General features: G+C 38.2%; 1 protein-coding gene and 1 non-coding gene across 2 annotated transcripts; both read left to right on the plus strand.

The window, feature by feature from the left end:
• The first annotated feature begins 33939 nt into the window (after window positions 1–33939).
• On the plus strand, window positions 33940–37756 carry LOC110892626. Its single transcript, XR_004874580.1, has 2 exons — window positions 33940–34019; window positions 37162–37756. It is a non-coding gene; the product is annotated as an uncharacterized LOC110892626 (transcript).
• Window positions 37757–62311: 24555 nt separating this feature from the next.
• On the plus strand, window positions 62312–63709 carry LOC118485018. The gene has a single exon (XM_035981227.1). It carries the CDS (start codon window positions 62312–62314, stop codon window positions 63707–63709), a length of 1398 nt encoding a protein of 465 aa, XP_035837120.1.
• Window positions 63710–72089: the final 8380 nt, after the last annotated feature.

Raw genomic sequence — 72089 nt, forward strand, 5'->3', positions numbered from 1 at the left:
CAAAATCGATTAAGTGTTGAAGCATAGTATCTCATGATCCGAAGAGTAATGTTTACCAATCGAGTGGCGTATTTGATCGAACATCACCTCGTCAATAGCATACTTCATGAAATTTTAAAAGTGTGGAACCATGCGCTAGCCGATCGGCTGGCCCGGCCGATCGGCTGGTATGTTCAATCGGCTGGGCTGTTCGTTCGAACAGCCTAGCCGTTCGGCCAGCAGTTCTGACCTGGTCGGCCTTTCGTCTAACACTTGGCTGTTTGATGATTTTAAGGTATTCTGACAGCGAGTTAAACCATAGAACGTGGATCCTTACTTGCTTCACCAGTTCGGACAGGAATCACCCAAGTTCGGCCGGTGAACTGTTCGGAACGGTAGTTTGATGTTTAACCCGAAATCGGTGAACCTTGTAGATAGTATCCGAATCTTGAACCTTTTAACCGTTAGAATGATTAGTGAGTTGGTTCGAGCTCCGTTTCTATCAGTTTTAAGGTTTTAAGTGTAAAATGTTGAAGAAAAGATGGAAATCCTTCCATGAAGTGTTAAGATTCTTACAAATCTTAGTTTTTTTATGTGGAAATCGGTCAGATCTAAGCTATTCATGGTTGAATGAGGCCAAGGTATGATGTTCTTCAAGAACACCATGATGACATCACCCAAGAACACTTAGATCTTGGTGATTTCACGGTTATAAATCAAGTTTTGAAAGATAGAAAGGTGCAGAATCATGTAATGATAAAAAACGTACAAGAATTAGAGTGAAAACTTACCGGAGTTGAGAGAAATCTGAGAAAAGGTGAAGAACAAGGCTGGTTCGGTGAGAGCTTTCCAAAAGTAGAAAGAGTGACAATGACAGGGCTATTTATAGGCCCCAAAAGAGGAAAGTGGTAGCCGATCGGCCAGGACCTCCGATCGGCTGGGCTGCTCGATCAAACAGCATGTTCGATTGGCTAGCCTATTCGATCGGTGATTCCTGTTCGATCAGGACACCTTCTTGAGTGTTTCGCGATGATTTTCGATATTTCGATTTCGATAGACGATGATACGGATACGATAGAGTTCCTAGTCAAATTACTCTCAGTCCTAACTACTATATCTAACATACAATCATCTATAAGTCACGTTTCGATGGAGTTTGATTGCTTTTTGAGTTTCGATTGATTCGATTGAATACCACACCAAAACATAAAGTAAACATGCACAAGTAACACATAAGGCACACACACACGTACGTATTACCACACCAGTTTCGCATAGTTCGAGCCTCGAGTTCGGTTGATTGATTTGATTAACTTGATTATCGATTGATTAACTTTATCGCGTTGTTACTTCCTATTATTCACAGTCGTAAATCGGTCGCATTGATTAAACATTCGATCATTTTATTTAGACAACACTTACTCCACATAATACAAAAGCAAAAAGAAACATTAACAGTCAAAGAAGTCAAAGTTGACTTGGACTTTGACTTTGACATTCGAAAACACGGGGTGTTACAGCCTCCCCTTGTTTAGGGAATTTCGTCCCGAAATTAGGCTCGAAGCTGCACATCACCGTGAGTCATTTTACCAATTTGATGCTTCAGATCTATCTGAACAACTGTGGGTACTTGGCCTTCATGTCGCTCTCGAGTTCCCAAGTGAACTCCGCGCCTCGCTTACCTTCCCATCGGACTTTCACGATAGGGATGCGTGAGCGCCTGAGTTGCTTGGCTTGGCGATCCATGATTTCGATAGGCTTTTCCACGAAGTGTAAGGTTTTGTTGACCTGAAGATCGTCGAGGGGTACGATTAGATCATGATCAGCAAGGCATTTTCGGAGGTTAGACACATGGAAAGTCAGGTAGACGTTACTGAGTTCCTCCGGTAGTTCGAGTCTGTAGGCGAATTTTCCGATCCTTTCCAGAATCTTAAAAGGTCCAACATATCGAGGCGCTAGTTTCCCTTTCTTGCCGAATCTGACTACACCCTTCCAAGGGGATACCTTTAGGAGTACGTAGTCGCCAACATCAAATTCAAGGGGCTTGCGTCTTCTATCGGCGTAACTTTTCTGTCTACTTCGAGCTTTTTCCAAGTTGTCTCGAATCTGGTGGATTTTATCAGTCGTTTCTTGTAGAATCTCGGGACCGGTTAGTTGCGAATGACCGATCTCGTGCCACACAATAGGCGATCGACATCTCCTACCATATAAGGCCTCGAATGGTGCCATTTGAATGCTGGCATGATAGCTGTTATTATACGAGAACTCGACCAGTGGCAGGTGTTTGTTCCAACTACCACCAAAATCTATGACACACTCTCGGAGCATGTCTTCAAGAGTACGGATCGTTCTTTCAGTCTGTCCGTCGGTTTGTGGATGGAATGCAGTACTCAGATTAAGCGACGTACCAAGAGCCGCTTGAAAAGTTTCCCACAATCGAGAAGTAAACCGAGCATCACGGTCAGAGATGATGTCGCAAGGCGTACCATGATTACAAATGATCTCGTCGGTGTAGATCCGGGCTAGTCGTTCCACCTTGTAGTCTTCTCGTATTGGCAAAAAGTGGGCTGATTTGGTTAGACGATCAACTATAACCCACATACTGTCGTGACCTGATGGCATGGGCGGGAGTTTTGTTATGAAATCCATAGCTATACTCTCCCACTTCCATATAGGTATCGGCGGTTGTTCGAGTAAGCCAGAAGGTCTTTGATGTTCAGCCTTGACTCTTGCGCAAGTTAAGCAACTTCCAATGTAAAGAGCGATATCATGTTTCATGCCCGGCCACCAGTACTTATAACGAAGATCCTGGTACATCTTATCAGCACCGGGATGAATGGAGTATCGAGATTTGTGGGCTTCATTCATGATAATCTTTCGCAAATCGGTCCGTTTAGGGATCCAAATTCGGTCCAGATAGTAGAATATCCCATCAGCTTTGCTTACTAACTGAGCTCCATCGTGATAGATCCTCTCTCCCTTCAACGTCGCTCATTAAAGCAAGCATGTTGAGCTTCGCGAATGAGGGCTTCGAGGTTATGCTGGGCTTGAACGTTTCGGATACTGAGCACGTAACTCTTTCTGCTGAGCGCGTCGGCAACAACATTCGCCTTGCCTGGGTGATAGCGAATCTCACAGTCGTAATCGTTGAGGAGTTCCACCCATCGGCGTTGACGCATATTAAGTTCCCTTTGATTGAAGATATGTTGTAAACTACTGTGATCAGTGTAGATTGTACACTTAGTGCCATACAGGTAGTGTCGCCAAATCTTTAATGCAAAGACAACCGCGCCTAGCTCGAGGTCATGGGTTGTATAGTTCTTCTCGTGGATCTTGAGCTGTCGAGATGCGTAAGCTATAACCTTGTCTCGTTGCATAAGGACACAACCAAGACCAAGGTTGGAAGCATCACAGTAGACAATGAAATCGTTGCTTCTGTCGGGCAGCGTAAGAATTGAAGCTTGCACAGCATATGCTTGAGGGTTTGAAAGGCAGATTCCTGTGCGGTTCCCCACACAAAAGGCTTATCCTTATGAGTAAGAGCGGTAATAGGCACAACGATTTTGGAGAATCCTTCAATAAATCGTCGATAATAGCCTGCAAGTCCGAGAAAAGAACGAACTTCGGACGGGTTCTTAGGCGTAATCCAACTTTTGACGGCTTCAATCTTCGCGGGATCGACGTGTATTCCCTGATTATTCACGATGTGACCCAGAAACTGAACCTCCTCTAACCAGAATTCAGACTTGGAGAACTTGGCGTAGAGTTGGTTCCCCTGAAGTAACTCGAGAACCAAACGTAGATGTTGCGCGTGTTCGGCTTTCGATTTGGAATAGATCAAGACATCGTCAATGAACACGATGACGAAACGGTCTAAGAAAGGCTTACACACGCGATTCATCAGATTCATAAAGACAGCTGGTGCGTTAGTTAAACCAAACGGCATAACAACGAACTCATAGTGGCCATATCGGGTTCGAAAAGCGGTTTTGGGGATGTCTTCCTCTTGAATTCGTAATTGATGATAGCCTGAACGTAGATCGATCTTCGAGAAACACTTGGCACCTTGCAGCTGATCAAATAGGACATCGATTCGGGGCAAAGGGTATCGGTTCTTAATGGTTAGCTTATTCAATTCCCTATAATCGATGCACATCCGGAATGACCCGTCCTTCTTTTTGACGAAAAGCACTGGCGCGCCCCAAGGAGAGGTGCTTGGGCGAATAAAGCCTTTTTCGAGCAATTCCTGGAGTTGATTCGAGAGTTCCCGCATTTCGGATGGAGCGAGTCGATACGGAGCTTTGGCAACGGGGTTAGCTCCAGGAATGAGGTCAATACGGAAGTCGATATCACGACTTGGCGGTAGTCCCGGGAGATCGTCAGGGAACACCTGAGGAAACTCACAGACCACTGGAACATCTTTGACTTCAACTTTCTTTTTCTTTTCCTTCTCCGCTACTACAATGTTGGCCAGGAAGGCTCGGTATTCCTTGCAGAGATACTTGCTGGCTTGAACACACGACATAAGCTTGAGACCTTTCGACGCTGTTTCACCGTATACACATAGAAGATCACCATTTGCAAGCGAGAATCGAATCATCTTTTCGAAGCACACAACTTCAGCATGGTTTTCGCGAAGAAAGTCCATGCCCACTATGACATCAAAACTTCCGAGTTGCATCGGAATAAGATCGATTGGAAAGATGTGATTGTTGAGCTCGAGAGTACAATCACGAAGAACAGAGTTAACTGCGACAGTTCTTCCTGTAGCGACTTCGACTTCGAATGACGAGGACAGATAAGAGCGCTTACGACTAAGGAGCTTCTCGAATTCAAACGACACAAAGCAGTTATCGGCTCCAGTATCAAACAAATATGATGCATAAATACCATTCACAAGGAACGTACCATTAACCACGTTGTTATCTGCCTGAGCTTGACGGGCATTGATGTTGAAGGTTCGAGCATGGGCTGCTTGCTGCTGTTGCTGAGGCTGCTGTTGTTGCTGCTGGGGCTGTTGGGGCTCTTGCTTAACCACCCTGTTCGGGCACCTGTTCGCAAAGTGGTTAGGATCACCACATGCAAAACAGACTCAAGCATTGACTGCAGGTGCTTGAGCTGCTTGTTGGCCTTCCGGGGCGGGGAGTAGAGCTTGGTTGACAGTGGCTTGAACTGGGGCTTGATGGGGACCATAGCGACAGTTCGCAGTGAAATGACCGTAAAGGTTGTAGTGAGCGCAAAAACGGCAGCCTAGACCCACTGGATGATGATACGAGCATGTCGGGCAGAGTGGGTGAGGGCCTGTGTATGCACGCTTCGCTGGCGGTGCATTGATCACTGGAGCTGAGCGGTGGTGCTGTTGCTGCTAAGCTGGTACAACTTGTAGAGGAGCAGCAGTTGTTGCGGCAACACAGCTCTTGTTGCTGGAGCTGTTGTTGTTGTTATTCTTCTTCCTTCTTGAAGACTTGGAGGATTGAGCAGATGAGTCGGCGGGTGCTGCGGTGGCTTGGTGCAGAGACTTGGTATGCTTATCCTAAAAACCAGACTTCACTCGCTTGTCATTGATCTCAGCGGCGAGTAGGTAAGTTTCTTCAATCGTTGCTGGCTTGGCAGCGTGAACAAAATCGGCTACACAATCGGGTAGAGCTCGAATGTACTTCTTGATGGTTTGATCTGGGGTCTTGACTTGATCGGGACAGATGATGCTAAGCTGTTTAAAGCGAGCAGTCAGGGCAGCATTGTCTCCATCCTTCTGCTTAATGTTCCAAAACTCATCCTCCAGCTTTTGGCGTTCGTGGGGAGGGAAGAATTCGTCCATCATAATGGCTTTCAGCTCTTTCCATGTCAGCTCGTAAGCTGCATCATTTCCGCGCTTGTTTCGTTCGGCCGTCCACCAGTCTAGAGCACGGGACTGGAAGACGCCAGTAGCATTGAGTGTGCGGAGATTCTCAGGACAGCCGCTTTGGCGCAGGGTGACTTCGATGGAATCAAACCATTGAAACATAGCGGTGGGGCCATCTTCTCCGGTAAATTCCTTTGGTCCGCATGCCTTGAACTGTTTGAAGCTGAAAACAGTCTTGGCAGCATCTTTGGGAACTTCAGTTCTCGACTCCTCAGATGATTTGCTGACGTTCTCATAAACATCGCTCACAGCTTTTGCTACTTGTTTGGCGATGATAGCAGCAAGACGTCTGTCTCTCTTTTCTTGGCGGATAAGTGGGGTTCGGTGTCCGGATGACGACATGGTCTGCAACAGATATTGTCGTAGGTCTCAGACACATCAAAATCGAATCTCACCTCACACGTTTACTACTTACTAAAGCTCAGGAACATGTCGAAACACGTATCACATAAACACATGGGCACATAACCACAGATACACGGAAACACAGAAGCACATAAGCACGTGGGCACATAGAGCACAGAGTCACATAAACACAAAAGCACATACCCACTTAATCACAGAAGCAGTTAAGCACGCAGTTCTCCTATAAGCACACATTGTATTCTGACTGCCTCAAGATCCTATTATTCAAAGCTCGCGTGTTGTTTGTACATATATTGGTCGCGTATAGTATATCGAGTAGTACCACATAATCGTATAGCTTATCGAGTACAGTGTGGTGTATATCATAGCATAGTATTGTCTAGAATTGCAACAACTGGAGATCGAATTGAGACAAAGTGGCAATGCGAGTCGTGAGTGTTGATCGAAATGACAGCACAATCGAATGATATCCAAGGTATAAACACATAAACAGATAAAGCACATATAAACACATAAAATCAATGAGTCAAAATACCAAAAAAATCAGAAATTGGATCGTCTGCGGCTACTAGACATCGACTACCCAAAGCGACTCGACTATTCACATTAGACTTGTCGTCACTTTCGAATTTAAGGGTCGTGTTTCTGCCTCGATTCTCGGGTATTCCACACGCGTCCCCTAGGTCATACTGGTGAGTTCAGGTCGTTGGAGTCCGTTGAAGCTTTGGTGAGATAAAAACATGTACGGAATAAATTGCCGAGGTTAGGGTTTCACCCCTGGCTTAGCAATTTCTTCCTTGTTTTTAGAAAATCTAAGGAGAATTTTAATCAAAATGGGGATTTCACTCCTGATTTGGTATAATTCTCCTCGTATGTTATTGAAAATATCAGGATAAGCATGAGTAAATGGATAAAATCATCATAAGTCAGGCAATTTAGTTGAGAGTTTGCGGTTTTCACACCTATTCCTGACCAAATTGCTTAACTTTTATTGAAAATTCGAGTGCAGTGATAGCGAAGAATTGCAGAATTAAAGCACATAAACTTGGTCTGTTGGTTCCTAGCTATAGTCTAGGTCTCTAAGACAGCGACCCGGACTAGGTCGTGTCTCACCTAATTCCCTATAGTTATGGCTCTGATACCAATCTGTCACACCCCAACCGATGGCGGAATCATCGGGGTGCAGCACTGAGCGAAACAGATTGTCCAGAAGTTTCCACAACAACTATTAATACAAATTCAGTTTAAAATGATACGTCCCATACTGTATCCCGAATAAATAACAAGTTATTACAGATAACATCCAAACAATTAATCCTGTTCCGACAACTCAGATTCAAATTAAACATAGATATTGTTCAATGCCCCTAAAGACCCAGACTGACAAGATCTACAGACAACTATGCACTAGCAGCTTGTTCTTGACAGTTAACTATTTGTTGGGGGCCTCTAGAGACTTATGCTAGCTTCACTTCCCTAGCAAGCAAATACCTTAAACACCTGTCACATACGTTAAAATAAAGTCAATACATAGAATGTAAAGGTGAGCATACAAGTTTGATAATAGCATATAGAGTTCGAATAGTTTACGCATAACCAGCACGTACACAGAGGGAAATGATGCATGTTAATTATCGACATGGACCTATCGATACCAACGACTGCGGATTGACTGTCCGAGACAGTTCGCAATACATGATTACCACCGTAATCCATGCAAGTAATTGTCCTTAACAACCCCCGTGTGAACGGGTGCTGAGTCCAAACTATAGTACTACGTTGCTAAGGCAGGTAGACAGCATTCCACGTGTAAACATAACAACAAGCATACATTTAGTCACGTAATACATGCAATCGGTTAGCGTTCAAATAGTTTGAATAGTGTGTTCGGTTGTGATTTTGATAAGTAACGTATGTAACACCCAAAAGTGCTAAAACAAAAAGGGTTCGAGTATATTCACAGTGGTTGGTTATGGATTGAAGGGAGCGCTGGGAGTAGGGTTAGCCTGAATAGTTCGATAGCACAACAACGAGTAACACGGAAATGCAAACAAGTGTAAATGGATCGAATAGCCTGGTCGATCGAACAGCAGGTTCGATCGAACGGGCTGTTCGACCGGCTTGAAAGTCCGTTTGAACAGTCCTGTTCGATCGGCCGGTAGGCTCGATCGGCTGGTCCATTTGAGTGGATTGTTTCTTCCTCTGATGTGTTTGTGTATGATGGTTTGAACTTTTGAAGTTTTCGTTGTAGTATTTGAGAACACTAAGGTGTTCTTACCTTTCAGGTCGATCGATCGAACAGTCTGTTTGATCGGCCGGCTTAACCGATCGGTTAGGAACTTCAGAAGTGATTCTCAGCAGAATGTCGCTCGATCGAACAGTCTGTTCGATCGGCTGGCATTCCATACTACGAACGAGTTGCAAAATCGATTAAGTGTTGAAGCATAGTATCTCATGATCCGAAGAGTAATGTTTACCAATCGAGTGGCGTATTTGATCGAACATCAGCTCGTCAATAGCATACTTCATGAAATTTGAAACGTGTGGAACCATGCGCTAGCCGATCGGCTGGCCCGGCCGATCGGCTGGTATGTTCAATCGGCTGGGCTGTTCGTTCGAACAGCCTAGCCGTTCGGCCAGCAGTTCTGACCTGGTCGGCCTTTCGTCTAACACTTGGCTGTTTGATGATTTTAAGGTATTCTGACAGCGAGTTAAACCATAGAACGTGGATCCTTACTTGCTTCACCGGTTCGGACAGGAATCACCCAAGTCCGGCTGGTGAACTGTTCGGAACGGTAGTTTGATGTTAAACCCGAAATCGGTGAACCTTGTAGATAGTATCCGAATCTTGAACCTTTTAACCGTTAGAATGATTAGTGAGTTGGTTCGAGCTCCGTTTCTATCAGTTTTAAGGTTTTGAGTGTAAAATGTTGAAGAAAAGTTGGAAATCCTTCCATGAAGTGTTAAGATTCTTACAAATCCTAGTTTTTTTATGTGGAAATCGGTCAGATCTAAGCTATTCATGGTTGAATGAGGCCAAGGTATGATGTTCTTCAAGAACACCATGATGACATCACCCAAGAACACTTAGATCTTGGTGATTTCACGGTTATAAATCAAGTTTTGAAAGATAGAAAGGTGCAGAATCATGTAATGATCAAAAACGTAAAAGAATTAGAGTGAAAACTTACCGGAGTTGAGAGAAATCTGAGAAAAGGTGAAGAACAAGGCTGGTTCGGTCAGAGCTTTCCAAAAGTTGAAAGAGTGACAATGACAGGGCTATTTATAGGCCCCAAAAGAGGAAAGTGGTAGCCGATCGGCCAGGACCTCCGATCGGCTGGGCTGCTCGATCGAACAGCATGTTCGATCGGCTAGCCTGTTCGATCGGTGATTCCTGTTCGATCAGGACACCTTCTTGAGTGTTTCGCGATGATTTTCGATATTTCGATTTCGATAGACGATGATACGGATACGATAGAGTTCCTAGTCAAATTACTTACAGTCCTAACTACTATATCTAACATACAATCATCTATAAGTCATGTTTCGATGTCAGTTTCGATTGAGTTTGATTGCTATTCGAGTTTCGATTGATTCGATTGAATACCACACCAAAACATAAAGTAAACATGCACAAGTAACACATAAGGCACACACACACACGTAAGTATTACCACACCAGTTTCGCATAGTTCGAGCCTCGAGTTCGGTTGATTGATTTGATTAACTTGATTATCGATTGATTAACTTTATCGCGTTGTTACTTCCTATTATTCACAGTCGTAAATCAGTCGCATTGATTAAACATTCGATCATTTTATTTAGATAACACTTACTCCACATAATACAAAAGCAAAAAAGAAACATTAACAGTCAAAGAAGTCAAAGTTGACTTGGACTTTGACTTTGACATTCGAAAACACGGGGTGTTACATTAAGCCCATTAATACAATTACAACTAATGTTCGCATATTTGATGCCATGAAAAAAAAAACCCGAATTTTCATTCCCCTCCATTGCCCACCTAATTCTCGACTTTTGTTTCGCATCCATGAACTTCAATTTGTCCGATTCCATGATAAAATTTCTACATTCAGCCCTCTCTTCAAGCTCTGGGTAAGAGATTCCTTACCTCGACCTCCACATCCAAAGCATCAAGTCGATCTAGTTTAGCCATCTACAAACCATCACGAGTTGCCTTATAATTGTAAATCATATCCTTGGCCCGAAATTTTACCCACTTTAACTTGGTAGCCAAAGCCAAATCTGTTGGCCCATCAAAGCGAAACCAAATACACAAGCTCTTTACATTCTCCAACAAACTCGGGATCTCCAACCAAGAATTAGTTGGAGTTGGACTGAAATCCAGTGGTGTAGTAGATAGGAAAATGGGCAGTGGTCCGATACAACATTTGAGTGGCCCACCACCGAGGCCAATGGCCAAGTATTCATGAAAACCTGAGACACAAATAAACGATCTAGTTTTCTCAGCTATACCTTATTAACCGAGTGATATGTAAATTGTCTTTCGGCCATAGCTAGTTCGCATTGGCCAAGTATTCATGAAAACCCGACACACAAAGAAACGATCTAGTTTGCTCAGCTTTACCTCATTAACCGAGTGATATGTAATTGTCTTCCGCCCATAGGGTATTCTAACTAGTTCGCATTGGCAATAAACTCGTTGAAATAATCCGCATTCAAGGATACAGATTATGAGTTTTTTCTTTCCGATGGATGCCTTACGTCATTGAAATGACCCATGAAAATCCATAAACCCGGTAATGCCTTTTTAATTGCCAATAATTCTGCCCATAAGGATTTTCTAGCAATCGGGTCGTTTTGAGCCTATACATTTACAAGGTTTAAAGTTTCCCCACTAGCAATAAGATTTCCAGTAACAATTAGAAAATGTTGATATTTCATCACCCCACTTTTATTAAATACAACTGGATTCCATATAAACAGTAAATCACCCAAGCACCCCACTGCCTCCACGAAATCAAATTCCAAAACTGACCTGCCCCAAAATTGCCTCACAATGAAATCAAAAATACCTTCTAGCTTTGTTTCTTGAAGAGCCAAAAATTGTGCTCCCTGTGACGTCTTCAGCCCACAAATCCAATCTAACTTTCTTGAGTCCTTCACTGCCCGAAGATTAACCGCGAAACAATTCAACGATTCACTACTTGGCCACGTTCACCAACAATCAGGACACTCACCTATCCCTGAAAATTATTCATCTTAAAACAGACTTTTCCCCCACTTGTACTACTCTATCTCTTTCCTGATCAGTCTCTTCAAGGGCTAAATTATGCAACCCACAATCCACTGTACTTGCAATAATATCCAGATCTTGTTGGTGGTATTTATTAATTTGCTCTTCCAACACACTCAGAGACTCCAGAATCAACCTATCTGATTTATCGATGTGATCGCTGACTCCTAACTCACTAGGACCTATTGCCAGATTATTTCGGTTAACAGAAACTTCAAAAGCCTAATCCAAATGCTTACTATAAGGAAAAGCCCAACCCCCTCTTCATATTCATTTACTGGACTTCTAGTTTGACGAGGCCTTTTCCTAGACTTTACACTTGGTCCATCGCCTACCACATGTATAAGCCCAACATTAAAACCCAAAGCCTCCCCACCTAGCTGATCGAATCCATGCATGTGAACCACTCCAACCCCTGCATTCACTTTCCTTGGGGTCCGCAACACGTGGGTTGCACTCTCTTCTTCCCCATGCAACGGTTTGTTTCTTTCATGCATCTCCTCCGCTCGAGACGCCCCTACGTTTTTTAGCAGAACTTCCACTGATTCCGACTTCTTTATCCCCACCGCCAGCTCCGGCAACGCCTCATCTTCTCCTTCCCCTAGTTCCCCTTCTTCCATTTCGGCATCGACGTTGAAGACCGACGTTTCAGAGGCTATTGGAGATTGTCGGGCCATCACATACAAATCTCGTAAGTTCAAGCAATTTATGTTGACTTTGGTTCCATCACCCACACCTGATACGTCTTTCTTTCTCAACAAATCTCTACCTGCTCGTTTATCTTCAACCCCGACCTTGCTAAAACCCCACATGTATTACCTACAACAACAACAACAACCATACCCAGTATAATCCCACCTATAGTGAAGCTAGTGATAGGGTCTGGGGAGGGTAGGATGTAGGCAAGCCTTACCTCTATCCTAGTGGATAGAGAGGCTGCTTCAAGTGAGACTCCTGGCTCCAAAAACCATAACCAAGACATAAGCTTCTTGAAACACATATATAAGCACATAACTACTAAAAAGGTGGAAAGAAAAATAATAAAAATAAACACATAAATAAATAGGTATTTGTTAGTAAAATTACGGCACTGAGAATAGGTAAAAACTTATAAAAAGCTATATCACACCTCATGTAACACCTGAGTTATGTAAACTCTCCCACGAGAACTCCGCACCTCTAACCACTCTTCCGAACATTTGTGTTATTTTGTTGTAGAGGTCATTTTCGCAAAGTTGTATTGGTACGCCTATAATTTTTATCCGGAGCAATTGTTCGAAACCAATCTAATCTCCTTCCCATAAATCTGCCAATGACAACAAACCCCCCCCCCCCCCCCCGCAGTTCATCTTTTATTCTAACAAAATCCAGTGTAATTATTTTCTCCTTAAACACCATCAAGAATTTCAACCCTCCAATGTAACTGACCGGACTTTCGGTGTATCCGTACTTGTCTAACATCCTACTTATTCTTTTGATTGCCTTTGCATCCACCGGCTTGCCTATCACAGCCGTTATCATGCAAAGATCTGGGTATAAAGCAACTTTTCCATCAAAATCGACCACCTTTTTACTTTGCTAAGCACACGTTCACCTTAGCTTCAAAAATCTTTACCGAGTTCATCTCTTGCAGCGTGGCTTCAATATTTGTGACCCCCTCATGTTGGACCAAACCGAAATGATTCCCCCTCGAATCCTTCTTTTTAGCCACGTAAGCATCCTTAATCACTCCGTGAGGTTGAAAGGCTTTCCACAATAACAATTTTGAAATCCCCCCCGAAAAGTTTGATACATAAAACGTCGTTTGTGGCTTTTGATTGCAGTGGTCATCATGTCTTTTCCGGTAATAAATGTCACACCCCGATTTCCACGTGTCTCACCGGTGGGCCCGGTGGGGGATTACCGTGACGATGTTGGCAACAATATAGTCAAACCACACAATTATATAATGCACAGCGGAAGCATAAGATAAATATATAAATTTCAACCTCTGATTGTAATATCAAAATGTATTACAGGGGTTGGATATCCACAGTGGATCGTAAATATAGATAAAGTATTGTTCCATTAGATACTGCAATCAAGCTTGCGAGGCTTATCCTGACGCTAGGGAGCTAATACCAGCCAATTACGTTTAGGTACCTGCACTTAATCTTTTTGGGGAAAATACGTCAGTTTACACTGGTAAATACATTCAACTGACACATTTGAAAATGTTTATTAAAATTGATTTGAATGCACAAGGCACAAACTCTTTTATAACTTGGGAAAATTCATATTGATCTTGTGAACGTTTTACATGTTCTTTTATGCGTTCAGTAGCCCGGGTCGTGCCGGGTTAAAGATTTATAGACACACCACGTTTGCGTAAAACCGTAGTACAGAAACCAACGGCTACGTCTTTTAGTTTTAATGTCGACACTTTATACCGGGTGTACGCCTACACCGGGATGTCGATGGTCGTGGCCATTTCGTAAAATGATGCCAAGGATATCCGGGACAACGGTCATTAAACCCCCCAAAGGCTTATAAGCAACAAAACTGTTTAAATGAGCCGATCATATTTAATCAATTAACCACCTAAGCGATGGAATTATATAATGCTCAATCAAGCGGTATTAATATACCGTAACCCAAGCCCATATAGGGGAAATAAGTCAAAAGTATTTACCTTTGCAAGTATTAATCCTTAATTTAGATCAAGTCACCGATAGCTTTTACTGGGGCTCCTAATCTGGAACGAAGGTTTTAATTAACCTCTTAGAATCCTAACGGTCCTTGTATTAGCCGTAGCTTAAACCGGTTGATTCCGATATATAGACATGGTTAATTCGCACGGAAAGGCGAAAACCGAGAATGGAGTATGATTTGGACCCAACAAGTTCAGAGACTTGTTTTATATGGGTTTATAGTTCATACTCTGGATTTTGGGGTTCAAATAATATATTTTGACCCGTATCGGCTAATGTATGAAAACTAGTTTCATAGGCCGAACCGTGCGCGCAATAGGCGAAACGGTTAACTATGAGAGTCGTACGCTTATTTCCTAAGTCAATATGCCTTAAAAGTATTTTGGTATCAGTAGGATACCTTCCGTAATGCCCGTAACGAGTTTAAGTTAATATTATGCCCCGAAGGGGCTTTTTGGTCATTTTAAAGACTTTAAAAAGGGCTTTTCGAGTTCTACAGGAAATCTGAGTTTCCCGAACAGCTTATAAAGCTTAAAATACTTTATTTATTATTTAAAACCAGTAGCAACTGGAATCAGGTCAAAAGACCTTGTAGAACTCCCGTTTTGGCCAAAAAGGGCATATTCGGTATTTACCGAACCGTAGCCATAACCGCAGGTTATGAGCAAGGTAAAAATTATTAAAAATCTTTAAAATTCCCAAAATATTATTTTACCACAGTGGGTAAAAGTGTTGGTGACGAAAACTTGGGTTAGATGGGCGTTATGCTAATTGCGCCGTTAATTACAAAACTTTCTTAAAAGTGCGCCTTTTAGCATAACTCTCATTCTAGACCTCGGATTGACGTGAAACTTTAGGGACATGCTTATATTTTAACAAGCAAGGTTTTGGTCCGTTCACGTGTCCGAAATACTTGTTTTAATTTTAAAAAGGCCGTTACGGTCAACTTTTAGGCGAATGACGGAAATGCGCTAAAGACTTGGATAACTCATGAACCGACCACAGAGGCGTATACCAACATGTGACCTGGTCCTAAGAGAGTCCTAAGGTATATTCATACCTCACTAAAACGGGTCAGAACTGAAGTCAAAGCAAAAGTCAAACTTTTGCGACATTCGGCTCCGAACCGGTTCTATATAGTAAATGATCGATTCAAACGAGCGCAAACAGGTTTATATACTTATTATCATGTTTTATGATTATCAAAACAGGTTCCATAACATATATATTACAGATTATGCATAAATCGCCAAAATAGCTTTCTGTTGACTTTTTAACCGCACGTTTGACTCGATAATTGACATAGTTAGAGTGGTGATCAGGGGGAACCATTTTAGAGGTTTAATACCCACATAAATACCAACTCATAACCATTTTTGATTCGTCATAAGACTGAACCATTTGCAAGATATTGCAATGACAACCGTTAGTTACGACGGTTGCGTTTATGAGCTAAAACTATGGAAATGCAAGACCAAATTGATTGTGAACGACTTACAGAAGTGTGTTCTTGTTTATGGAGCAGAAGAGAATGCTTGGGAGCACTTAGAATGATCAGTAGTTGTGTGTTTTGATGTTGTGAATGATATGAGCCAATGTAGCTTATTTATAGTGCTTAAGAGCCTTCAAGATCATTACACAACAAGCTACAATTGATCATGGATCATGGGCAGGTGTCCCTAAGTGGTATGGGTCGTGTAGGGGGCACCCATGCTCAATTAAATGGTTGTTTGATCGTTCAAAAGCTCCAAAAGCCAAGTAGTTACAACCATTCTGCATCTGGGCACTTTACGCGGCCCGCATGGGAGTTCCCATGCATTTTAATGCGGGTCGCCTAAAGGTTAAGAAATCAGGCGAATTAGTGAGGAGGCTCGCGGCCCGCCTCAACTTATGTCTAAACCTTACGCGGGTCGCGTGAGGTTATATTTTCTGAATTTTTTAAATCTTTTATAATGATTACAGAATCGGGCCATTAATAACGAAATCTTTCGTAATGATTCACCTGACCTTTCGGTTCTGAAGGGGTAACTTTGCGGTTTGGCCCTCGGTTATTTACCGATAGGGGCCTCGTGTTAATTACCCGCATTATTAAGTCCCCGGTTTATTTATTAATTATATTGGAAAGCCTTAACTTTCATTGTTGACGCTTTTAACCCTTCTTCTACGAATTCGATCGTAACTTTCTCGTTTCATATCGAAACTTCGCGAAATTCATATATATTATTTTAGTGAGGGTATAATACCATTACAAAGTCTTTGGAACGTTAAAGGGTCACTCAGAGGTATTATTAAACATGTTGACACAGTTAACCCCTGTAGTTTGTAATCTCTCACTTTCTTCCGCGTTTTATTTTTTTTTTTGTACGATCTATAATTTATTCGATTGAAGGTTTAAGCATTATTTAGGGATACTATACAGTATATTTACCCTTGTTGACATTTATAACCCTCGAATTTACATACTTTCAAGGTTTGTCAAAATTAGTCCCTTATTTATTATAGATGCCACGTGTATACAAATGCCACGTGTTAACACATCATTGGACACAAAAATTCGAGGTGTTACATCCTCACCCCCTTAAAATAAATCTCGACCCGAGATTTACTCAAATAAATAGGGGTATTTTTCTTTCATTGTAGCTTCGACTTCCCACGTATATTCAGGACCTCTACGAGCATCCCATTTGACTTTTACAATCGGTACGTGCTTTCTGCGAAGCTTCTTCACCTGTCGATCTTCAATCGACAAAGGTTTTTCTATGAACTTTAAGCTCTCATCTATATGCACATCTGTGTGTGGAATCACCAACGATTCGTCGGCGAAGCACTTTTTGAGATTGCAGATGTGGAACACATTGTGAATTCCATTGAGCTCTTCAGGCAAGTTTAGTTTATAGGCAACTGATCCGACTCGTTCAATGACCTCAAAAGGCCCTATGTATCTCGGACTCAGCTTGCCCTTCTTGCCGAAACGCATCACCCCCTTCCAGGGTGACACCTTAAGTAATACCTTTTCACCTACTTCGAAGTGAAAATCCTTACGCTTTGGATCAGCGTAGCTCTTCTGCCTATCGCGGGCAGCCTTGAGACGTTCCCGGATCTGGACAATCTTGTCCGTCGTCTGGAAAACAATCTCTGGCCCCGATAATTGGACCTCTCCTACTTCCGCCCAACAAACAGGCGATCTGCATTTCCTACCATATAATGCCTCAAAAGGCGCAGCCTTTATGCTGGTGTGGTAGCTATTATTGTAGGAGAATTCGATCAGGGGTAGGTTTTTATCCCAGTTACCACCTAAATCGATCGCACATGCACGAAGCATGTCTTCTAGCGTTTGGATAGTACGCTCACTTTGACCGTCCGTCTGTGGATGGTAAGCCGTACTAAAATTTAAACGCGTGCCCAAAGATTGCTGGAAACTCTTCCAGAAGTGAGATGTGTATCTAGTATCCCTGTCGGAGATAATAGACACAGGTATGCCGTGTAAGGCTACAATCTTATCAACATAAAGTTGGGCTAACATATCGGAGCTACACGTCTCCTTGATGGGTAGAAAATGAGCTGATTTAGTCAGCCTATCAACTATGACCCATATTGTATCGTTTCCTTTCCTAGTTTTGGGTAACTTGGTTATGAAGTCCATAGTTACGCATTCCCACTTCCACTCGGGAAGTTCAGGCTGTTGTAGCAAGCCAGACGGCTTTTGGTGCTCGGCTTTGACTTGAGCACAAGTCAAGCACTTTGCTACATGGGCGGCTACAGACTTTTTCAAGCCTATCCACCAATAATTTGCCTTTAAGTCTTGGTACATCTTATCAGCACCAGGATGGACCGAGTATTTGGAACTATGGGCTTCCTGGAGAACAACATCACGTAGTCCTCCGTAAACTGGAACCCATATACGTCCATTCAGTCTTAGGATTCCATCCTTGCTAAGAGTCAACTGCTCCTCACTTACTCCCAGTTTTTCATTTGGATAATTAGCTTCCAACACAGCCTCTCGCTGTGCAGCCAAAATCCTTTCAATCAAATTATTTTTAACTTCAATGCTCTTGGCATTGATTCGAATGGGTTTTACCCTTTCTTTCCTGCTCAATGCATCGGCGACCACATTCGCCTTGCCAGGATGGTACCTGATTTCACAGTCATAATCATTCAGGGTTTCCATCCAACGGCGTTGTCTCATGTTCAACTCTTTCTGGTTGAACAGGTGCTGGAGGCTTTTGTGATCAGAATAAATCACAAATTTAATACCATAAAGGTAATGCCTCCACAACTTCAGTGCAAATACAACGGCACCCAACTCCAAATCATGGGTGGTGTAATTCTTTTCATGCGCCTTTAATTGCCTTGAAGCATAGGCAATCACTTTGCCCTTCTGCATAAGCACACACCCCATGCCTGTATGTGATGCATCGCAGTAAACTACGAATTCATCTGTACCTTCCGGTAATGTCAACACAGGTGCGTTGCTTAGCTTTTGCTTCAGTATTTCGAAGGACTCTTGCTGCTTCGGGCCCCAAATGTACTTTTCTTTCTTCTTGGTCAAGGAAGTCAAGGGCGCAGCAATCCTTGAAAAATTTTCAATAAATCTCCGGTAGTATCCTGCTAATCCCAGGAAACTACGGATTTCGGTAGGCGTCTTTGGCTCTTGCCAGTTCATGACTGCCTCTACCTTAGCGGGATCCACTTGGATACCACGCTCACTCACAACGTGTCCTAAAAACTGGACCTCTCTTAGCCAGAACTCACATTTCGAGAATTTGGCGTAGAGTTTCTCACGTTGTAGTAATTCGAGAATGCAACGGAGGTGCTTCTCGTGGTCAGCTTGGTTCTTGGAATAGATAAGGATATCGTCAATGAAGACTATGACGAATTTGTCCAAGTACGGCTTGCAAACGCGATTCATGAGATCCATGAACGCAGCCGGTGCATTTGTGAGCCCAAAAGGCATCACTAGGAACTCGTAATGACCATAGCGAGTCCTAAATGCAGTCTTGTGTACATCTTCATCTCTGACCCTTAGTTGATGATAACCCGACCTTAAGTCGATCTTTGAGAAGTAGCTCGCTCCTTGCAGCTGATCGAACAGATCATCGATCCTTGGCAAAGGATATTTGTTCTTTATGGTAACTTTATTCAGCTCTCTATAGTCGATGCACAACCGCATCGATCCGTCCTTCTTCTTTACAAATAGGACAGGAGCTCCCCAGGGAGATGAACTAGGTTTGATAAAACCTTTCGCCAGCAGTTCATCCAACTGGGTCCTCAGTTCTTTCATTTCCGTTGGCGCTAATCTGTAAGGTGCTCTTGCTATCGGAGCTGCTCCAGGAATGATGTCAATTCTGAACTCCACTTGTCTATCTGGTGGCAAACCAGGTAGTTCTTCAGGAAAAACCTCGGGGTATTCAGAAATGACAGGAAGATCCTCGATCTTCGGCTTTGGTTCTTCAATTATCACCTGAGCCATGTAAATTACACAGCCTCTGTTCAAACACCTTGAAGCTTTCAGCATAGATACGTCTTCGGGCAATCCGTAATGCATATCCCCTCGAATGGTAAGAGATTCACCACTCGGAGTCTTTAAAACTATTTGCCTTTTGCCGCAAATGATTTGGGCCCGGTTATGGGATAACCAGTCCATGCCTAGCACGATATCAAAACCCGCCAATTTGAAGGGGAGTAGAGATAAAGGAAAAGAATGGTTCCTAATGGATATTTCACATCCTTCTAGAATAGTAGAGACGGTTTCTATCGTGCCGTCTGCTAACTCTACTTCGTATTTTACGTCAAGGGTTTTGATTGGCATATTTAGTAGTTGGCAAAATTTCTGGTCTACAAAGGACTTGTCAGCGCCAGAATCGAACAGTACTCTTGCAAATATATTATTTACGAGAAAGGTACCTGTAAGCACATTGTCGTCCTTGACCGCTTCCTTTGCATCCAAGCGAAAAACTCTCGCATTTGTCTTCTTAGTCTCTTCCGCCTTCTTGGCATACTTCGGGCAATTACTCTTTACGTGCCCCTTTTCATTGCAATTAAAGCAGGTTGCGTCCTTTATCTTTTTGCACTCCACTGTCTTATGCTCCTTGGACTTGCATAGCCCACAGGGTGGAGTCCTTTGTTGCGACTGTGAACTAGACGCAAACCTACACTTCCCGGAGTGAGGTTTCTTGCAGACCTTGCAGTGAGGTCTTCCATCAGTTTGCCCCTCCTTCTTTGCCTCCGACCCTCTCTTGCCCTCACCGTTTCCACGGTGCTTTTTCCCAGACTTTCGTGAGGTATCATCCTCACGCTTTCGCTTTTCAGCCTCCTTGCTCCTTTGTGCCCTCAGACGGACAGCATCAAGTGTAAGAGACAAGGAGAGGTCAGTAACTGACCTGAAGGTCGTTGGCCTAGAGGCCTTTACGCTGGCCTTGATCGCCGGCTCTAAGCCCCCAATGAATCGGGCAATTCTTCGTGGTTCTGGTGTCACAAGATATGGCACCAGGCGTGACATAGTGTTAAAACTTGTCAGATAAGCTTGACAATCCAGGTTTGTCATCACTAGTGAGACAAAATCAGCCTCAATCTTCTCAACCTCGTGCTGAGGGCAGTAGTTTTCTTTTATGAGGGTAATAAACTCCCCCCATGACATTTTGTACAAGGCAGACTTACCTGAAGCCTGCACCAGAGCTCTCCACCATGCCAGGGCCTCGCCTTTGAATGACTGGGACACAAACTTAACCACGTCCCTCTCAGCGCACCCGCTGATGTCCACAATCGTGTCCATCTCGTCCAGCCAGGTGATACAATCAACCGCACCTTTTTCCCCTGTAAATTCACGGGGCTTGCATGATACAAAGTATTTGTAGGTGCAACCCTTAGCACTAGACGCATCAGTATATTCTCTATCGCGGTGAACGCTGTGCTCAGTAGACGAATGCTTGTCGTCATCTTTCTTGGGTTCAGAGGGTGGTTTGGAGTGTGTCTTTGGTTTAGAGGGTGGTTTTGACACAGATCTGCCTTGAGACTCAGTATTTTGACGATCAATAGCTGCCTGGACAGCATTGTTGATCAGAGCCTTTAGCTGTGCGCCTGTCAAATGTACTGACGCATTGTCATAGTCATCTTCGTTTGTGTGGCTGTTCTCTCCATTGGGATCCGCCATTGTAACTTGAATCTGTTACAGAAGATAACAAAATTTTAATTTAGGAGATTATTATATGATTGTCTTTTATGACAATTTGTCAACCATGGTACAGAGACCATATCTGGTTAACTTTTTATTTCATTATATATTAGGATCGGAATATCTCCTATTTCAACTATGTAAATAGTATTGGCGGCATAAAGCCTAATCATGAGGATGTTTTATAATATTAGCCGAGATTTCATAGAATCAAAGGCATAGAGATCTGAACCGTTAGTTCTTTTTATCTCTTTCTGACAGGGAGTCATAGACTACCACTGCCTTTTGTCTTGATAAGACAATTATTATGGCCCATAGGCACTACACCTCTAATGGATGTTTTAATATGGTTGGCCCGTAGGCACTACATCACTAATGGATGTTTTGATAATATTGGCCCGTAGGCACTACATCACTAATGGATGTTTTAATAATTCTGGCCCGTAGGCACTGTATCACTAATGGATATCTTTATAGTACTGGCCCGTAGGCATTGCATCACTAAATGGATGTCTTTATAGTACTGGCCCGTAGGCATTGCATCACTAAATGGATGTCTTTATAGTACTGGCCCGTAGGCATTGCATCACTAAATGGATGTCTTTATAGTACTGGCCCGTAGGCATTGCATCACTAAATGGATGTCTTTATAGTACTGGCCCGTAGGCATTGCATCACTAAATGGATGTCCTTATAGTACTGGCCCGTAGGCATTGCACCACTAAATGGATGTCTTTATAATATTGATCACCTTTATTGGTGATTTAACCCACGATCTATATATCATTTAGTTGGGTTTTGAAATCCTCAAAGGATTATTGTATAAGAATGACGTGCGTGATTATAACGAATCACATCTGCCATGAATGTTAACATGCGTACAGAGGTTATCAGGGAATCAGAATCTTTTCAGTTAGGTCGTACTATCTTGACTAGATCTTAAAAGACCCCAAGCTAGGTTTCACCCCCTTAAGATTCTTTATTAGGCAGATCAATATAAAAGGAATGGTTTTGATTTATTTTTATATATATTAAAACAAAACTCATAACATACATTCCGAAATTTCAAATACAATTACATATTGCCCTAAACGGGTCTTTCAAATAATACATACCTCCAGAGAGGTTTAAAATAAGTGACAAGTCCACGCAGGGACTAATACAAGATAGGTGTCCATGCAAGGACTAAATATAAGTCCACGTAGGGACTGAAATACGATAAGTTGTCCACACAGGGACTTATTTCAAAATAGAAATTACATTCGTACTACTATTAAGGGCTAGTGGTCACGTTTCTTCTTTTTGCCCTTTAGTAGATTCGCCAAGCCCTTGAGAAATCCTCGGTGGCTTTTCTTTTCTTCCTCGAACTCTCTCTCCACACGATCTAGTCGATGGAGTATTTCTTCCTGTTCAGGAGGAGAAAATCGTGGTTGTGGCGCTTGATGCGGAACTGGAGGTCTGGGAGGTATTGGATACCCATGAGCTGAGTAATCCGGTGGTCCCATGTTTCCATGTGCTCCGTCAGGGTAGCGCGCATTATATCTAGCCGACACCACATATGGGTCGCGCTCATAGCCGTAGTTGTATTGTGCTTGTGACGGTTCGAACGGGTTGTAAGCCGTCGGACCCGTATAAGCAGGTATGGGTTGGTCATACCCAAATGGTGGCGAATTTCGTGCAGTAGGTGCGGAGTTCGCTTCTTGTATAGGACTTGAAGGTCCTTCTTCTTGTAGCGGTGGATAGTGGCTGCTACTAGAATGTCGAGGAGTGCTGAAGTGGTTACCCCCTCCTCCTCGTGTAGACATACGAGCATTGGTCCTCCTACGCCTCGGCGGATCAGGTATTACTGGTTGTGCCGGTGGCGGAGGTGGTGGCGTAACTGCCTCAAAGCGTGAATCCTCAGAGGGATCCTGTGGATGTCTCGGTTGTTGTGTCTGATGAGATGGTGTGTTGTACCACTCATGTCGGTCAAACAAGGCCATAAAGCTATCTGGGCCTTGATACTGCGGACCATGATATGAAGATCCATCAGATACTTCTATCGGATGCGTGGGCGTACCACGAGCTGGTTCAGTTGGATCCTCATCTTCCTCCATGGGATCTTCAGAAAAGTGGTCTTGAGGACCAAGCGGAACAAATCCTGAAGGTTCCTGTATGTAGTCAGCCGGATTAAACTGAGCTACGTAGTAGGGAGTAGGGTCGTCGTAATTCCGGTGCGAAACCGAACGTTGCAGAGGTATGAAGGAAGGTTGTGGGTTATTGGGATCATTTTCTGAATTTGGCCCAAAGGAGTGCCGGTAGGATGGCGTCGAGCTGTGCGAAGTGGAATGCCTCGCTGGTTCGTAAAGATCTCTTCGTCTCTGTGGCTCTTCGCTTCTTGTCATCGAAGGATGTCTTGTACCAGATGGTCCAGCTTCTTGGTCGTGATGTGTCACGATTTCTCCTCGGCCTCTACGTCCCCTTCCTCTTCCTCGGAATATAACAGGTGGCATTTTCCTGCTCCAAAACTTATTAAAAATCAAATCGAAAAATAAAGACAAAAAGGAGTATTAATCCGAATTTGTCCTAAGTTCTTGTCTAGACTCAAGTATGTGCAATTGTGTCACTGAGATTAAACACAATAGGATAGTGTTTAATTCACTCAATGTTGGCTCTGATACCAACCTGTCACACCCCGATTTCCACGTGTCTCACCGGTGGGCCCGGTGGGGGATTACCGTGACGATGTTGGCAACAATATAGTCAAACCACACAATTATATAATGCACAGCGGAAGCATAAGATAAATATATAAATTTCAACCTCTGATTGTAATATCAAAATGTATTACAGGGGTTGGATATCCACAGTGGATCGTAAATATAGATAAAGTATTGTTCCATTAGATACTGCAATCAAGCTTGCGAGGCTTATCCTGACGCTAGGGAGCTAATACCAGCCAATTACGTTTAGGTACCTGCACTTAATCTTTTTGGGGAAAATACGTCAGTTTACACTGGTAAATACATTCAACTGACACATTTGAAAATGTTTATTAAAATTGATTTGAATGCACAAGGCACAAACTCTTTTATAACTTGGGAAAATTCATATTGATCTTGTGAACGTTTTACATGTTCTTTTATGCGTTCAGTAGCCCGGGTCGTGCCGGGTTAAAGATTTATAGACACACCACGTTTGCGTAAAACCGTAGTACAGAAACCAACGGCTACGTCTTTTAGTTTTAATGTCGACACTTTATACCGGGTGTACGCCTACACCGGGATGTCGATGGTCGTGGCCATTTCGTAAAATGATGCCAAGGATATCCGGGACAACGGTCATTAAACCCCCCAAAGGCTTATAAGCAACAAAACTGTTTAAATGAGCCGATCATATTTAATCAATTAACCACCTAAGCGATGGAATTATATAATGCTCAATCAAGCGGTATTAATATACCGTAACCCAAGCCCATATAGGGGAAATAAGTCAAAAGTATTTACCTTTGCAAGTATTAATCCTTAATTTAGATCAAGTCACCGATAGCTTTTACTGGGGCTCCTAATCTGGAACGAAGGTTTTAATTAACCTCTTAGAATCCTAACGGTCCTTGTATTAGCCGTAGCTTAAACCGGTTGATTCCGATATATAGACATGGTTAATTCGCACGGAAAGGCGAAAACCGAGAATGGAGTATGATTTGGACCCAACAAGTTCAGAGACTTGTTTTATATGGGTTTATAGTTCATACTCTGGATTTTGGGGTTCAAATAATATATTTTGACCCGTATCGGCTAATGTATGAAAACTAGTTTCATAGGCCGAACCGTGCGCGCAATAGGCGAAACGGTTAACTATGAGAGTCGTACGCTTATTTCCTAAGTCAATATGCCTTAAAAGTATTTTGGTATCAGTAGGATACCTTCCGTAATGCCCGTAACGAGTTTAAGTTAATATTATGCCCCGAAGGGGCTTTTTGGTCATTTTAAAGACTTTAAAAAGGGCTTTTCGAGTTCTACAGGAAATCTGAGTTTCCCGAACAGCTTATAAAGCTTAAAATACTTTATTTATTATTTAAAACCAGTAGCAACTGGAATCAGGTCAAAAGACCTTGTAGAACTCCCGTTTTGGCCAAAAAGGGCATATTCGGTATTTACCGAACCGTAGCCATAACCGCAGGTTATGAGCAAGGTAAAAATTATTAAAAATCTTTAAAATTCCCAAAATATTATTTTACCACAGTGGGTAAAAGTGTTGGTGACGAAAACTTGGGTTAGATGGGCGTTATGCTAATTGCGCCGTTAATTACAAAACTTTCTTAAAAGTGCGCCTTTTAGCATAACTCTCATTCTAGACCTCGGATTGACGTGAAACTTTAGGGACATGCTTATATTTTAACAAGCAAGGTTTTGGTCCGTTCACGTGTCCGAAATACTTGTTTTAATTTTAAAAAGGCCGTTACGGTCAACTTTTAGGCGAATGACGGAAATGCGCTAAAGACTTGGATAACTCATGAACCGACCACAGAGGCGTATACCAACATGTGACCTGGTCCTAAGAGAGTCCTAAGGTATATTCATACCTCACTAAAACGGGTCAGAACTGAAGTCAAAGCAAAAGTCAAACTTTTGCGACATTCGGCTCCGAACCGGTTCTATATAGTAAATGATCGATTCAAACGAGCGCAAACAGGTTTATATACTTATTATCATGTTTTATGATTATCAAAACAGGTTCCATAACATATATATTACAGATTATGCATAAATCGCCAAAATAGCTTTCTGTTGACTTTTTAACCGCACGTTTGACTCGATAATTGACATAGTTAGAGTGGTGATCAGGGGGAACCATTTTAGAGGTTTAATACCCACATAAATACCAACTCATAACCATTTTTGATTCGTCATAAGACTGAACCATTTGCAAGATATTGCAATGACAACCGTTAGTTACGACGGTTGCGTTTATGAGCTAAAACTATGGAAATGCAAGACCAAATTGATTGTGAACGACTTACAGAAGTGTGTTCTTGTTTATGGAGCAGAAGAGAATGCTTGGGAGCACTTAGAATGATCAGTAGTTGTGTGTTTTGATGTTGTGAATGATATGAGCCAATGTAGCTTATTTATAGTGCTTAAGAGCCTTCAAGATCATTACACAACAAGCTACAATTGATCATGGATCATGGGCAGGTGTCCCTAAGTGGTATGGGTCGTGTAGGGGGCACCCATGCTCAATTAAATGGTTGTTTGATCGTTCAAAAGCTCCAAAAGCCAAGTAGTTACAACCATTCTGCATCTGGGCACTTTACGCGGCCCGCATGGGAGTTCCCATGCATTTTAATGCGGGTCGCCTAAAGGTTAAGAAATCAGGCGAATTAGTGAGGAGGCTCGCGGCCCGCCTCAACTTATGTCTAAACCTTACGCGGGTCGCGTGAGGTTATATTTTCTGAATTTTTTAAATCTTTTATAATGATTACAGAATCGGGCCATTAATAACGAAATCTTTCGTAATGATTCACCTGACCTTTCGGTTCTGAAGGGGTAACTTTGCGGTTTGGCCCTCGGTTATTTACCGATAGGGGCCTCGTGTTAATTACCCGCATTATTAAGTCCCCGGTTTATTTATTAATTATATTGGAAAGCCTTAACTTTCATTGTTGACGCTTTTAACCCTTCTTCTACGAATTCGATCGTAACTTTCTCGTTTCATATCGAAACTTCGCGAAATTCATATATATTATTTTAGTGAGGGTATAATACCGTTACAAAGTCTTTGGAACATTAAAGGGTCACTCAGAGGTATTATTAAACATGTTGACACAGTTAACCCCTGTAGTTTGTAATCTCTCACTTTCTTCCGCGTTTTATTTTTTTTTTTTGTACGATCTATAATTTATTCGATTGAAGGTTTAAGCATTATTTAGGGATACTATACAGTATATTTACCCTTGTTGACATTTATAACCCTCGAATTTACATACTTTCAAGGTTTGTCAAAATTAGTCCCTTATTTATTATAGATGCCACGTGTAAACAAATGCCACGTGTTAACACATCATTGGACACAAAAATTCGAGGTGTTACAATAAACATCCGTCCACCCCTATGCCCGCCTCACATCATGTTTTCCTCCAGATAGAAATTGAGAGTGCTTTATATCCCTCATGTGTATTCAAATATAGTGATTGAACATGGAGTAACATCATTCAGTTATTTTTATTGAAAATAGTGCTGGTGCAGTGTTGTCAATAACGATTAAAGGGACAATTAACAGGAGTAAACAATGATTTTGTATACCCGTTTAATAGGTGACCAGTAAAACCTGAACCTGATTAAATTAAGGGATAACCAGAATTCGAGGACACTGTAGATTAAGTCGGTTAATGGGTTACACCTCTGGAATTCGAGTGCACCCGATTTAGATAGACGTTTATAAATAATTAACTCTTGATTTTGGATTATTAATATTATTAAATACATAACTTTTGTTTTGTTGTTTAAAAGTTCGTTATTCTTGATGTTGTAGGACATGCTGTGTAATTCATGTTTGTTGTTTTGGATACTAAGATAGTCAGTGGCAAAACTTGAGATTTCCGACGGGGGGGTTGAAAACGTCTATACCCAAAAATTTCTACAAAACTAGGGGGTCGAAAACGTATATACAAAAAAAATTCTGTACAAAAACCACATACTCTCCACTACTGAGCGAAAAGTTTGGGAGGTCGACCGCCCTCACAAAGCTACGCCCTTATTATGCAGCCATCATAAGCTGTATGGTTCATGTTTATTATTAACTCTTAGAACCTTGATTTTCGATGGTAAGAGAACTAATAGGATCGAGTCTGTATTATACAGGCCCCATAGCACACCTTTTGGTACACTATGATACCTCATACTCTCAAAACAATTTTATTAAGTGGGGTAGGGGCGCCCATCACTCACCACACACTCATCATTCATAACATTCAATCAAATTCTGCCACGTAATCGAGCTTTATTCCATCACTAGTGGTGGATTTTAGTGGAAATGCCCATCACTCACCACACAAACATCCCCAATGAAAAACAACTCACCACCACAAATATCACAACGCGTTTTGGGTTCCACGCGTTTTGAAAAGGGTGGCGGCGGTGTTATTTCTTGTGCCACGCGTGGTGGAGGGCCATCACAGGGGCGCCCCGTCCCTTAGTTATGTATGGTTTTGATTCAGATTTAGCCAACAACACATGTATGCATATTGCACATTAGAGCATTAGCCAAACATGTATGCATGTCATAAAGTAAACCGAACAAGTTTTTAAAATAATATCTAATACTCTAACCCTCTAATCATTTTTTTAGCCAAACATATGCATGCATGTCATAAAGTAAACCGAACAGAATAATCATGGATCTACAAGTGGATGAAACATTACACTTTGTGGAAAAGCCAGTCGAGATCATGGATCGAGAAACCAAGAAGCTCCGACGCTCACGCATTCCTATAGTGAAGGTTCGCTGGGAAGGCAAACACGGTGTCGAGTTCACTTGGGAACTCGAGAGTGATATGAAGGCGAAATATCCACAACAATTCGTTACGCCTGCGCCTTAATTTCGGGACGAAATTCCCTAAAGTAGGGGAGGCTGTAACAACCCGACTTTTGAAGTCAAAGTACAAGTCAAAGTCAAAGTCAAGAATTGTCAACGTTCAAATCTGTCATTTCTTACTTATTTCTTGTACTCTCGAACCTTGATGATCAATACTTTATTTGACGCTATTTTAGTTTACGATTTATTTATGTGAAGTAACAAAGTGATAAACGCAATTAAACGCTAATCTACTTAACGTTATTACATCGCTATCGCATCACAACTCGAATCACAGTTATTGGATATTATTCTATGTGTGTGTGTTATTATGTGCTTTACTTGTGTGTGCTGATGTTATGTTTAAAGGTGTTACTCGCAACGCAACCGCAACTCTATCGCAACGCTATCTAATCGCAAACGCTAAACAGAAGTTTACTTACTTTTATGTTGTTATGTGTTAGCTATGTTAATTGTGTAACTATTGTTTAAAACTATCGCATCGCTTACTCGCAACTCGTTAAACGCAACATAACGCTCAAAGCACGAAACGAAAGTTGGAAATCTAACCCGCGCGAGCCGTCCAAACGGACGACCATTCGATCGAATGGACATCCGACCGGATGACCATCCGACCGGATGGCCATCCGATCGAACAGCCGCCCGACCCATCAACCTTGCATCGCCTTTCTCACCTTTCACCTATAAATACCCCTCCTATCACATCACTGTTCATTGATGTGACATCTCCCTCCGACCTGTGCACTCTCAGCCACTTTTCTCTCGATTCCTCGAGATTCTTGTAAGTTTTCACTCTAAATCTTGTACTTTCATCTTCATTACACACTTTCTCATCATCTTCTCCATCAAATCACAACTTTTCACCGTGAAATCACCTGGTTTTCAGCTGTTCTAGGGTGACGTCACCATGGGTTCTCATGAACACTGAAGTGTGACCTCATCCCACCAAGAACGGTTCAGATCTAAAGGATTTCCATATGATTTTACACCGATTTCAGCAAATTCTAAACATATAACAACAGTTTCAAACTTTTCTTCAACATTCTTCACTTTTTACTCAAAAACGTTAGAATCTGGACCCGTTCGGAATCTCCACTCATTCTCTAGTGGCGGTCCGACCTGAGAATGGGTTTCTATCAAAGAGCGACCGGTTCACGGGTTGAATATGAAACTCTGTCAAGAACAGTTGGTTCTGATCGAACGGGGTGATTCCCATCCGATCGGACGAGTTGGACTTGATAGGATTTCCGTTGTTTAAACACGTTGTCACACTGTCTCCATCAAACCGCAAACTTTTCAACTTAACTAAATTTCACAAAGTTTCAAACCAGTAGTTGCTCGACCGAATAGCCGTCTGATCTTACGACCATCCGATCGAACGACTATTCGACCAGACTTATAATCCCAACACATAAACAAATTTTCAAAACTTCAAAGAATATCACTTTCAAACGAATAACCATCCGATCGAACGGCTATTCGTCCGGATGACCATTCGATCGAATGATTTTATTTATACTGCAACGAAAACTTCAAAAGTTTAACATTTTACAAACACACCTCCCTTAGTCGAATAACCATCCGTCCGGATGGCCATCCGATCGAACCACCATTCGTTCACTCACCACACCCGACACGCTGTTTTACGCACTTTTCAACGCTTACGCTATCGTACTGTGATCAGGCTAATCTCTCAAGCGCTCCCTTCAATCCAAGCTTGTGTTTATTTATTAAACACGAACTGTGAGTATACTCGATCTCTTTTTGCTTAACGCACTTTTGGGTGTTACATACGTTACCTATACCAAATCACATCAACACACAACGCAAACACTTTTTATACGCTAACCACTCTGCATGTTGTGCGTATTATTCGATGAATGCTTGTATGTTATGTTTACACCGTGATTGTTGCCTGACACCTTAGCAACGATAGTACTATAGTTTGGACCCAGCACCTGTCGTGGACAGGGGTTGTTAAGGGTATTTCTTCACGTATCACAGTGGTGATATGTGTTGCGCATTCTACAACTCGCAATCATGTCTGTGCATATTTCATTGTCGATAGCTTACATGCTTCACATTTCTACGTGTTACATGTTGGTTATGTGTAAATCGCTTTCACTACTATATGCTATTAAACTTGTATGCTCACCCTTACACTATGTGTATAGACCTATTTTAATGTATGTGGCAGGTGTTTAGGATGCTTTTATTTGTTGGATGACATGGAATCAAGTTTAGGTGGTCTAGAAACCCACGTATAATTTATGAGTTGTCGGAACAATGATTTGTCTTTGATAACAATATATGTAATAACTATTTGTGCTTTATCTGTTAGTAGTATGGGATATTAACATTAAGGATTTGGTAATATTATAGTTGTTATGGATTCTCTTGGACAGTCTGTTTCACTCAGTGCCTCACCCCGATGTTTCCGCCATTGGTTGGGGTGTGACAATTATAATCCCACCTCTATCCTAGGGGATAGAGAGGCTGCTTCAAGTGATACTCCCGGCTCCAAAAACCATAACTAAGACATAAGCTTCTTGAAAAACATATATAAGCACACAACTACTAAAAAGGTGGAAAGAAAAATAATAAAAATAAACACATAAATAAATAGGTATTTTTTAGTAAAACTACGACACCGAGAATAGGTGAAAACTTATAAAAAGCTATATCACACCTCATGTAGCACCTGAGTTATCTAAACTCTCCCACGAGAACTCCGCACCTCTGACCACTCTTCCGAACATCTGTGCTATTTTGTTGTAGAGGTCATTTTCGCAAAGTTGTATTGGTACTCCTATAATTTTTATCCGGAGCAATTGTTGAAAACCAATCTATCTCCTTTCCATAAATCTGCCGATGACAACACCTCCTCCCCCCCCCCCCCCCCCCGTTCATCTTTTATTCTAACAAAATCTAGTGCAATTCTTCTCTCTTTAAAGACCATCAAGAATTTCAACTCTCCAATGTAACTGACCAGACTTTTGGTGTATCCGTACTTGTCTAACATCCTACGTATTCTTTTGATTGCCTTTACATCCACCGCCTCGCCTATCACAGCCCTCATCATGCAATGATCTGGGTATAAAGCAATTTTCCATCAAAATCGACCACCTTTTTACTTTGCCAAGCACACGTTCACCTTTGCTTCAAAAATCTTTACCGAGTTCATCTCTTACAGCGTGGCTTCAATATTTGTGACCCCCTCATGTCAGGCCAAACCGAAATGATTCCCCCCTCGGATCCTTCTTTTGAGCTACGTAAGCATCCTTAATCACTCCATGAGGTTGAAAGGCTTTCCACAATAACAAGTTTGAAATCCCTCCCGACAAGTTTGATACATAAAACGTCGTTTGTGGCTTTTGATTGCAGCGGTCATCGTGTCTTTTCCGGTAATAAAAATCCGTCCACTCCCTACCGCCTCACATCATGTTTTCCTCCGGATAGAAATTGAGAGTGCTTTATATCCCTCATGTGTATTCAAATATAGTGATTGAACATGGAGTAACATCATTCAATTATTTTTATTGAAAATAGTGCTGGTCCAGTGTTGTCAATAGCGATTAAAGGGACAATTAACAGGAGTAAACAATGATTTTGTATACCCGTTTAATAGGTGACCAATAAAACCTGAACCTGATTAAATTAAGGGATAACCAGAATTCGAGGACACTGTAGATTAAGTCGGTTAATGGGTTACACCTCTGGAATTCGAGTGCACCCGATTTAGATAGACGTTTATAAATAATTAACTCTTGATTTTGGATTATTAATATTATTAAGAGTGAATTTCAAGTTTTGTCCTTTATCTTTAGGCCACTTTGCAAGTTTGTCCTTTATGTTTAAATTTGACGAGTTTTGTCCTTTATGTTTAAAAATCAAGCACGTTTTGTCCTTTATGCTTGATTTTTAAGGACAAAATGTGCTTGATTTTTTAAACATTAAGGACAAAACGTGTTTGATTTTTAAACATAAAGGGTAAAACGTGCTTGATTTTTAAACATAAAGGACAAAACTCGTCAAATTTAAACATAAAGGACAAAACTTGCAAAGTGGCCTAAAGATAAAGGACAAAACTTGAAATTCACTCTTAAGAGTGAATTAAATACATAACTTTTGTTTTGTTGTTTAAAAGTTCGTTACTGTTGATGTTGTATGATATGCTGTGTAATTCATGTTTGTTGTTTTGGAGGCTAAGATAGTCAGTGGCGAAGCTTGAGATTTCCGATCGGGGAGTCGAAAACGTCGATACCCAAAAATTTCTATAAAACCGGGGGGTCAAAAACGTATATACCAAAAAATTTCTATACGAAAATCACATACTCTCCACTATGAGCGAAAAGTTCGGGAGGTCGGCGTCCTCACAAAGCTACGCCCTTGAAGATAGTCTGACATGTATTATGCAACCATCATAAGCTGTATGGTAACTCTTAGAATCTTGATTTTCGATTGTAAAGAGAACTAAAAGGATCGAGTCTGTATTATACAGGCCCCATAGCACACCTTTTGGCACCCTATGATACCTCCTCATATTCTCAAAACAATTTTATTAATTATGTATGGTTTTGATTCAGATTTAGCCAACACATGTACGCATATTGCACATTAGAGCATTAGCCAAACATGTATGCATGTCATAAAGTAAACCGAACACGTTTTTAAAATAATACCTAATACTCTAACCCTGTAATCATTTTTTTAGCCAAACATATGCATGCATGTCACAAAGTAAACCGAACAGAATAATCATTTTATTAGCAACCACATGTGATCATTTTTTAATATTGAGGGGCCTTTCAAATGAAAGCCAAAGAAGCAGTTAAACTAAATAATAGTTGGATTTATCTAGTGTTAGTTGAAATTATAGTGGGTTTGTTGAGCGGGGGACTTCTTATTCACTTCTCCCATGTTAATGCTATAAAAAGCCTTGTCATATGCATCTTTTACACCCAATTAACCTTTGCCCTAATAAGGTTTATGCATGTAATCTGCTTAGTGGCAGCATAGGTGCTGTTGGATCTATTATTGTCTGGCACTTTACTCATGGTAAACTCAACTCCTTTATGCATGGTTTAGTTTTTTTGGTCACAATCATATGCGTTTCATATAATTTCGATAATCTGGTTTATGCCCAAGGGTTTCGACGAATTGGTTTTGAATAATATTTACTAGGTTATAACCCCGTGTATTACACGGGGTTGCGTAAATAAATTTTATATACTAAATAATAAAACAATATATCTTTAAAACCTCATTTATTGTACGGGTTGAATAAATATAATTTTATATACAAAATAAAAAAGTTATATCTTTAAAACCACGTGTATGGATACTGTAAAAAGTGCTCAAAGTGTGAGAAGTGTATTATAACACTATATATAATACTACTATATAACACCATATAAACACTGTATAACAATATGTAACACCATATAATACCATATAACACTATGTAACACTATTTATCATTATATAACAAATATAACACTATACATCTATCATAGACATGCTATCAGACAACCTATAGTGTTATATTTGTTATATAATGATATATAGTGTTACATAGTGTTATATGGTATTATATGGTGTTACATATTGTTATACGGTGTTTATATGTGTTATATAGTATTATATATAGTGTTATAATACACTTCTCACACTTTGAACACTTTGAACACTTTTTACAGGATCCTCTACCCCACGTGTATTACACGGGTTAAATAAATGTAATATTGTTTATCAAATAATAAAATAATACATCTTTAAAAAACCTCATTTATTACACAGTTTGAATAAATGCAATTTTATATACCAAACAATAAAAAAAATTACATCTTTAAAAATATGCGCATTACATGGTTTGAATAAATATAATTTTCTGTACTAAATAATAAAAAATATATATCCTTAAAAAACCCAGTGTATTGTACGAATTGAGTAAATCTAATTTTATATATCAAATAATAAAAAGTTATATCTTAAAAAACCTCATGTGTTACATGGGTCGAGTAAATGTAATTTTATATAGTGAAAATAAAAATATTTAATATATTAATACAAAGTTTGGTTTTCGTGATAAAAATAGATTATTATGTTGCAAAATTTATTAACGAAGTCTCAGTAAATTTAACCCTTTATTTAAAACTCCGTAAATGTATAAATGATAAATAATATTAGTTAATTTTATTTTAAGTTTCGTAAAATTTATTTTATACCAAACTAAACAAAACGTTCAAATATAATTAATTCAAATAAATAATATTATAAATGAGAAGGAGATTAAACTAAATAATAATTATTCATAAGATATTAAACTAATAATATTTAGTAGGAGAGTTATCTATAATATAAGATATTAAATTAAGTAATATTTTGTAGGAGTATTATCTATAATTAATTAGAAAAGATTAAATTAAAATAATAATTATCTATAAGAGATGACATAATATAATATGATGACAAGTGTCCCTAAAGTAGTTTCTTTTATTATAGTAGTTAGATGTCGAAACTTAGATAAAATTAAGTGTGTCGCGACAATATATTCGGAATTTTATAAAACATTAGATTTGAAAAAGAACCAAAATATGTTATATTGATCGAAAACATAAAAGTGATATTGATACTGTTTCTGATAATGCTAGTACCGGTACCAGGGGCGAAGTATAGAAGGGGCGGGAGGGGGCGCCCGACCCCCTAACTTTTCGCTCAGTAGTGTTATATGTGTAGTTTTCGTATAGAAATTTTTGGGTATATACGTTTCCGACCCCCCCCCCCCGGTTCTATAGAAATTTTTGGGTATATACGTTTTCGACCCCCCGTTATTCGGGTCAAAGTTCGCCACTGACCGGTACTGACGTTCAATCGGTTTTAATCGGCCCGTTTCGTTACCAATACGATACCGTTAAGTGGTTTAGTTTACAACACAAAAAATGATTATTCTGAACACAAATGATCAGTTTGTTACAATACTGGTACTCGGTACAGTTTATGATATAAAAGAAAGTTTATTTACAATGATTCATTACACATACGATATAACCCATAAAGTAAAGTCGTGTTTCATTGATTTCGTTCGTCAAGGTTCCGGTACTGTACCGGCAGTCAATATAGGATACAATATTAAAAATATACTTTATTTCCAAATAAAACACCGTTTTTCTTCAAAAAAAGATATAGAGTAAACTGTCATTTTGGTCCCTGTGGTTTGGTCAATTTTGCCACTTTAGTCCAAAACTCAAACTTTTTGCATCTGAGTCCCTGTAGTTTCAGTTTTATTGCTATTTTGGTCCAAAAATGAAATCAGGTCGTATTTGTCTTATAAAATCCTGTTATTTTGTCATTTTGCGCAGGGGCAAAATGATAATTTATTTTTTTATTAATAAATACCATATTTTATAAGACAAATATGACTTGATTTGCCCCTGAGAAAAATGACAAAATTGCAGGATTTTATAAGACAGGTATGACCTGATTTCATTTTTGAACCAAAATGGCAATAAAACTGAAACCACTGAGACCCAGATGCAAAAGGTTTGAGTTTTGGACTAAAGTGGCAAAAGTAACCAAACCTCAGGGATCAAAATGGCAGTTTACTCAAAAATATACTTGAATGTCAGAGAACAAAAATTTATAGACAGTTGTAGATTTAGCTTTTAAAAAGAATCTAAAAAAATATAAGTTATTAGAGAAAAATCACATTAGTAAATTTTTTTTTTTTTTTTACAAACCAATGGCAGGTAGTCGGGCAACAAGTTGCGCCGCCACCCCCTTTTTGAATAGAAAAACCAATATAAATTCTAAATGAGTTAAATGTATAATATATGTGTATTGTGTGAGAGGTAAAATTAAAATTTTAAAAACAATAAAAAACTCAATGTTTCTCAACGTTACTTTTTAATACATATAAAAAAATTATTATGAACACAACCGATCAGTTTATACTGTACTCGGTATAGTTTACGATATAAAAAAAAGTTTATTTATAATGGTTCATTTACACATAGGTTGTATGATATAACCCAAAAATAAGTCGTGTTTCATTAATTTCGTTCATGAAGGTTCTGGTATGGTACCTACAGTCAATATGGTATACGATACCAAAAAATTCCACTCAAATATAGCGCCTTTAATATTTGATTAACATCACTTAACTCACTTATTTTTGCGCTTATTTCTGGACATGAAAAAGATGGAAAAAAACAAATTGCAACACAGGTAATTGAAGAAATTGATGAGACGAACAACAAAATCGTATTTAAAGTAATCGAAGGAGAGATCGTAGAGAAGATATACAAAGCATTCAAGATAACATTTAGTTATGAACAAAAAAATGGTAAACAATGGGGAATTTGGACCATGGAGTTTGAGAGGCCGGATACAAATGTACCTTACCCAACTTCTTTTATGGACTATCTCTGTGTATTCTAAAAGACATGGATGACCACGCCAGTAGTAAATAGATCTTGATATGACAATGAAGGAATGCCTCTATGCGTATGGATGCATTTGTTTAGTTAATAAAGCCATAAGCACATAAAAAGTAAAACGCTATAAACCTTTAAAAAAAAGCTATATATCTTTAGATTGTAATAACACATGTGTATTATTCCCTTTCCCTAGTGCATGTAATATAAAACTTGAATGCTTGAAACCCGATATCTGAATGTTACATAAGAAATTCAATGTACTTGAATGATCTATGCATGAATGTAAATTAGAAACAAAGCTAGCTGAAATGTATATGTGTAACACTACAAGAAATACTAATTATATGTATTGTTTTCTCTCTGGCGTTGTAAAAATACATTCACTTTAGCATATCACTAAGTTATAAATTACACGGGTTAAATAAATGAATTTTATATATCAAATAATAAAACATTATCTTTTTAAAAGCCTTCTTTATTACACGGGTTGAAGAAATGTAATTTTATATATTAAATAATAAAATAAGTTATATCTATAAGAACCATATGTATTGTACGGGTTGAATAAATGTAATATTATATACCAAATAATAAAAAATATATATATATATCTTTAAAACCATTGTATTACACAGGTTGAATAAATGTAATATTGTTTACCAAATAATAAAAAAAGTTATATTTTTAAAAACCCAAATGTATTACATGGGTTGAATAAATATAATATTATATACCAAATAATAAAAAAGAAGTGGAGGTGGTGGCGGAGTAGGTGAGGTGTGGCTGGGAGGAGTATGCTAGGGTTTGGAGAAATTTTCTTTTGAAAGAGGAGTAGAAGAGATGAGAAGACATCTGAAGATGTGAGTCAAGATCTGCGTGAGGAAGAGGTCTGGAAGACATTTTTTAATGAAATCACTTCTAAAAAACAAACACACTGCAAACTAAAAGGTCTACGGATGATCTGCGTGGTACAGACATAAGAGGTCTTGAAGTGCTTTTAACAAGAAAAAAAAAACAAATACCCCTAAATATGAAGTACATATACAAATTTGTTAGCTATTATTAAATATCAGATTTTACAACTATGTAAATTTTAATTGGGTTGGTATGAAAAAAAACATCTTGAAAATATAATTAGAGAAGTTCACTCTCGTATTAAATTTTCAAATTGATTGTACAACTTTTTACAATTTGAAATAGTTAAATGTTGATTACGGATTATAATAGTTAAATTCTTAATTTGAATGTACAACAGTTTACAAGCAACGACCAATGTGATGAACCTCAACTTATATACGAACAACATTCAATCAATATCAACTTTAGAATTCGTATGAATTCTTACTAGATTTGATTAAATATTATTGATAATAAAAATTTGTATTAGATTAGATTTTAGATTTGATTAAATATTATTAATAATAAGAATTTGCATTAATTTAGATTAAATATTATTATTATTAGTATTATTAATAATTTTAATCAACTAAATGAGAGAATGACAAGTGTCCCAAAACAGGTTTCTTTTATTATATAGTATAGATAGATATGTACTTTGGACATATAATTTTTTTTAACAACTAACACGAAACTTCCTAAAATCTACTTTTAGATCAATCTAATTCGTATTTTGTTGAACTTTGAACCTTATAGTTCTACACCACTTTAATGAGAATAAACGTCACTAGACCAATAGAATACGAACATGTATTTATAAATTTATAAGAATTGTTTAAATAGATAAAAATATACGAAAATAATAATTTGGAAAACCTGACACGTATAATTGTATGAAAAATAAACCCCTAAATCTAGAATATTGTAAATTTGTCCCCACGTAGGGTAGATTAATTTGTGGCACCAAATTTCGGCACACCAAAAACCATATTGATGTAGGCCCAAGTATGGAGGAGCGGGCTATTTTGTATTTGAAGGCCCAAGATCGTGTAACAAAAGGAGCTTCACTAAAATGGCTCTAACTTGGGCTACAGGGGTCCGTTTTGGGCGTACGACCAGGCGAAACGAACGTGAGAACGAGCTCCATCTTGCTGCAAACAGCCTATGGCGGTTTGGGTCATCGTCCGGGCCAAAAAACGCTTATTTCTATTACTTATTTGCATTTTTATGTTTTTTGAACTATTTTGGGCTTTTTGTTTTAGGCCGTGTGTTTGGCCCGTTATCTTTTTTAGGCCCATTTCGAATTTCGGTTTCTATTTATATGTCCCTCTAGTAATATGAATGATCAGAATTGAATTTTGACACAATCAGTTTTTTCACTTCAAATTCCTTGCCTTTTGGGTGGAATCTTGGGGGTTAGGGAAGAACAAACGGGTATTCTTTGAATCAACGTGTTTGATCTTCGTTTCCGTATCACGCCCTACATCACATATGCGTACAGTTAAATTTTGTTTAGAGTGAAACCTACCTTAATATGAGAGAGCAAACTGTATTAAGGTGACACCCTGATAGTAAGTGGTGTATTAAATAATCAAAAGCTGGAATTCAAATCTTACATAGATATATATAATGTATTTTTGCTAAAAAAAATAGAAACTATAATCTATAATATATAATCTATAAATTATAATAAATCAAAACCACATGGCATGATTGTCACAGCCCTCGACCTAGTTTCCTGGTTCGAATGCCGCGGGACAGAAACCCGTAGTATTAAAATTTTATTTGGCAGCGGAAATTTTAACGGGATCGTTTAAAACTGAAAATACCCATTTATTTTATTTCAAATTTCGGGACAAACCCCGTTATTTACAATAAAGGAATTTCACTGGGAAACCCCTTGGTTACAAAACATGTTTATTTATTTACTGAGCCACTTTATCCAAGCTGGTAGTGTTACGCGGCACTTTTTCCTTGTTCACAATAAATCACCTGAAACATGTTTAAAAAGATTTTATCAGCGGGGAAATATTGGCGAGTCATTCAAATCGTACAAAATGACACTTTGTTATAAAGTTACAGTATTAAGAGCGATTACAATTGCTTCTATCTTATAATTAACTGGTTCAGTTGTCACTAGACCGGATCTATGACTGTGGTCATATCACTATTTGGTCCGTTCACCCAAAAGTGACGTGTATCACTATTTAGGTCCGTTCACCTAAAAGTGAGAAAAACAACAGTAATGTGCACAATACCCAACTTACTGCCAGTAATTTAAGATAACAAAGACTTAATCCTTGTAAAATATAACTGGTAAACATTTAGGATTTGCAAAACAATTTGATAAAAAGAGAATTACTCACATTGTAAATTTAGACGGACAGAGTTTTGCCTACTGATTAAGTCTGGTAACCTAGTTAAATAATGCAAACGAAACTAGGTTAGTAACTTAATACAACATTTACGAAAATCTCATGAAATCAAAACCCTCACGACGAATGACAAAGTATAGCCCGAGTTCAGGCAGCACTTAAACATCCATCGGATCAGTTTCAATCGATCGGACATTGTATCGTAGCAGCGATCGAGTTATTACCCTATAATTGTAGCAGCGTTTCACCACTAAAATTGAATTTTCGCATAGAAAGGAAGCTGTTTGAGTGAAATATTTCGAGTAGACGGAAATGGCCATGCAACGTACAATTTATAGCTGAAAATTGAGTTTGTCGCGGCCCGCGTAGCCCTTAAGGCTGGCTTACGCGCCCCGCGAGGGCCACCCTAGCTACGGCTAGGGCTGCCGTGTCACGGCGTAGGCCTGCCACGTGTTTGACACGTGGCCTGGATCTTTATCTGGAGCTTAGCCAAGCTGTCGCGCCCCACGTAGACTCTCCTTAAGTCTTACGCGGCCCGCGATAGATCAATAAAATTGAATTTTCTTGATTTTTCATGAAATTTAAGGATTTAGGGGTCCGGGTTTCCACTTACGGAGTGTTTTGGGACATTTTTGCAGGTCCTTACATCCTCCCCACCTTATTTAAAATCTCGTCCTCGAGATTTACTGGAATAAGTAAGGATATTTTCGCTTCATTTCTGATTCCAGTTCCGATGTGTATTCAGGTCCTCTTTTCGAATCCCATTTGACTTTGACCAGTATCAATCTCTTGTGTTTAAGGTGTTTGACCTTTCTGTGTTAGATTTGGAGAGGCTTCTCAATGAATTTCAACTTTTCATTTACCTCTATATCTTGAAGAGGTACTACCAGTGATTCATCAGACAAACACTTCTTGAGATTGGATACATGAAACACATCATGTACCCCGGCTAATTCTTCTGGTAGTTGTAGGCGATAGGCAACTGGTCCTATTCGTTAGGTAACTGTGAATGGTCCTATATACCTTGGACTTAGCTTTTCTTTCTTACCGAACCGAACTACTCCTTTCCAAGGTGACACTTTCAATAGTACCTTGTCCCCAACTTGGAATTCTAACGGCTTACGTCGATTGTCTACATAACTCTTTTGGCGATCTCGAGCCGTTTTTAGTCTTTCCTTAATTTGAGTTATCTTGTCGGTGGTTTCCTGTACTATCTCGGGACCTGATAACTGACTTTCTCCTATTTCTGCCCAACATACTAGAGTTCGACACTTTCGTCCATATAGTGCTTCGAACGGGGCAGCATTGATGCTTGTATGGTAACTATTGTTATAGGAGAATTCTATTAGTGGTAAATGGTCATCCCAATTTCCACCGAAATCTATTACACACGTCCTGAGCATGTCTTCCAGGGTTTGGATCGTCCTTTCACTTTATCCATCTGTTTGGGGATGGTATGCAGTACTTAAATTTAGTCGGGTCTCCATTGCTCCTTGGAAACTTGTCCAGAAATGCGAAGTGAAACGACTATCCCTATCTGACACAATAGAGAGTGGGACTCCATGTAAGGATACTACCTCATCTACGTACAACTTTGCTAATCTTTCCATGCTAAAGGTTTCCTTCATGGGTAGGAAATGAGCTGATTTGGTTAATCGATCTATAATCACCCAGATTGCATCATTACCTTTTCTGGTCTTGGGCAGTTTAGTAACAAAATCCATTGTTATTAGGTCCCATTTCCATACAGGCATCTCTAACTGTTGAAGTAAACCTGAGGGTTTCTGGTGATCTGCCTTAACTTGTGAACAAGTTAGGCACTTAGAAACGTATCTAGCTATGTCCTTCTTCATTCCTATCAACCAAAAGTTATTCCTTAAATCTTGATACATTTTGTTATTACCAGGATGCATTGTATATCTAGATTTATGGGCTTCTTCTAAAATCTTATCTCTTAAATCTCCTTGCTTAGGTACCCAAATTCTTTTCTTATGAAATCTCCAAATTCCATCAGTCCCTTTCTCTAATTCTTTTATCAGTCCTTTCATTCCTTCAGCATCATCCTTGATTGTTGTTTCCTGAACGTTCTTCACTTGTTCCATTAAATCTAACTGTAGATTTAATCTAAGAGCATGAACTTGTCTTTGCTTTTCATGATACTTACGACTTAAGGCATCTGCTACTACATTCGCCTACCCTTTGTGATATTGAATATCACAGTCGTAGTCACTTAGAATTTCCATCCATTTTCTTTGCCTCATGTTTAATTCTTTTTGCCCAAATATGTATCTTAAACTTTTAAGATCTGTATAGATGGTAAACTTACTTCCGTACAGATAATGTCTCCAAATTTTAAGGGTAAAAATTGTTGCTCCTAACTCTAAGTCATGAGTCGTATAATTTTCCTCGGGCTTCTTCAACTGTCTTGATGCATACGCAATTATCTTTTTGCATTGCATTAGCACACATCTTAATCCCAACTTAGAAGCGTCATAGAAGACTTCAAAATCTTCGGTTCCGTCTGGTAAGGCTAGAATTGGGGCATTTTTTAATCTTTGCTTTAAAATCCTAAAGGCTTCTTCTTGCTTGGGTCCCCATTCAAACTTAACAGTTTTACAGCTTAACTTAGTTAATGGAACAGCTATCATAGAGAAGTCTCTTATGAAGCGCCTATAATATCCGGCTAACCCTAGGATACTTCTAACTTCAGTAGCTGATTGCGGGACCTTCCAACTCATGATTGCTTCTATCTTGAAGGGATCTACGTGAATACCTTCGTGATTCACCATGTGACCTAAAAATTGTACCTCTTGTAGCCAAAATTCACACTTTGAGAATTTGGCGTAAACCTTTTCTTTTCTTAACATAGTTAAGAGTGCATGTAGGTGTTCACAATGCGCATCTTGGCTTTTGGAGTAAATAAGTATATCGTCGATGAAGACAATTACGAATTTATCCAAATACGGCTTACAGATCTTATTCATCATGTCCATGAATGCTGCAGGAGTATTCATTAATCCAAATGGCATGACTGTAAACTCGTAGTGTCCATACCTAGTTCTGAAAGCAGTTTTAGGTATGTCTTCTTCCTGTACCTTCAACTGATGATAGCTGGAGCGCAAATCTATCTTAGAAAAATATCTAGCTCCCTGAAGTTGATCAAAAAGATCATCAATCCTAGGTAATGGGTATCGATTCTTAATGGTAACCTTATTCAATCCCCTATAATCGATACACATTCGCATCGAACCATCCTTCTTTTTCACGAACAACACTGGTGCTCCCCAAGGGGATGAACTAGGTCGTATGAATCCTTTGCTTAATAATTCATCTAACTGCTTCTTCAGTTCTAACATTTATGTGGGTGCTAATCGATACAGTGCCTTAGTTATTGGTGTAGTTCCAGGAATTAGATGAATTCTAAACTCTATTTCTCTATCTGGTGGTAATCCAGGTAATTCTTCTGGGAATACATCAGGGTATTCTGATACTACCGGAATTTCCTTGAGTTCCTTGCTTTTAGCATTTATAATCACCGAGATCATATACACTATTCCTTGTTTGCGATCATAACTAGCAACTTTAATTACTGAAATGAATTTCATCGGTTTTCGTGGCTTATCTCCTGTAACCAAAATTACTTCTCCTGCTGGCATATGAATTTCTATGGAATTCTTATCACAGAGGATTCGAGCATGGTCGGCTACTAACCAATCCATTCCTAAAACAACATCGAATTCTGCTAAATTCATAGGTAACAGGTTGGCAGAAAATTTATATCCTGAAAGTTTCCTTCTTGTAAAACCCTTTCTATTTTAACAGAATTACCATCTGTCGTTTCTACCGTAAAAACTTGCCTAAGTTTGGTTAAAGGTTGCTTAAGAGCTTGGCAAAATGAAGTATTTATAAAACTTTGGTTTGCCCCAGAGTCAAATAATACTTTTGCGTAAACATCATGTACAAGAAACGTACCAGCTATCACATTCGGAATCATATCTGCTTCTTGTGTGGTCAGCTGAAAGGCTCTTGCATTTTTCTTATTAGTTCCTTCGGCAGGTTTGGCCTTGTTGTCAGCTGGCTTAACCAATTTTGGGCAGTCGGGCCTGAAGTGCCCTATTTCTCCGTAGTTGTAGCAGATCATGGACTTCTTCCTGCATTCTTCTTCTCGATGTCCCGGAGTTGTGCAGAAATTAAAGTACCCCTTACATTTTCCAAAATGCTTCCTTTTACAAGTACTGCAAAATGGAGCAGTGGAGGATTACCCGGTTCCCTTTTTCTTGAAGTTACTACTATCGTTACTCCCACGGAAACCTTGGGTAATCTTCTGGGCCAATTCCTTTTTCCTATTTTCTTCTCTCGTGCGCACCAATCCGTCAGTCAAGGTGGTGGCCAGTTCGACCGCATCGTTAATAGTGCGGGGTCTCGCAGCTTTGACTATGTCGCGAATCTCGCTAATTAAACCCCAAATATAACAAGAAATAAGCACCGGTTCTGGAGAGGTTTCCGTGGGAGTTGGTACAATTCTAGCATACTCGAAGAATTTCGAAGTATACCCTCGACAGTCAACGTCCACCATCCGGTGGTTCAGGAACTTGTTTGTCATTTGTTCCTTTTCATAGGAGGGACAAAATTTCCTTTCTATTAATTCCTTAAATTCCTCCCAGCTCATGGCATAAGCCACGTCACTTCCCTTAGCCTGTAGCACTGTATTCCACCATTCTAATGTCTCTTCCTTGAAAAGGTGGGATGCGTACATCACCTTGTCTTCTTCTGCACATTTACTTATTTTAATTACTACTTTGGTCTTTTCCAACCAATGCAGTGCGGCAGTCGCCCCTTCATTGCCTGCAAATTCAACTGGCTTACAGATAAGAAATTCCTTGTAAGTGCAACCAGGTGTCGCAACTTTCATTTTCTTAAGTATCGGGGCTTGAACCACATTATTGTCATTATTGCCGCCTCCATTCACACTATTACTGAAATTATCGTCACGCGTGCGTTTGCTATGGTTGGCTTGAGAAGGTTTAACAGAGTTCTTAACAGCAGCGACGATTGCCGGGATAGCATTGGCTATTCCCTGGGCAACGATATTTTCTATATTTTGTCTATTAAGGAAATTATCCTCATTGTGTTGTTCAGATTGATTAACTTCATTGATCGGTTCATTTACTGCGTTTTCCATCTGAATAATTATCAATATATACAAGTTATTGTCACAAATTGGATAACAATTAAACACAACAAGGCAATCACAACACAATTAAATCAACACATATAGCCAAAATCGTCGACCTTGCGACATTTATATATTTTTATAATAGTATGCACCAATACACACTATCTATTTTACAAAGGTTTTATTTTAGTTAATATTATATTATTGTTATTATTATACATATTATTATATATATTATATTATTTTTTTCCACATAATAATATTATACAAAACATGCAACTTTGTTTAACTGGCCCTTCAGAAACGACGGTCCCTCTCGTCGTACTTCCACGTGATGTTTTCCCCCACTTCCCGAATCTGATTTCCCGCATCCACCAGTTCCTCGCCGTAGCAGCGTAATTCGGCAATGTTCTATGAGCTCATAAGTGGGAATGGTGCAGGTTCAGGATCAAACTAGGGAAAGTAAACATTTGGGTTATTCATGAAATTCTGAAAATGTCAGTCGCTTGTCAACCACTCTTCCAACTGCCCTGTAAAAGGTTGTGGGTTGACACTAATTGGAGATACCATTGTTTCTGGTACAGAAGTTCCTATAAAAATGGGAAATGCCCTACCTTTGACGGGTCTGGAATAGCAGGTTCAAAATTAATTTGAAGTTCAGATTGGGCGGGGAAATTGAAAAGGGTTTTGTCAGCAGGTCCATTGAGGTCACAATTCGCCAGTTTCCTATCAAGCTCTTCCCAAGGTGGCATCTCCTGGGCTTGACTGGAACTCTCCCCAACTTCCTTTCCCTTTCCCTTTGGATCCTCCGTTTTCTTTACCCGTTGGGCAGCGGGTTTCTTCTTGCGTCGTCGCTTCCAGTCCAGAAGTCTTCTTCGCTTTTTAGGCTTAGGTTTCTCCTGAGGCTGGGACTGAAACACTAGTGGCTCCTTGGTATCCGCCTGATATCCTGACTGGGTTCCTGTTGTATCCATATCGGTGGTATGGATTGTAAAGTTTTAGAGTGCCTCCGACAGTTCATTGATGCTGTTAGCACACATGAAGAAACACACAAAAATTCAAATCAAAATTTTATTTATTGTAAATTAAATTTTTCACAGAATCACAGAATAGCAATCTGAAAAATTAAGTATTTCTAAATACTTAATTGGCTTAGATCAGTAGCTCTGATACCACCTTTTTCTGTCACGGTCCCCAACCCAGTTTCCTGGTTCGAATGTCGCGGGACAGAAACCCGTGGTATTAATATTTAATTTAGCAGCGGAAATTTTAATAGGATCGTTTAAAACTAAAAATACCCATTTATTTTATTTCAAATTTCGGGACAACCCCCGTTCTTTACAATAAAGGAAATTCACTGGAAAACCCCTTGGTTACAAAACAGGTTTATTTATTTACTGAGCCACTTTATCCAAGCTGGTAGTGCTACGCGGCACTTTTTCCTTGTTCATAGTAAATCACCTGAAACATGTTTAAAAAGATTTTATCAGCGGGGAAATACTGGCGAGTCATTCAAATCGTACAAAATGACACTTTGTTATAAAGTTACAGTATTAAGAGCGATTACAATTGCTTCTATCTTATAATTAACTGGTCCAGTTGTCACTCGACCGGATCTATAACTGTGGTCATATCACTATTGGGTCCGTTCACCCAAAAGTGACGTGTATCACTATTTAGGTCCGTTCACCTAAAAGTGATAAAAACAGCAGTAATGTGCACAATACCCCACTTACTGCCAGTAATTTAAGATAACAAAGACTTAATCCCTGTAAAATATAACTGGTAAACATTTAGGGTTTGCAAAACAATTTGATAAAAAGAGAATGACTCACATTGCAAATTTAGACGGACAGAGTTTTGCCTACTGATTAAGTCTGGTAACCTAGTTAAATAATGCAAACGAAACTAGGTTAGTAACTTAATACAACATTTACGAAAATCTCACGAAATCAAAACCCTCACGACGAATGACAAGGTATAGCCCGAGTTCAGGCAGCACTTAAACATCCATCAGATCGGTTTCAATCGATCGGACATTGTATCGTAGCAGCGATCGAGTTATTCCCCTGTAATCGTATCAGCGTTTCATGTCACAGCCCCCGATCCCAAATCCCCGGGAACGGGCGGCCGCGAGCCAGTTTCGGTGCTATCACGTTATTTATTCAATTTGGTAGCGGAAATTTTCATCAGGACCGTAGTTAGGAAATATGTTATCAGAGTAAACTGTAACACCCCGAAAATATAAAAAACTTTATATTAAAATTTTAAAGTTTAAATAAATGAGAAATTATTATCTAGAAATTTGACACTTAGTTAACTAACACGTCTAAAATTAACTTACAATGGGGTTAAAACAACAAAAGTTATGTTAAATAAGTTGAGGGGCCAATAATGTCAAAACTTGAATTTGATTTACTAAAATAGTAAAACAAAAATCAAACCCCTCATTAGAGAGGTCTGATCGACCAGAACAACCCCAGGGGCGACACCCTCTCTTTCAAACCCTAGTTCACAAGAAAAACTGTAAATTGAAGGCCTAAATCAGTTAGAAATCGAAATTCGAGCATAGAATCGTGATCACCTCGTCGAAGGGATCATAAGGTATGTCAAATTCGGTCGTTTTGATTCAATCCAAATCTTTGCATATGATTGAAATTGAATGTATAGCTTGAATTGGTGATAGTAAACATGAAAATTGGAGTAATACCAGGTTTGGGGACAAACCCTAAATGAATTCTTGTCAAAACTTTGCATGATGGTTGTATGAATCAAAATCACTATAGTAGGTGATTACTATGTTAGTAGAACTTGGTAAACACTAGGATTTAGGATCTTGCCTAGTGTAAATTGAGATTATGAAACAATCTTTAGGATTGTTGATGTTAAAAATGTGTGCATATTATCAAAAAATTAGTTAATTGGAATGATAGATTTCAAGTCACGAAATTGGTTTAGATCATGTAGAAATTTGACCCGCTAGGTGTTCGATGAAACGCCTAAATTAGGGTCAAAATGTTAAAGGTATGATAAAACGCAGATTGGAATGTGTTAAGAAAATGATGCGTTAAAGTTTAAGAACGAGTTCTAAACTTGTTGTAAATTGAACTCTTTAGGCAAGGAATCCAGGACGTCGAGCGGACTCGCCGGAGGAGATACACGTGGAAAAGGAGTGCTTTAAAGGTACGTGACTTTAGTCTCGTTAAATTGTGCATTTTTGTTTGAGTTTTATATATATATATATATATATATATATATGAAATTTAAGCACTAAGGATGCGTTTGATGCATTCTAAAGTGGCGTAGTTCACTTGAACATCAAACGGGTCAATATAAAGACTTGGGGTTGGGTTTGACTTGTTAAGGAAGTGATGGTTTCACTAGATAGTCAAACGGGTTGATTTGTTGTTATAAGAGGAGTCACGACAATAGTGACCATGATTGTTACTTAAACCAATATAGTTAAATTGGTAAAGAACCGTTTGGTAGGCATCACATTGGAGGAATTCCATAAGATGAGCCAACGGGTCGGATAATGGTGTAAATTGTAACATTGATGTCTAATTACTTAGCAAAAGTGACATCAAGCACAAGTGCATTAAGCCATGGAAATTGGCAAGGAAATGCAATTGGTGTCAAGCCCCGGATGTTGGGTGAGAACGCCTCAAAGACGCTAGTGCATGGTAGCAAAGTTGTGTAAATGAAGTGGGTCGAATATCCATATAGAGCTTTAGTGACAAAGTAAGTAAACCAAATTTTCGGGAAAATAATTTTAGTAGACACGTCGGTAATTTAAATACGGTCGTGTAGGAAAAAGAATCACTAAAAACGGACTTATGGATCATAAGTTATGGTGTTTTTAAGTTAGGATTGAAAATACTTGGAGCTGGGTATGTACAGCACCAGCAACAACGAACAGTCTATGAAAAACAGCGCTTGGCGTGACGCCAAGCCCCTTAGCGTCACGCGACGCCTCCTGATCCGGGGAAATTTTATTTTCTTGATGGGTTGACCATTAGAACTTGGTTATACCCATTGTAGCTTCAATTAAACTAATATTTGTTGTGGTTTTGACCTTAGGTGAATGTTGGAACTAACCAGAAGACGATCGAGCAAGCTTTTGAGGAACCGGACACTATCCACAAGCTTTCGCATTAGTTTAATTCTTATTAGACTATGTTTATGGATTGTATACAATTAACCATCAACTTTTGAATGTTTTAAATTAGTCTTTAGTTGACTAAGCTTTTTCGCTACTTAGGAACTTGATGTATGAAATCTATGTTATCTAAACATGTTTTATTTAAAACGTTTTGGAATTATTATTATTATATTCAAGAAAATTAGACGGGTGTTACATAAACCACCACATTTTATAACATTAAACACATGGGTAAAACCCAAGTTTTCAGTACACATAATTTCATAGGGATACACCCTATTTTATTTAAGAAAAACTTCTATTTCTTTTTAGGTAACTTTATTGCCACTTTTCCAAGCCTTCAGTGCTGTCCAGCTGGCTTCTATTTGGCTTTCACATTTTGTTACCTGGAACGCGTTTTAAAAACATTTTGTCAGTGGGAAATACTGGTGAGTGAATCCCAGTTTAATCAAGTTTGAGTAAAACCAATTTGCAGTATTGAGGGCACATCCGCAATTACATTTGTTTCCAAGACATCACAATTAACATCAGTGGTACGGTCATACTCAACTTATGGGATGTTACCACGCCAGTAACCAATTTTTTATACAAAACCCCAACATACCCACTATAATTGTATTCTTTAAAAATACTCAATAACTGCTTTGTATGTATTTAGTTAAGTGAGGTTTTGTAAAAACAGTAAACAAAAAGGTTTACAAAAAGTGGATCAACTCACATTGCTGTCTTAGGGTTTTCAGTAATGATTTCCTGGTAATAATCTATAAATTACACAAATGCACGTGTATTAGTATAATAACCCATTTTAACATTAGTAATACCCTCCCCAAGACGGCATTCCAACGACTACGTCGGGAAGAACCACGACAGCCGTTACGGAACCCTAGATCAATCGGGCAGAGTATCTAATATGTCTCCAGGGGTTATAATACTTACATCGTAGCAGAACCTCGCTATTTAGGGGGTATAATGCCTGGGTATAATAATTCTACTACAGAAATTTAGATTGAAAGAAAGAAAATGAACGATCGGAACTGAAGGCCCGTTGCCTTCTTATATAGGGCTGAAATCTGGTCTCCACGCGGCCCGCGTAAAGAACAGGCCAAGGTTACGCGACCCGCGTCAACCTTGGTCAATAGAGTAGCTTAGCTGGGTCAGCTTGTAGACCTGCCACGATGTCGACACGTGTCAACTCCGGATGCCTCCGCGTTACATGATCTCACGCGGCCCGCGTTAACTAACATAACTCTTACGCGGCCCGCTTGAACTAAAGAAATCAACGATGTCAGGTTCAACCCTGATACCGCCCGCGTGAATGGTTGGGGTGGGTCTATGCGGCCCGCCTCAACTCTATTTTTCTTATTTTTAATTTATTTTATATGTTATAATCTATTTTGGGCTAGGTTTTCACATACGGGATGTAATATAAGACATATTGGGACATGTTAAGATATACTAGGGTGTCGGAACTATTATGAGGGTGTTGGTGTTACCGAGGGTTGTTATATCCTCCCCACCTTGTTTTAGAGCTCGTCCTCGAGATCTACTTGAACAAGTGTGGATATTTCTTTTGCATTTCTGATTCAAGCTCCCATGTATACTTAGGTCCTCTTTTGGAGTCCCACTTCACTTTGACCAAAACTAATCTTTTATGCTTGAGATTCTTAACTTTCCTATCTTCAATCTGTAGAGGCCTCTCTATAAACTTGAGTTGTTCATTTACCTCTATATCTTTAAGAGGTACTATGAGTGATTCATCAGCTAGGCACTTTTTGAGATTAGATACATGAAATACATCATGTATTCCTGCCATTTCCTCTGGCAGTTGTAGCTGATAGGCTACAGGTCCTATTCTTCTAATAATCTCGAAAGGTCCAATATACCTGGGACTTAGCTTTCCTCTTTTGATGAATCTTACCACTCCTTTCCAAGGAGAGACTTTTAACAATACTTTGTCACCTACCTGGAATTCTAACGGCTTACGTCTGTTGTCAGCGTAGCTCTTTTGTCGATCACGTGCTGCTTTCAGTCGTTCCTTGACTTGAATGATCTTATCAGTTGTTTCTTGTACTATCTCAGGTCCAGATAGTTGCTTTTCCCCAATTTCTGCCCAACAAACTGGGTTCTAAACTTTCGTCCATAAAGTGCTTCGAATGGTGCAGCATTGATACTTGTGTGATAACTGTTATTATAAGAAAATTCTATTAAAGGTAAGTGATCGTCCCAATTACCTCCGAAATCAATTACACAAGCTCTGAGCATGTCCTCCATTGTCTGAATTGTTCTTTCACTTTGTCCGTCCGTTTGAGGATGATAAGCCGTGCTTAGATTCAGCTTGGTTCCCAATGCTTTTTGGAAACTTGTCCAAAAATGAGAGGTAAAACGGCTATCCCTATCAGAAATAATTGATAAAGGTATTCCATGTAATGAAACAATTTCATTTACATACAATTTGGCTAATTGTTCCATACTAAAAGTTTCCTTCATTGGTAAGAAATGAGCTGACTTGGTTAGCCTATCTACAATCACCCAGATTGTATCATTACCTTTTCTTGTTTTGGGTAACTTGGTAACAAAATCCATTGTTATCAATTCCCATTTCCAAACTGGCATTTCTAATTGCTGTAATAAACCTGAGGGTTTCTGATGTTCAGCTTTAACTTGTGAGCAAGTCAAACATTTAGAAATATAAGCTGCTATATCCTTTTTCATTCCTATCCACCAGAAATTTTTCCTTAAATCCTGGTACATTCTATCACTTCCTGGATGCATCGTATATTTAGATTTATGGGCTTCTTCTAATATACGGTGGGGTAAATTTCCTAATTTAGGTATCCACATTCTCTTTTTATGAAATCTCCAAATTCCATCTGTTCCTTGTTCTAATTCCTTAATCATTCCTTTTAATTTTTCAGTATCTTCCTTGATTACTGATTCTTGTGCTTTTCTAATCTGATCATTTAAATCTACTTGTAGATTTAATTTAAGAGAACGTACCCTTTTTGGCTTTTCATGATACTTTCAACTTAAAGCATCTGCCACTACATTTGCTTTTCCTACATGATACTGGATATCACAATCATAATCACTAAGCATTTCCATCCAGCGTCTTTGTCTCATATTTAACTCTTTTTGCCCGAAAACATATCTTAAACTCTTATGATCTGTAAATATGGTAAACTTACTACCATAAAGATAATGTCTCCAAATCTTAAGGGCAAAATTATAGCTCCTAATTCCAAATCATGGGTTGAATAATTTTCTTCATGACTCTTAAGCTGTCTAGAGGCGTAAGCTATAACCTTTTGTCGTTGCATCAACACACATCCGTAACCTAACTTAGAAGCATCACAATAGACTACAAAGTCTTCAGTTCCTTCTGGTAATGCTAGTATTGGTGCATGGGTTAATCTTTGCTTAAGGATTCTAAAAGCTTCTTCTTGTTTTGGTCCCCATTCAAACTTAACAGTTTTACAGGTTAACTTAGTTAAGGGAATGGCTATTCTAGAAAATTCTCGAATAAATCTTCTATAATAACCGGCCAATCCTAAGAAACTTCTAACCTCGGTTGGTGACTCAGGGGTTTTCCATTTGGTAATTGCCTCGATCTTTGTTGGATCTACATGAATTCCTTCATGATTCACTAAATGTCCAAGAAATTATACCTGTTCTAACCAAAACTCGCACTTTGAAAATTTAGCATAAAGCTTTTCCTTTCTCAATAAACTTAAAAGTAAGTGTAAGTGCTTTGCATGCTCTTCCTTACTCTTAGAGTAAATTAGAATATCATCTATGAAGACAATTATGAATTTATCCAAATATGGCTTACATATTCGGTTCATCATGTCCATAAATGCGGCTGGGGCATTGGTTAAACCAAATGGCATGGCAGTAAATTCATAATGACAATACCTTGTTCTGAATGCGGTTTTAGGAATATCCTCTTCCTGTACCTTTAATTGATGATATCCTGATCTTAAATCGATTTTAGAGAAAAATCGGGCTCCTTGAAGTTGATCAAACAGATCATCAATCCTTGGTAATGGATACTGATTCTTAATCGTGACTTTATTTAATTCACGGTAGTCAATGCACATACGCATTGATCCGTCCTTCTTTTTAACAAACAATATCGGTGCTCCCCATGGCGATGAGCTAGGTTGTATGAATCCTTTCTCCAACAATTCATCTAATTGTTTCTTCAGTTCCTGCATTTCAGCGGGTGCTAAACGGTAAGGTGTTTTGGCAATCGGTGCTGTCCCTGATAGCAGGTGGATTCTGAATTCAACGTCCCTGTCTGGCGGTAGTCCTGGCAATTCCTCTAGAAAGACATCTGAAAACTGGGACACTACTGGAATGTCGTTTAATTCCTTTCCTTTAGTGTTAGTGATTATAGAAATCAAATACACTATAGATCATTTTCTTACATAACTTGCAGTTTTCATCACAGAGATGAATTTAGTGGATCTAGATGGTTTATCTCCTTTAATTGTGATCTTTTCACACCTTGGTGAATTTACTTGAATTGACTTTTGATCACATAAAATACTGGCTTTATTGGCTATTAACCAATCCATTCCTAATACGACATCAAATCCTACCAGATTCATTGGACAAAGGTTTGCAATAAATTTTTGATTAAAAATTTCTATTCTTGCTCCCTGCAAGATTTCAGAAATTCTAACGGTTTCTCCATTCGCGATTTCTACTAGACATTCTTGTGGTAGTTTAGTTAATGATTGATTTGGCAGTTTGCAAAACGAAGTATTAATAAAACTTTGGTTTGCACCAGAGTCAAATAATACTTTAGCAAAAATATCATTAACTAAAAACGTACCAGCTATGACGTCTGGAATCATCTTGGCTTCATCTGCAGTTAGAACGAATGCTCTAGCATTTTTAGGATTCTTGTTGTTTGCAGCTGGAGCCAATTTTGGACAATTTGTCCTGATGTGACCTTTTTCTCCACAATTGAAACACATTCCATTACTGGATTTCTTCTTGCAATTCTCTTCCTTGTGTCCTTGGGCCTTGCAAAAATTACAGTAAGTAGAGCATCTTCCAGAATGTTTCTTTTTGCAGGCTTTGCAGTACGGTGCAGAGGTAGAACCTACGTTCCTACGGTTAAAATTTCCCGAACGGAATTCCTGCGTAAGCCTTTGGGATAGGTTTCTCCTCTGGTCTTCTTCTCTAGTTCGTACTAGTTCATCGGTCAAGGTATTGGCTAGTTCTACAGCTTCTTCTATGGTTTGAGGTCTAGCTGCCTTGACTACATGTCTAATTTCTCCAATTAATCCCCAGATATAACGGGAGATTAACACCGGTTCAGGTGATGCTAGGGTTGGTACTATCCTAGCATATTCAAAGAATGTGGTAGTGTAACCCTTACTGTCTACCCCGGTCATTCTAAGATTCAGAAACTTATTTGCTATTTGTTCCTTTTCATTGGGAGGGCAGAATTTCCTTTCTACCATATTTTTGAACTCCTCCCATTCCATGTTGTATACTCTATCACTTCCTCTTGACTGGAGGATAGTGTTCCACCATTCTAGAGCTGCATTCTTAAATAAATTAGAAGCAAACATTATTCTATCTTCTTCAGCACATTTGCTTATTTTCAGAACAGCTTCAGTTTTCTCTATCCAGCGTAGAGCTGCAATGGGTCCTTCATTGCCCGAGAATTCTATTGGTTTACAGGACCAGAATTCTTTGTAAGAACAACCATATGGCATGGTTCTTCTTCTTTTAGGAATGGGCGCTTGAAGTATGGGTCCATTGTTCACGCTGTGTTCTGGTTCACTTGGTCGCTTACTGCTATGCTTACTTTTATTATTCGCTTCTTGAACATTTTGAATAATAAATGGCATCGCATCTATAATTCCTTGTGCCACTATGTGTTGAACGGCACTATTATCCATTTGGTTTCCATTGTTATTGTTGTTCGGATTCTCGTTATTCACATTATCATTATTCGAGTGGTTGTCGTTCTGAATATTATCATTCTGGTTTTCCTGATTCACTTCGTTGTCCATCTGAATTTTAAACATTTACCAAATATTAATATTACAATTAATATTTGAATATAGCTAATCACATGACACGCACTTTTTGGTCAAAATCGTCGAGCATTGCGACTTTTACTCTATTCATATACTACGCATCTATTACACACCAGTACGGAAATTAAAATTACAATACCGACGGAAATGTAAAGCTACAATACTAATAGTATGCATCCGTAGTTTTTTTTCTAACACATACACACATATATTATATTATATTATTATATTATTATTATTACTACTGTTCCTGTCATCACATTCACTGATATGGATTCATCCAAAAATCCATATTGCGTTCGTCGTATTTCCATACGAGACGCTCTCCCACCTGTCTCATTCTCTCACTGCTCTCTAAAATTTCCTCCCCCAAAGTCCTAAGTTCTTTTACATTTTCTGCACTCATTGGGGGTGCAGGTTCTAGGACTGGGTTTGGAATCTGGGGTGCGGGTTCCTGGTACGGGGCCTAGTATGGGTAGGGATTTTCTAAGATCTCTCTAATATATGCATCACTAACATTATACGGATCTTGAGGATCTAACCCTGGGTAGGCTCCTAAGTTGGGTATTGGCACATTTTCCTGTATCGGGTTTTGTTGCACATAGTCCCTAACATCGTCCCACCAGGGGTCGTAATCGTTTGGGTCTAGGGGATTTGGTGCAGGTACCCAAGGTATCTCCTCCGGGTTGTAATCAGGCATTTATATTTGGTTTTCAGGGTTTTCTAGCTCCATGGGTTGGTCAGGAATCGGTGGTTGTGGTTGGGGTGCTAGCATTTGTTCCAAGTTTGGGTCAGCTGTAGTGGTTGCTAAAATGTGGATATTAGCTATACCCCTATTGAGCATATCTTGGGCATAGGCATCAGTTTCTCTTTTAGCTGCAGCTAACACTCGTTGTTCCTGCAACTTTTTCATACGCTTTCTACGCTCATGTGCTCCCCTACTGAACCATCCCCTCTTTTTCTAGGAAATGGCTCTTCAGACTGAGCCTTAAACACAAAGATTCCTTCTTCCGTATCAGCAGAGTACCCTGAGAGGGCAGGCTGAGAAGAGGAGGTGCCTTCGCTCCTAGGCGAACCAGACAATTGACGATACGCGTCAGATGGTCCTTGGTCGCTCATACAAGAAAATACATTTATGCACGTATTTCCGTAATTTATTTCCTAACACTTTGAATTTTGATGTCAGCAGAACAGTTCTGTGGCTGAATCAGTGGCATAGCTCTGATACCACCTTCTGTCACAGCCCCCGATCCTAATTCCCCGGGAACGGGCGGCCACGAGCCGATTTCGGTGGTATCACGTTATTTATTCTATTTGGCAGCGGAAATTTTCATCAGGACCGTAGTTAGGAAATATGTTATCAGAGTAAACCACCACATTTTATAACATTAAACACATGGGTAAAACCCAAGTTTTCAGTACACATAATTTCATAGGGATACACCCTATTTTATTTAAGAAAAACATCTATTTCTTTTTAGGTAACTTTATTGCCACTTTTCCAAGCCTTCAGTGCTGTCCAGCTGGCTTCTATTTGGCTTTCACATTTTGTTACCTGAAACGCGTTTTAAAAACATTTTGTTAGTGGGAAATACTGGTGAGTGAATCCCAGTTTAATCAAGTTTAAGTAAAACCAATTTGAAGTATTGAGGGCACATCCGCAATTACATTTGTTTCCAAGACATCACAATTAACATCAGTGGTACGGTCATACTCAACTTATGGGATGTTACCACGCCAGTAACCAATTTTGTATACAAAACCCCAACATACCCACTATAATTGTATTCTTTACAAATACTCAATAACTGCTTTGTATGTATTTAGTTAAGTGAGGTTTTGTAAAAACAGTAAACAAAAAGGTTTACAAAAAGTGGATCAACTCACATTGCTGTCTTAGGGTTTTCAGTAATGATTTCCTGGGAATAATCTATAAATTACACAAATGCACGTGTGTTAGTATAATAACCCATTTTAACATTAGTAATACCCTCCCCGAGACGGCATTCCAACGACTACGTCGGGCAGAACCACGACAGCCGTTACGGAACCCCAGATCAATCAGGCAGAGTATCTAATACGTCTCCAGGGGTTATAATACTTACATCGTAGCAGAACCTCGCTATTTAGGGGGGTATAATGCCCAGGTATAATAACTCTACTACAGAAATTTAGATTGAAAGAAAGAAAATGAACGATCGGAACTGAAGGCCCGTTGCCTTCTTATATAGGGCTGAAATCTGGTCTCCACGCGGCTCGCGTAAAGAGCTGGCTAAGGTCACGCGGCCCGCGTCAACCTTGGTCAAAAGAGTAGCTTAGCTGGGTCAGCTTGTAGACCCGCCACGATGTCGACACGTGTCAGCTCCGGATGCCTCCGCGTTACATGATCTCACGCGGCCCGCGTTAACTAACATAACTCTTACGCGGCCCGCTTGAACTAAAGAAATTAACGATGTCAGGTTCAACCCTGATACCGCCCGCGTGAATGGTTGGGGTGGGTCTATGCGGCCCGCCTCAACTCTATTTTTCTTATTTTTAATTTATTTTATATGTTATAATCTATTTTGGGCTAGGTTTTCACATACGTGATGTAATATAAGACATATTGGGACATGTTAAGATATACTAGGGTGTCGGAACTATTATGAGGGTGTTGGTGTTACCAAGGGTTGTTATATTTCACCACTAAAATTGAATTTTCGCACAGAAAGGAAGCTGTTTGAGTGAAATATTTCGAGCAGACGGAAATGGCCATGCAACGTACAATTTATAGCTGAAAATTGAGTTTGTCGCGGCCCACGTAGCCCTTAAGGCTGGCTTACGCGCCCCGCGAGGGCCACCCTAGCTACGGCTAGGGCTGCCGTGTCACGACGTAAGTCTGCCACGTGTTTGACACGTGGCCTGGATCGTTATCCGGAGCTTAGCCAAGCTGTCGCGCCCCGCGTAGACTCTCCTTAAGTCTTACGCGGCCCGCGACAGATCAATAAAATTGAATTTTCTTGATTTTTCATGAAATTTAAGGATTTAGGGGTCCGGGTTTCCACTTACGGAGTGTTTTGGGACATTTTTGCAGGTCCTTACAATGATCTTACACATCTTTTTTCCACGTGGCATATTACGAAGAACTAAGAAAAGAAAAAGAGCGGGACTATATTTTTTTGCAAAAATCGGGACTATCCGTGTTCTTTAAACCCTTTCCTTTCTGGCGTAGTTTCCCCTTTCAATGGTAATCCAATCTTATTACAATCAGAAACCTAAATCAATGTCGTATTAGACCTTGGCGACTTCCACTGTCGCGATTTCATCCTTCGATTTCATCTACATCTATATGGTCTTGATCGTGATATGTTTTCTTAGTCCACAATATGTACAAGTTTTATTGATGAAATGAATGTTGGTACTAGTACTGAGACTATTTGAACCGATCGATATCTTGCGAACAATATCGGTGCAGCTGCCTGTACTAGGGTTCGTTTTTATCGTTTCCGATCGATGTAAAACATGTGTTGATTTCTATACTAAGTGCATGTATCGTACCAGTACTATAACAAACCGAATCGATAATGCTCGAATACATGCGGTAACATACTACCCACACACACTGACAAATAACCTAGTTTAAAAAATTGAAAAAGCAACCTAACCTATATTTTGTCAATCACAAAAAACAAGCCGAGTTTGTCTGGTAAAAGAAATTCCACCCCTAGTGGGATCCACCTTATAAATCCGGGACATACTATTGCTGGTCAAACGATACATCTATACACTAGTATGAGTGTTAGTGAGTAATCTCCTTGCTAAAGGAGAATATTATGTAAATATCAAGAAGTTCTTCCATAGGGAAGAACAGTTATGAATAAATATCAGTTTCCTTTTTATCCCTTTGTTCATCTTTAAAGATTTTTGCAAAACCTGGAGCCCTGGAGCCATAAAAAGTACCGTTTAGGCAGGAGGCCGTGTAGGGAAGAATTGGTTGGGTTGGTCACTTGGAAAAATCAACTTAAAGATTTACCTAGCCGAAAAAAGAGGAAAGGTATGGTTTATTCTAACTGTTAAATTACTTCGAAATATTTATATTAATATCTCCTTAAGCATTTTTATAAACAACTGTTTTTTCAAACAAACACAAACATAATCGATTAACCAATATCGAAATCAAATGATTTATACTATCATAAACTTTAGTCAATAAATGACTACAAAAATGAATATAATATTCAATTTTCCAAATCAATTCATCGACAATTTAATTCAAATTTGTCATCTATCGATTGGTATGGAATCTTTTGGCAAATTAGAAAACATGAACGGTATCGTTTATTTGAACATACCTACTTCTACTACACAAAAGTCTACAAATGAGGACTATGGTAGTAACCACAAATTTACTACAACAATTATTTATGTAGTAACCAAAAATTTTAGTAAACAAAAATTTACTAGAACCATTCCGCGTCTGGTATCAGAGCCTTGTTGTTCTTTTTTAAAAAATAAGGTGTTATTTCTAAAAAATTAATGGAAAATAACAGTTTATTTAAAAACGATTCAGATGAGTCTGAAAAATCACTGAAGTAATAAACTTTAGTGAAAACGAAAAAGGTTTTGTATCAGATTACATGATTAATTCTGATCAATTAACAAAAATTAGCAAGCTTAAATTCAAGCTTGACGCAAAACAAGTTTTTAATCAACCAAAAACTTTACAAAGTTTAGTTTCTAGAGCCTTTTCTAGAAAAAATAAAATATTTTATTGTTTTAACACTGAAGAACTTTCAGTTGACATAAACAATACCTCGGGTGAAGTTTATTTGCCACTCTTAACAAAGGGTGAAATAGCAAAAAAAACTTTTACATATTAAACCAGAGTTGAGAAAGTCTCTCAATATGGTACATATAGGAGCGGTTAAAATCCTCCTAAAAGCACAGTTTAGAGATGGAATTAATTTTCCTATAAAAATGGCCCTTGTTGATAACAGAATTATCAATAGGCAAGACGCTCTTCTTGGAGCAATTCAAGGAAATTTAGCTTATGGTAAATTTATGTTTACTGTCTATCCTAAATTTGCTTTACATCGAGATTCAAAAGATTTCGACAAAACTTTAAGTTTTATACATCAGTGTGAAAGAACTGATCTTATGGAACCAGGTAATAAAGTATTTACGATTAATTATTTAGTCTCATATGCTTTAACAAATAGCACTCATTCAATTGAGTACAAAGAAAAAGAAAGCATAGCAATTGAGGATATATTCTCAGATATTGGAATTGTTGAAGGCAGTAAATTCGCTGAGCCATCACAATTACAAGAAAACTGGGCAATTGATATTGCACGAAATAAACAAGTTTTAGTATCAAAACCTAGACACAGTTATGTTGGAAGCTCTTTACAAATAAGAGAATCAAGTAACACTGAACAATTAATACGTTCTTTGTCTGAAAGAATTGATGGGTATGGTAGAATTTTAAAAGGAGTTATTGGAGAATAATGTCTTCAAAACCAATTTTAGATTATTTACAATATCTTGATCAACAAATCACCTTTGAAGAGGTTAATATACAAATTTGCTTTACTAGAATAAATCAAATTAAAGAAAATTTTATGTTAAGTCATAAAACAAAATCTCTTAATATAAAAATTATTAAGAAAAACATTTTTGCTTCTAAGCAAAAAATTATTGAGCTTAGAACTAAAAAAGTAATTATATCTATAACATGACTACTCTTTTGAAATTAGAGGAACTTGTTAAAGATTTGATTAGAAAGGTAGAAAGTCTTTCTACAAACGAAAATCTTGAGGCAACTGCCGCAAAAATCATCAAAGATGTTTCAGACAAAATTGATGAAAGAATGGATTCAAAAACTTTTATGCTCGAAAAGCAAAAAGAAAAAATTAATGATGAAAAAAGCTTTCAAAAATATTCGTTTCCAAACTTCAACGTTGGAAATCCATCTCTAGGAAGTTCTAAAAGTCCAAATGCATTATCATGGCCTTTTGGATCAATTTCAAATGACCAATAAAGGTCAAATGGAAAACCATTTTAGAAATATAAATCTAGAGATCTCTAGACTTTATTTCTGTCTAGAAAGAAATCATCAAAGAATTTATGAATTACATTCGGATTGGAGCATTCATCCTTCTGAAAAAATTCTTGAACTAACTGATTTAAAAAGAAAGAATTCTTTTATGAAAAAAGATATTCAAAGATTAAAAGATAAAAAGATTACTTTATCTTGTGGATAAAATGAGTTCTATCACTCAAAAATTGGAGCAAATTTTAGATGAACAATTGGATACCCTTCCAATTGAACAGATAAAAGAACTTGTTAGTCTCATTACTTTAGATAGCGAAGAATGTGAACAAAAGTTTTCTGAAGATAAAATCTTAAATGAAAGATATTTTTCTGAAAATAAAGAACGAATCTTTGTTTTAAATAATGAAGAACCAAGAAACTTTCCTATAAAGAAAGAAGAACCCGAAACTGAAGAAAGCTCTTCAGATATGGAAATGTCTCCAAGACAGAGAGCAAACAATGCTTCTACTAGCAGAAGTAACAGGCATAGAAAAAAGGACACAGAATTTTCCATGCCATACCATAAGGGTATACCTGATTCTAATAGTAATGGTAGTGCAACTACTATTAATACTATTAAAATTGATTGTATCTTCAGCCTCGACAAAAGAAAAGAGGTAATTGATAAATGGAACACTGAGGTCAGTCTAATCATTCAGACTAATTCAAAAGAGTTCTCTCAGGCTAAGGCTTTATTATTATTATTAGAACATAAGTCTGCAGGAATTATACAAAACTTCATCAAAGGAACAACTTGGGATGAAAATTTACACGGTGAGGATCTTTTTGATCAAATTATAAATGCAATATATATGATGTTTTTAGGTCTCGACCTCATAACAGATAAAGACCGAGAAAATCAAAAAATGCTAGAAAAAGCAAGACAAAATCTTGCTAAAGCACAGCTTTGTGACATATGTCTTTTAGATGATTTCACTTGTCTTTATGAAACATGTTTATATAAATTAGGCACAGGTGAATTCCATTCATGGATTGATGCTTACCTAATGAAAATTCCCATCGTAGGAGAAAAGGCGAAAGAACGATGGAATAAGGAAAAGAATCAATTTACAATGCATTCCCTTGGGTTTGCTACAAGAATTGTTAAAGAAGAAATTGCATCCTATTGTGATCTTTCTAATAAACAAAAACAGTTAAAACGTTTTAATAAAGACTGTTGTAAAAAACTCGCTGAGTTACCACAATTATCTTTTGGTTGTGAACCAACAAAAGATAAAGGTTATTTCAAAAAGAAATACAAAAATAAATATAAAACAAAAACTAAAAAACGTTTTTGGAAAAGCAAGAAAAGAAAATTTTCACCGGGAAAATACTTTTCTAAAGAAAAACCTAAGATCTGTCCTCAAGGTAAGAAAAAATGTCGTTGCTGGATATGCTCCGAAGAAGGACATTATGCCAACGAATGTCCCAACCGACAAAAATTTCCGGAAAAGATAAAATTTATCTTAGAAGCCGAAATTGAGGGATATTTTCCTTCTGAAAATATTTTTGATGGCTATACGCAAGTATATGCATTAGAAATACGAAGACAACTTGTCATCCTCTGACTCTTCAACAGAAGACTCAGAATGAATTATGTCCACTCTTTTATTTTGATTTTGGCAGGTATTGTTAAATGAAGAATCTCAGTTATTAACTACATCCATATGCCCAAGATGATCATTATCAATAAAAAGAAAAAGGTAGTCATGTCAGATGACAAATGTGGTTTTCAAGATATTCTCTCGACATCGAGCATCTTGAATAAGATCTTCAAAATACGTAAACAAATACGTATTTCAAATAAATTTTTCTAAAAATAAAATACTTTTCATGCCTATTTAAGGAGCACATACCCTTCAAACTAAAGGCATCACCAATCACTTTCACAAACAGAAAAACTTATTTTTTGAAAAAATGGAGAATTTAAAGGCTTTACGCCTAAAAGAAAAAATTCTTTTGATAGAATTAAAAGCTATTCGAGATCAGATAGCTCTCTATGACGAAAGTCTAGAAACAACTGCTAATTCAGAGCAGGAATCCGCAAGGAAACAATCTGAATCTATTCCCCCTCAAACGGCAAAGGGTAAAGAAAAATCAAGTCCGTTCACTCCTGTTGCTTTGGAAAAAAGCAAAAATAGAGTAAATGAAGAACTAAAATCTTCATCTAGCCCAGAAGCAAACGGCTCTGGTAAAGGCACATCAAATCCGTTGATGGCTGACAGTTTGCCAAAAACTGAAAAGGTCTCTCTCAGACCAAGTTACTCCCAAGTCACACAAAAACCAGAAAATCCTAAAAATACTAGATTTTATGTCATTTTTGATGGTGACCATAGAGGAATTTATGAAGATTGGGCCATAGTCAAAAATTATGTTGAAAAAACTGACTATCCATTCAAAAAATTTGGGTCGTTATTACAAGCCCAACAAGAAGCCACCCGATATTCAGCAACATGCGGGAAAAAAGAAATACCTTTAAAGGTAACCATTTTTTCTGAACCTTTGATACCCAAGAAAAAAGAAAGGGTTATTGAATTCAGAAACAACACTTTCTCAAAACCAACAAAAATTGAAGAGAAAGAAGAAAAAGATATTATTTCTTTAGACGAATTCAGAGCAATCTGGTCAAAGGCTAGAGCCATAAGCCAAGACGATTTCGAGTTCGAACATATTTACACAGAAGACAAGGCTACTAAAAGTCTTATTATCTTTTGTCCAGGTGCAAACCCAGAACTAGTTTCTCTAGCATTCTCCGTTGGATTAGCAAAGTTCATCTACCCTTCTCCTAATTTACTTGAAATAAGTAATTTATCTGAAGGAATGAAGAAAGCCATCAAGAATTTTCGAAAGAAAATTGCTGCTGCAAGAGATGCAAACATCTTCATCAAGTGTACTTCTACACTCCCTGACTGGTACCAAGGAAAAACCTTTCCAAGTTACCATCATTTAGAAATTGGCATAGCCAAAGCAAGAACGGTCAATCCTTCAAGGGTGATAAAAGAAGACTATGAAGACTATGAAAAATGGTTACATATCGGGACCAAAGGATTTTTACAAATCCTAGAAAACCTACAGAAAATTAAAGTAGGAAGCTTTAACAAAGTAAATTATTGCAGCACTAACTGCATAATTACTAGCTATAGTGGAACTCCTCTACCACTACATGAAAAAGAAGCTTTAGAAAGGATGGAGCAACGCATCATCTTTAATAAAGTAGAAGCAGGCCCAGCCACTAAAGAACAACTTTGTCAAAAGTTGCAACGCACCTTTGAGAACCATCAGTGCGAATACTGCAAACCATCTTCTTCAGAAGAAAACAAAAACCCCACTGAAAAAGACAGCTACTTTTCAGATGAAGACACTCGAGAACTGGACCCAACACATGGGTACATCGATTGAAAAAATGTCATCAATGGCGATTGATTAAGGGCTATACTGGTCTTTTGTAAAATTCACTTCTATTATATAAAGAAGTTGAATTCCTTTAGTTTAGGCAATCCAATTCCCATCCCCTTCTCTCGTATCATTTTCCTTTTCCAACTTTTCCTTTGTAAACTACTATGAGTGTTAGTGAGTAATCTCCTTGCTAAAGGAGAATATTATGTAAATATCAAGAAGTTCTTCCTTAGGGAAGAACAGTTATGAATAAATATTAGTTTCCTTTTTATCCCTTTGTTCATCTTTAAAGATTTTTGCAAAACCTGGAGCCATAAAAAGTACCGTTTAGGCAGGAGGCCGTGTAGGGAAGAATTGGTTGGGTTGGTCACTTGGAAAAATCAACTTAAAGATTTACCTAGTCGAAAAAAGAGGAAAGGTATGGTTTATTCTAACTGTTAAATTACTTCGAAATATTTATATTAATATCTCCTTAAGCATTTTTATAAACAACTGTTTTTTCAAACAAACACAAACATAATCGATTAACCAATATCGAAATCAAATGATTTATACTATCATAAACTTTAGTCAATAAATGACTACAAAAATGAATATAATATTCAATTTTCCAAATCAATTCATCGACAATTTAATTCAAATTTGTCATCTATCGATTGGTATGGAATCTTTTGGCAAATTAGAAAACATGAACGGTATCGTTTATTTGAACATACCTACTTCTACTATACAAAAGTCTACAAATGAGGACTATGGTAGTAACCACAAATTTACTACAACAATTATTTTATGTAGTAACCAAAAATTTTAGTAAACAAAAATTTACTACCATAGTCCTCATTTGTAGACTTTTGTGTAGTAGAAGTAGGTATGTTCAAATAAACGATACCGTTCATGTTTTCTAATTTGCCAAAAGATTCCATACCGATCGATAGATGACAAATTTGAATTAAATTGTCGATGAATTGATTTGGAAAATTGAATATTATATTCATTTTTGTAGTCATTTATTGACTAAAGTTTATGATAGTATAAATCATTTGATTTCGATATTGGTTAATCGATTATGTTTGTGTTTGTTTGAAAAAACAGTTGTTTATAAAAATGCTTAAGGAGATATTAATATAAATATTTCGAAGTAATTTAACAGTTAGAATAAACCATACCTTTCCTCTTTTTTCGACTAGGTAAATCTTTAAGTTGATTTTTCCAAGTGACCAACCCAACCAATTCTTCCCTACACGGCCTCCTGCCTAAACGGTACTTTTTATGGCTCCAGGGCTCCAGGTTTTGCAAAAATCTTTAAAGATGAACAAAGGGATAAAAAGGAAACTGATATTTATTCATAACTGTTCTTCCCTAAGGAAGAACTTCTTGATATTTACATAATATTCTCCTTTAGCAAGGAGATTACTCACTAACACTCATACTAGTTTATAAAGGAAAAGTTGGAAAAGGAAAATGATTTATACTATCATAAACTTTAGTCAATAAATGACTACAAAAATGAATATAATATTCAATTTTCCATAGTCCTCATTTATAGACTTTTGTGTAGTAGAAGTAGGTATGTTCAAAAGGAAAATGGTTCTAGTAAATTTTTGTTTACTAAAATTTTTGGTTACTACATAAATAATTGTTGTAGTAAATTTGTGGTTACTACCATAGTCCTCATTTGTAGACTTTTGTGTAGTAGAAGTAGGTATGTTCAAATAAACGATACCGTTCATGTTTTCTAATTTGCCAAAAGATTCCAAAAAAAACCTAACACCCCCCCCCCCAAAAAAAAGAAAACCTAAACCCCCCCCCCCCCCCAAGCTAAATGCTAAAAAAACCTAAAAAAAAAACCTTAAAAAAACCTAACCCCATCCTCCCCCCAAAAAAAACCTAAACCCCCCTCCCCCACCCCCCAAAAACCTAAAACCCACCCCCCCCCCCCCTACCCCCCAAGCGAACCTTATAAATCTGGGACATACTATTGCTGGTCAAACGATACATCTATACACTCCAAAAATAACAGGTAATTGTAGCGTCACTACTTTCTTTTTATAAACAAATTTGTATACTATATATCACCTAATCTTATAGCTGTAAGGATTTGATCCTATACCATTTTTACGAGGGACAAACAACATACCACTAAACCACTAAGTCATGAGTACAACCAGACTTGCTTGAGCAAAACCTGTTGCTAATTTTAAGTTTTCTAAGATCCTTCTATTGTTGTCACTGTCACTCAAAATGTATTCTATGAATTTTATTATGTAGATTAATTGCATATTAAAATTGTTAATAATTGCAATCAAAACCATTGGATAGTTTTCTTTTGCAATAACTATAAAATGTATTTTGTTGATTCATTTTGTAAAGATGAGATATACAAGAGAGATGAAAAGTGTTGCATACCCAGAGAAGAGGTCTCTTCTTCGTTATCAAACACCTACTTCACTTTTTCCGAGGGCTCGCGTAACGAAAATAGCGCTCACAAATGACCCTATTTCTAAAATAAGGCGAACAACCATTTTATGAGTTGTATTATCAGGTGAAACATCAACCACTTTTTCAATTATCGTGAAGCAAATTAGGCGAGCGACAAAAGTAAAATACAAGACTCTTGCTGAAAACCTATTCTTTATAGTGATAACTATTCAAGAAACTTGTATTAAATGTACATGTGAATGAGTTTTAATCCGAATTTTGATGGGAAAAATTATGAGTTTTTAATCAAAAATCCAAGTGAGTATATTGGCACGTATGTACAAACTTAGAATATGTTATATAACCATTTTGACCAAATTAACTCTCCATTTTTTTTATAATTTATGTAGATATAAAAAATAATGTTATAAGGGGAGGCGGGGTGGGGATAAAATTCCCCGTTATATTTGTTTTTCACGCGTGGAAGTATCCAACAAACCACCGCCACCAACAAAATTAACGAGTGATAAAATGGTTTCCATGATTTTTTTTCACGCGTGATGGAAGGAAGGATGTGAGGGGTGTGAGGGTTTATTGTTGGGTGTTGTGAGTGATGTGCATTTCCATTAAAAAAGATTGTGAGTGATGGAATAATGGTTGATGACATGGCGGAACTTGATTGAATGTTGCGAGTGATGAGTGATCACCACCCCCTCCCCCTAAGAGAAACACACCAACTGTTACAATCTTAATATGTTATTAGTTAGCGAAATGTATAGCCGTAAAATAAAAAATACAAGGGTAAATCGTACACAACAAATTAAACGTCTCGCTCATCTATATAAACCTCTCACTCTCATCAAATCTTATGCTAAAAGACAGAACTTTATTGATCACTCACTTTCACAAAATCTTATGCTAAAAATGTTACCTTTTAAGTTTGAGCTTGATCAGCGTCAAAAGATATAAAGTACCAAAACAAAAGATAGTGTGGAGCAAACCAAATCTTTCATTATGGGGTAAGTAAGAATTATTGTCTATGATAGGCCAAGAACCTTAAATCATTTGATGCGGCTAGGCTACGTCTCTTTGGTTGAAGGGTATCTAATAATTTTTTACTGAATCAATCGATTGTAACATCCCAGTACGAGCGTGTTGACAACTTCATCAACAAAGAGATGCTATGGTATCTCCTAATGTGAACCAAAATATGTAACCTTTTTACTAATTAATTTTCTAATGTTATAATGGAATCGGGATAATTATAATTATAATCTAAAATAAGATTTTTATGGACCTCTCTCACTCACCAAGTCTTATGCTAAGATTAGTTACCTTTCAACTTAAACAAATTACAAAAAATTAGAAGTAACAAAACAAAAGAAAGTAGTTGTGAACTACATCTTGCATTATTGGACAAGTAAGAATCAATGTATATGATTGAACTACCCCTAAACTACTTGATGTCATTAGGCTACAAGTTCTTTTGTTGAAGGGTGTATAGTGACGTATCTAACATTTCATCAACAAAGAACGAGAATCACGCTATAAGAACGAGAATCACGCTAGTTATTACGAACTAAAATATGTAAACATTTTTACTATAGTAGTTTGCCACTGTTATAAGAACGAGAATCACGCTAGTTATTACAATCTAAAGTAATCTTCTTTGACCTCTCACTTTCAGCAAATCTTTGGCTAGGATTTGTTACCTTTCATCTTAAACAAATTCAGAAGACTAGAACTAACAAAACAAAATAAAGTAGTTGTGGACCAAACCTTACATTATTGGATGATTAAAAGTCATGGATGATAGAGACATGCATTACTTTTTTTTTTTTTTTTTTTTTTTTGAAATTTTAGGATGACAAACACATGTGTGTTAGGTGTAAAATCCGACAAGTAAATAATAAATGAAATTTACTAAGATATACAAATACTAGTATGAATGCAAGTAAGTTTGTATCCTCAGGGATACAAATTAACTAGATTATATCAACAACTTTTACGTGCAGATACAATTGATACTAGAATAATTAAAAAGGCGTTTTGATGTAAGCTTAAAATTAAAGAAAACGATACAAAAGTAAATAAATATGAACAATAAATATAATCATCATGTAATTAAAGGGTTTGTATCGATAGTAGACATCAAGCTATTCTAAAGTGCACTCCATTTAATATCGAACCAAGCTCACTTCATTGATTATAGCTAACCGGCTACTATAAGCTCGATCCGTTCTTATGTTAGTGTGTGCTTGTAACGATAGAAGTATCAATTATAATTACATATTTACGCTATCCAGAATGTTTAGATCATCTCGAACGGTTGGAGATGCTGCTCGTCCGAAAACAAACCCACAAAACAAACCTCATACAAACGTTTAGTTAAATGAACAAACATGAACAGAGATCTCATTCATCCAGTTGTGTTCATGAACATTTGATACTCTTTTTGTGAACGTTCATTCATGTTCGTTTGTTTATGTTGTTCATTAAATATTTTTGTACATTTATTTTTGTTATCTAAACTTTTTATATTCTTTAAATTTTATTTATTTATTACTCTAACAATTAAAATAGGAAACTTATTCCCACCTTATTTATGGAGTGTCTCATTTCCTTCCTCATTATTCATATCGACGAATACTATCAACCTCTATTCCGCGATTAGGGCTTCATGTTCAAGTATTGCTCCCTCCACTATCCACCATCCACCTCTAGCCTCCACCACCCTCTCAAATTTTATTTGTGTTCGTGAACGCATTCATAGCGAACACGAACAAAAATCCCCTTCAGTAAGTGTACATGAATCGTTCGTGCACATATTAATTTCTTAAGGAACATACACGAACAATGCCTTGTCTGTGTTCTTTTAGTTTATTTCGTTTGCAACCCTAGTGTGGTGGGAGGTGGTGGTTGAATGAAGAAACGAGGTTATAATTAAGAAGGGGTTGTGAGATTATAAATTTGCCCTTTAATCAAGCGGTCAAACTAATTCTCATGTAACGGCGGGGATATAGACTATGAAATATGGACAACATGAGGGGTCACAATGTGAAAACTTATTATCTAGGAGGTAAATTGCAAACGCACCCAAATCATAGAAAGACAAACTATAATTAACTCCAAATTCAAATTCAAACGACTATGAATAAAAAAAGATTTATTTTGGATTTTCAATTTTATTTTATGATGTAAGTTAACTCTAGAATTTTGATTAATTAGTTTGAGAGGTTCTGATGTTCTTGTTACTCTTTTTTTTTTCTTTTTTATGATTTAAGATTGAACCGAATATGACGGTTATTTTAGAATATATTTAACGTATGGCTTATTTTGTTTTAACCGGAAATGTAATTCTTATTCTATTTTACATTAAAATTCTCAACTATGCTATTGATCAAATTTGAATTTGGAACCTCCCTTTTGTTTAATCACCTTAAATTGGTTCTTTTTTAACTTTCAACTACTATTATATCTTTAACAAAAAGCTTAAGGAAAAAAAAAAACAATAAATAGTAAATAAGAGAAGGTAGAAAATTTTAATCATATGTTAAACTTTAAATGAACTAGACATATAATTATACATGTTAACTATATATACATTGATTATCTCTTTATTAATTAGTATACTCTAATTGTATATTGTATACTTTGTATACAAACTAAATGAATAGTAACTATTTCTTTTAAGGGACTTTTAATATGTGTTTTTAGTGGTTTTTTTATATTTATTATGTGGTTTTTTATATATCTTATATAACTTGCGTTTGTTTTTTATCCATGTAAATCACGTGTCGGTATTTTTTTGTCGTATCAAGTTTTTTTCTTTATGGGTTGTTGTAACAAGTGTAGGTGGCGTAACAAAACAAACCAATACCGATTAAATTCCCGCTGTGTTGGTATTTTTTTGGTCATATATCATGATTTTATTTAGTTTTTTTCTCTATTGGTTGCTATAACAAGTGTTAGTACCGAAGTTAAACGAACTAATACTCACCCACGGCGCAACGCTAGGATTTCCGGCACAACGCGACAATTTGATAGCACTAGTTACGTATAAACTTGGTGCTTTATTACCGATCCAGAATTTCTTTTCAATTGGGCAAAAAATTGATGAGATTAGAGTAGGTC

This window comes from Helianthus annuus, chromosome 12 (genome assembly GCF_002127325.2).
Source record: "Helianthus annuus cultivar XRQ/B chromosome 12, HanXRQr2.0-SUNRISE, whole genome shotgun sequence".
Taxonomy (NCBI): domain Eukaryota; kingdom Viridiplantae; phylum Streptophyta; class Magnoliopsida; order Asterales; family Asteraceae; genus Helianthus; species Helianthus annuus.

Coding starts and splice junctions, on each gene's coding strand:
- LOC118485018 (XM_035981227.1), top strand. CDS start 62,312: ATGAGTTCTATCACTCAAAAATTGGAGCAAATTTTAGATGAACAATTG.